Source organism: Bos javanicus, chromosome 26, assembly GCF_032452875.1.
Source record: "Bos javanicus breed banteng chromosome 26, ARS-OSU_banteng_1.0, whole genome shotgun sequence".
Lineage (NCBI taxonomy): Eukaryota > Metazoa > Chordata > Mammalia > Artiodactyla > Bovidae > Bos > Bos javanicus.
In genome coordinates this window covers 1,501,993-1,574,081 of record NC_083893.1, presented here as the reverse complement: position 1 = coordinate 1,574,081, position 72,089 = coordinate 1,501,993, and the positions used below count along the sequence as shown (strand labels likewise).

Genomic DNA, 72,089 nt, shown 5'->3' with positions numbered 1-72,089 from the left:
GGTCTTTCTGGCTACTTCCTGCTGAACTTGGATGGCGAGGGATATTGGTCCTCTCCCTCTTGCTAGTCTCAAGCCTCAGAGTCCTTATAGCAGTGTCCATCTAAGGGTGTGTGATATTTTCCGTGGTCGACTATAGTTTTATATCTCTGTTGAACTGTCACTGCATGTTGTAGCTTGTTGACCTGGGCAGAGACAAAACAGTTTAGACAATTGACAGTACATGAAATAATCATAAGCATCATCAATATAGCATAATAAGAACTAGTAAGGGCATTAGCCAATTTTAAATTTGCATCTCCAGGATGGCTCAAGTCCCTCCTTGTTCAGGAATCAGAAGATCTATCTCCTGTCTGTTTTGGAGTACAATCTCTGTCAAGCTGTGTTGACTCTTTAAAGCTATCTTGAGAAATCTTATCCCCAGAAACCAGGTTTTGGGGGTGTTCATTAGAATGGCACTCATTGGTAGTCCTGAATAGGAATCTGAGATCTTCCAGGGGCTCACAGGTGTATTGAGTATTCTCTTGTATTTTCTTCCATGGCTTGACTCATGAGTAGTGAATCCAGGAGTCATGTCCTGGTACCTTGAGTGCTGTGGGGGTAGAAAGTATTACAGGGTAGGGGCCCTTCCATGTGGGCTGGAGTTTAGCCTTTGGGGACCCATCTTTCCTGACTTTAACTAGGACTTGAGTCCCTGGAGCATATAGTGGTGACTCCTTAGAAGCTTTTGGGTCCTGGTTCATACCCCACAATTGTATATCCTGTTGGAATTGCACAATGGCCATGGTATAAGACTGGAGGGTCTGAACCTCTGGATCTAGGAAGAGGTCATTGACATAAACAAAAGGTCTCCCATATAGCATCTCATAAGGACTATGACCAACCTGTTCCTTAGGGGCAATACGGGTGCGGAGGAGAACTATTGGTAAAGCCTCCTTCCATCCCAGGGGGGTCTCCTGTGTTATCTTTTTTATTGCTGATTTTAAGAACTGATTGGCTCTTTCTACTTTTCCTGAAGATTGAGGCCTCCAGGCACAATGGAGATAATAAGTAACGCCCAATGCTCTCGAGACCCCTTGGGTGACCTTAGAAGTAAATGATGTCCCATTGTCACTTTGTAATGACCTGGGCAGACCAAATCTTGGAATGATTTCATGGAACAGTTTTTTTAACCACCTCCTCAGCCTTCTCAGTCCAGGTGGGAAAGCCTTCAATCCATCCTGTGAATGTTTCTATCATGACTAATAGGTATTTATACCCTTGAGAAACTGGCATCTGGGTGAAGTCCATATGTCAGTCCTCTCCTGTGTAGGCCCCACATCATTGGACGGGTTGGGCCAGCTTCGGTCTTTGAGCTCCTTGGGGATTGTTTAATTGGCAAGTGGGACAAGAGGAGACCACCTGTCTTATAGTTGTTTGGAAGCCTGTTCCTCTGAAGGACCTTTCTAGTAATCTTTGGAGGGACTTTTATCCTGAATGAGTGGTGGCATGTAAGGAGTTAACCAACTTTCATTGGATGTTCCCAGGCAGAAAAAGGAATCCCTCCTTTTGGAACCACCCAATATGATCTTCTTGAAAGCCCTTGCTCTTAGCTTTAAGAGTCTCACCTTCAGTATATGAAGGAGTTTCTGGCAAATTAGTCTGTGGAACTAAGGTGGCAACCCCTATCAGGTCATGGTTCTGTAATGCTGCTCTCCTAGCTGCCTGATCAGCTGCTTGGTTCCATCGTGCAACTTTTGTGCTCCCTTTTTGGTGTCCTTTATAGTGGGAGACTGAAACCTCAGTGGGCAGATGGACTGCGTCCAAGAGCCTAAGAATCTGATCACCATATTTGATTGGGGACCCTCGGGTGGTCAAGTGGCCCCTTTCTTTCCAAATAGCCGCATGTGCATGTAGCACCAGAAAGGCATACTTGGAGCCAGTGTAAATGGCTATTCTTTTTCCTTTTCCCAGCTTTAAAGCTCGAGTCAGGGCTATGATCTCAGCTAATTGGGCTGAAGTACCTGGTGGCAGAGGCTTGGCCTCTATGGTCTCAAAATTGGAGACTACTGCATACCCAGCTCTTCTTTTTCCATCCAAGACAAAGCTGCTTCCATCAGTGTACCAGATTTCCTCAGGATTGGTCAGAGGATCTTCTGACAATCCCTCTCGGGGTTTTGTCCAGTGGTCCAAGGTTTCTAGACAAGAGGGAAAGGGGAGAGAGCCCTTGGGGGTAGGCAGGAGGGTGTCTGGGTTAAGAACCTCACAAGGGGATATAGTGAGGCCTGGATTTTCCATCAGCTTTACTTGATAACCTGAGGATTCTTTGATCAGACATCCATAAATGGCCTCTCCCATTTAGGAGTTGTTTTACTTGGTGGCTGGTAAAAATAGTTAGTTTGCCCCCAAAGGAGAGTTTTAAAGCATGTTCTATCATGATTGCAATAGCTGCAAGATTTCAAAGACAGGGGGGGCAGCCTCGGGTGGTTGGATCGAGCCTCTTGGATAAGTAGGCTACAGGCTGGGGCTCAGATCCCAACCTCTGAGTTAACACTCTCAAGGCTATTCCCTCTCTCTCATGGACATAAAGTTGGAATGCTTTTTCTGGGTCTGGCAACCTCAAGGCAGGCGCCTGAGTTAAGGCCTGTTTTAGTGTAGCCTCTGCCTTCTTTTGAAGAGTTCCCCACATCAATGGGATTGAATCATCTTGTTCCTTTAAGCTTTCATATAAGGGCTGGGCAATTAGACCATAGTTGAGTATCACAATTCTACAATACCCCGTTAGCCCCAGGAAAGCTCGCAATTGTTTTTGAGTCATGAGGGAAGGCAACTGGAGGATTCCTTGTACCCGATCAGAGGACAGCCTCCTGGACCCATGTGCATCTGTGCCTTAGCACGGGAGACTTTATATCCCCTTTCTGCCAAGAAGTTTAGAGCCTGAATTGCATGTTGTTGGGCACTTTTCTCATCTGGAGAGCAGATTAGTAGGTCATCTATATATTGTAATATTTTCCCATTAGATCCCAGGTCCAGATCTAGGAGATCCTGGCTAAGGGCCTGTCCAAACAGGTGGGGGCTATCTCTGAACCCCTGAGGTGATACTGTCCAAGTCATCTGTTGGTGTTTTTCTCCTGGGGCCTCCCACTCAAAGGCAAAAAGATATTGGGATTCTTTAGCCAGTGGTATGCAAAAAAAAAAAAAAAAAAAGCATCTTTGAGATCCAAGACTGTAAACCACTTGGCACTGGGTGGGATTTCTCCCAAGATTACATAGGGATTGGGTACTGTGGGATGGAGGGGTCTACAGCTTCATTTATGATCTGGAGATCTTGAACCATTCGCCAGGTTCTGTAATTTTTCTTTACAGAAAGGAGTGGGGTGTTACATGGCAAATTGGTGGAGACCAACAGCCCACAAACAAGGAATTTATTTATTAAAGGCTGTAGTCCCTCCTGAGCCTCTCTTTTGAGAGGATATTGTTTCTGGTTAGGAAACTGAGTGGGATCTCGGAGGACAATGATGACCAGTTCAGCTTGGTCCAGGAATCCCCTGGTCCCACATCTGGGGGTTAATTTTGTCTTCCCATAGTTTTTGGTCCCTCTCTATTGAAGGTGTAATGGGTTCTTCAGTAGTAACCAGGAGCTGTAGAGCTCTAGGGGCTGAAAAACTTCCCATCACAAGGTTGGTCCCCAGTTTAGTGAGTATATCTCTTCCCAATAAGGGACTAGGACACTCAGGGACCACCAGAAACTGGTGGGAAAATATTTGTTCATCCCAGCAACAAAAAAGTGCTCGGGTGAATCTTTTAGTAGTTTATTTTCCTGTAGCACCCAAAATGGCACAGCTTTGGGAGGAGAAGGCTCCAGAGTAGGAGATCAAGACAGAGTAGGTAGCCCCTGTGTCAACCAAGAAATTCTCGGACCTACCTGCCACATCCAGTTGCACCCTTGGCTCCAGCCCCGTGATGGTTATCTGTGACTGGTGGGCTGGCTGGAGCGGGCCACTTCAGTCTTCTTGAACCATTGTGAGGGTAGGCTTGGCGCTTGACCTTGAGGCTCTTGGGTCCCGAGGGCAGAGTGCCGCCCAATGTCCCAGTTGATGGCATTTGTGGCAAGCCGTTCTAGGAGACTGGTCACGGTTTGGACACTCTTTGGCCCAATGCCCCACCTGTCTACAGATCAGGCTTTTGTCTCGTGCCTTGTCCTTCAAGGACTCGGGGTTTGCCATAGAGCTTCTCTGGAGAGCGGCCAGCATCTGGGCATGCCTTGTCTCTTTCTTTCTCTCCCACTCCTGGGCCTTGGCCTCCTTCTCCTGTTTTCTGTTATAAAAGGTATTGGTGACTGACCATCTCATCTAAAGAGGCAGTAGGGTCCTGCTGTTGTAGCTGTTGTAACTTAATTCTGATATCTGATGCACATTGGGACAGGAATTTGTCCTTTAAAATCACCTGTCCCTCGTAAGAGTCTAAGTCCGGATTGGTAAACTTTTGGAGTGCCTCTTTTAGCCTTTCCAGAAAGGCAATGGGGTTCTCATTGGGCTCCTGAGTTATTGCTGAGATCTGGGTACAGCTAATTACTTTTTGTTGGGCTGTTTTCAGTCCTGCCTTCACACAGATTAGAAAATGATCCTTTTCCCAGATGTGCTCAGGGTCATTATAATTCCAATTAGGATCGGAGGAGGGGACTGCAGTTTCCCCTACTGGATATCTATCACTGGACGTGTGAAGCCCTGTTGCATACCTCCAGGCTTCCTTTAAGACCTAGTATGCTCAGGGTCAGATAAAGTTTTACTAAATATGACCATGATGTCTTTCCATGTCAAGTCAAAGGCCAAGGTAATATGTTGGAATGTATCTATATATTTGCCTGGGTCATCTGTATAGCTTCCCAGGTCTTGTTTGATCTGTCTTAGTTCTAAGAGGGAGAAGGGCTTATGGACTCGAGTTGGTCTGAATTCGCCTCCGGTTTCAACTAAGGGACATACTCGAGCTGGCTTTTGTGGAGGGGTGCTCCCGGATATGGGGACACGTTTGGATATAAGGAAGGAGCACCAGGCAACTCAAGAGCTGTGGGAGGTGAGCCTTTAAGGGCGGGGCGGGGGGGTCCTTTTCTTAGTTGCCTGTGCCTAACATCATTTGCCTAGTGGGCTCACTTTTAGGGCGCACAACAATCCCATACTTAAGACAGAGTTACTTCATATCTTTTAGTCAGAAGAAAATTTGGATATAGGGGTTTCCCTTGTCTTTTGCAGAATAATTCTAATTGAAGGATGGCATTGTAATTTAAAGTCCCATCCTCAGGCCAGTATTCCTCGTCCCCCAGTGGATACTGTGGCCATGCAGTGGCACAAAAGAATTTCAAGTGACTCCTCCTTAGAACTAGAGGGTCGAACAGCTTCCAGTTATCAAGGATGCATCTCAAGGGCGTCTGCTGAGAAGTGGATTGGTTATTTCCCATCTGAAAGATAGTCATGACAGGGAGAAAGAAAAAGACCTCTTTCGATTTTCATGGTTGGACTTCCTTAGGGGTGAGTCTTTCTGAAGCTTATCTACCCAGAACTGTTGCAACCTAGGAGCCAGGCGTCCCCGGGTCAGGGTTCAGATCCCCAGGCAGGCTGAGGCGTGACAGACTCCTAGAGATTGAATCCCCAGGCAGGTCGAGGCGTGATGGCCTCCCGAGAATTGGGTCCCTGGGCAGATTGAGGCGTGATGACCTCCTGGGACCCCCGGACTGGAGTTAGGGTGTTCCCAAGGACTCCAGCGTGACTAGTGCTGGGTAGAATTAAGGGGTTCATAACTCATTGCTAGTTTGCCCACCATGGACGGGAATAGATATGATGCAAGCTCATCCTACCTAGTACTGTTGCAACCTGAGAGCCAGGTGTCCCCGGGTCAGGGTGCAGATCCCCAGGCAGGCTGAGGTGTGACAGCCTCCTAGAGATCGAATACCCGGGCAGGTCGAATCCTGGGACCAGCGGACTCCCGAGCAGGTTGAGGCATGACAAACTTTCGATGACCAGATCCCCAGGTAGATCAAGGTGTGATGACCTCCTGGCACCCCCAGACTGGAGTTGGGCGTCCCCAAGATCTCCAGTGTGACCAGTACTGGGTAGGATTAGTTCCATTTAGTTCAGTCCCTCAGTCCTGTCCGACTCTTTGCGACCCCATGAATCGTAGCACGCCAAGCATCCATCACCAACTCCCGGAGTTTACTCAGACTCACGTCCATTGAGTCAGTGATGCCATCCAGCCATCTCATCCTCTGTCGTCCCCTTCTCCTCCCACCCCCAATACCTCCCAGCATCAGAGTCTTTTCCAATGAGTCAACTATTCACATGAGGTAGCCAAAGTACTGGAGTTTCAGCTTTAGCATCACTTCTTCCAAAGAAATCCCAGGGTTGATCTTCAGAATGGACTGGTTGGATCTCCTTGCAGTCCAAGGGACTCCCAAGAGTCTTCTCCAACACCACAGTTCAAAAGCATCATTCTTCAGCACTCAGCCTTCTTCACAGTCCAACCCTCACATCCATACATGACCACAGGAAAAACCATAGCCTTGACTAGATGGACCTTTGTTGGCAAAGTAATGTCTCTGCTTTTGAATATGCTATCTAGGTTGGTCATAACTTTCCTTCCAAGAGATAAGCATCTTTTAATTTCATGGCTGCAGTCACCATCTGCAGTAATTTTGGAGCCCTAAAAAATAAAGTCTGACACTGTTTCCATTGTTTCCCCATCTATTTCCCATGAAGTGATGGGACCAGATGCCATGATCTTCGTTTTCTGAATGTTGAGCTTTAAGCCAACTTTTTCACTCTCCACTTTCACTTTCATCAAGAGGCTTTTTAGTTCCTCTTCACTTTCTGCGATAAGGGTGGTGTTATCTGCATATCTGAGGTTATTGATATTTCTTCCAGTAATCTTGTTGTGCTTCATCCAGCCCAGCGTTTCTCATGATGTACTGTTCATAGAAGTTAAATAAGCAGGGTAACAATGTACAGCCTTGACGTACTCCTTTTCCTATTTGGAACCAGTCTGTTGTACCATGTCCAGTTCTAACTGTTGCTTCCTGACCTGCATACAGATTTCTCAAGAGGCAGGTCAGGTGGTCTGGTATTCCCATCTCTTTCAGAATTTTCCACAGTTTATTGTGATCCACACAGTCAGACTTTGGCATAGTCAATAAAGCAGCAATAGATATTTTTCTGGAACTCTCTTGCTTTTTCCATGATCCCGCAGATGTTGGCAATTTGGTCTCTGGTTCCTCTGCCTTTTCTAAAACCAGCTTGAACATCTGGAAGTTCACGGTTCACATATTGCTGAAGCCTGGCTTGGAGAATTTTGAGCATTACTTTACTAGCATGTGAGATGAGTGCAATTGTGCAGTAGTTTGAGTATTCTTTGGCACTGCCTTTCTTTAGGATTGGAATGAAAACTGACCTTTTCCTGTCCTGTGGCCACTGTTGAGTTTTCCAAATGTGCTGGCATATTGAGTGCAGCACTTTAATATTAACAGCATCATCTTTCAGAATTTGAAATAGCTCAACTGGAATTCCATCACCTCCACTAGCTTTGTTCGTAGTGATGCTTTCTAAGGCCCACTTGACTTCACATTCCAGGATGTCTGGCTCTAGGTCAGTGATCACACCATTGTGATTATCTGGGTCGCGGGTACAATTAAGGGGTTGGATATTATAAAGTATTTCCCTCCCAAGACCAGCTATATTCTGGTTGTCTGTCTGGAAGATTGTAGAGGCAACCTTGTGGGTCTGGATGGGGCTCAGGAAAAGAACATTAAACAGGAGGGAAGGGGACAGAACACAACCTTTGAAAGAATGACATAGCACAAGGGTATAACATAAACCAATTAAAATCAATTGGGTCCAAGATAACAAGTCAAATTCAAGTAAACCTTAATCCCCAATCTATAAGCCAAAAGACACAGCCAGAGGTAGCAGGACAGCTCCAAGGCACTGTCAAAATATGGAGGAGTGGGTGGTTCCCCCATGGCTAGGATGATCCTCTTACTCATTAACATATGAATTCACCCCACTTGCAAAACCAGGCCAGGCCACATTCCATGGCCAGTACCCTGTAGAGTGGGAGCTTCTCTCTGAATCTTAAAAAGTCTACCTCTTATTAATCTCTTTGATTCTCAATGAATTTTTGCAGTGAGAACCCAGAGCCTGAGCTTTATTAGGTACCCAAAGCCATTCTGGGTTTTGGTCGGGCTCAAGTCCCGGGAGAGGGCTGAAGGACAGGAGGAAAAAGCAGTGGGAAAAACGTGCCAAGGAATCCCCTTCATAGCCTACCGGAAATTCTGCTAAATATCTGACCAGTGCTCACAGTTTCATTGGTCTGATCCTTGGAACAGAGAAGAGAAAAGACAGAAGAACCCGCATCAGCTTGTGTAACAGCTACTGGGGCTCAGCAGATAGTGCCTACATGCTGAGGAGTAGCCTCTCCAGAGTCCCTCAACTGTGCCCCCTGCCACCCTCCTGTTCTTGGGACATTCGAGGAAACAAGAAATGAGAGATTGTAAAGGAATTAAGATTTTGTTAGGCATGTCCCTCAAGCCATAGGAATGAGGACTTCCTACCTTTACTGGAGGTCTTCTGGAATCTGAGACTGAGCCGTGTGAGCTTTCTGCTGACTTCATTTTTCACTGTCCCGGTTTCCAGCATGATGGGCCTTCCCCTGTGCTGGATTTTCTTTGCGTTCCGCTTCTACCACTCACTGAGTTGGGGTCCTGCTGTGCTTGGCCTCTTCTGCGCAGAGGTTGTTTCAGCCAGGTTAAACCCGAGTCACAGCACCATAAATGTCATGCAAGTGTATGTTCTTCAGTTCTTTGTCTTGTCACAACAAAGATTTGGAGTGACGGACATTAAAGCCCCCTTGGTGTGTCACAGCTATTGGGTCTTGGACAGACTGTGTTATAGCTCTCAGGTCTCGAATGGACCATGTTATAGCTCTTAGACAAATCAGTGTTACAGCTCAGTGTTACAGCTCTATTTTATTTAAAAGAGAGCAGGAAAATCCATCTTCGAGGTGTGAGGGCACATCAATCCAAAGACGTGAGGAGAAGAGCGCCCCAGCACACAGGAGAGAGAGAGAGCTAGTTTTGGCTCCTCTTTTTATATGTTTATCTCTCCCTGGGCCTGTCCTATGTAAATTGGGCCAGCCAGGAGTGTTGTTTGTTTTATGTGAGGTCCTCACTCTGGTCCTCAGACCTTCTTTTGTTCTATTTTCGCTGGCTTTTCCCTTCTTTGTCTTTTAGCCACTGCCATTTTCGACTCCTTTTCCCTATTCTACCCGCTTAACAACAGCAAGACTGAAAGCAGATGAAGAGTTAGAGGTTAGTGCAGTGACAGAGGTAATGACAAGACTATGACTAAACCTCACTGGTGGTTAACCTCACTAAACCTCACTGTGACTAAATTTCACACAACCTTGGATGTGTATGAAGGGAAAAGGTTTAAGGACAAATCTCAAGATACTGATGGGGGAACTTAGCCTGGAAGCCCAGACTGAGAGGAAAGTGCGCTCGGCAGCCCACATATAACATAAAAGGCATGGGGCCTCACAGGCCATGCCTCGAAGATACTGACAGGAGCCAATAAATGAATTAGGTGCAGTGAATTTAGGTGGGGACATCTAGTAGAGGGAAAGATTTTCTTTTTGAGGCATAATACAAAGAATTACCTTTGAACTTATTGAAATACCAATTAGCTTTCTAAGAAAGATATAAAATAGACACAGGAAAATACATATTTAGAGAGCATATATTTGTCTTAAATGGAAATAAATTTGGAGGCTACCAGTACTTTGCCAACAATGGTCCATCTAGTCAAGGCTATGTTTTTCCAGTGGTCACACAACTGAGCGACTGAACTGAACTGAACCAGTACATATTATATAAAGACATGAAGCTAAATGAGATCACTCTAGGTAAGGACAGGTTCAGTTCAGTTCATTTGTCAGTCGTGTCCGACTCTGCGACCCCATCAACCACAGCATGCCAGGACTCCCTGTCCATGACCAACTCTTGGAGTTCACCCAAACCCATGTCCATTGAGTCGGTAATGCCTTCCAACCATCTCAAACTCTGTCGCCCTCTTTTCCTCCTGTCCTCAATCTTTCCCAGCATCTGGGTCCTTTCAAATAAGTCAGCTCTTCACATCAAGTGGCCAAAGTATTGGAGTTCCAGCTTCAACATCAGTCCTACCAATGAACACCCAGGACTGATGTCCTTTACGATAGACTGGTTGGATTTCCTTGCACTCCAAGGGACTCTCAAGAGTCTTCTCCAACACCACAGTTCAAAAGCATCTATTCTTTGGTGCTCAGCTTTCTTTATAGTCCAACTTTCACATCCATACATGACCATTGGAAAAACCATAGCCTTGACTAGAGGGACCTTTCTGCCAAAGCAATGTCTCTGCTTTTTAATATGCTATCTAGGTTGGTCATAACTTTCCTTCCAAGAGACAAGCATCTGTTAATTTCATGGCTGCAATCACCACCTGCAGTGATTTTGGAACCCAGAAAAATAAAGTCAGCCACTGTTTCCACTGTTTCCCCATCTATTTCCCATGAAGTGATGGGACCAGATGCCATGATCTTCGTTTTCTGAATGTTGAGCTTTAAGCCAACTTTTTCACTCTCCACTTTCACTTTCATCAAGAGGCTTTTTAGTTCTTCTTCACTTTCTGCCATAAGGGTGGTGTCATCTGCATATCTGAGGTTATTGATATTTCTTCCAGTAATCTTGTTGTGGCTCATCCAGCCCAGCGTTTCTCATGATGTACTGTTCATAGAAGTTAAATAAGCAGGGTAACAATGTACAGCCTTGACGTACTCCTTTTCTATTTGGAACCAGTCTGTTGTAACATGTCCAGTTCTAACTGTTGCTTCCTGACCTGCATACAGATTTCTCAAGAGGCAGGTCAGGTGGTCTGGTATTCCCATCTCTTTCAGAATTTTCCACAGTTTATTGTGATCCACACAGTCAAAGACTTTGGCATAGTCAATAAAGCAGCAATAGATATTTTTCTGGAACTCTCTTGCTTTTTCCATGATCCTGCAGATGTTGGCAATTTGGTCTCTGGTTCCTCTGCCTTTTCTAAAACCAGCTTGAACATCTGGAAGTTCACAGTTCACGTATTGCTGAAGCCTGGCTTGGAGAATTTTGAGCATTACTTTACTAGCATGTGAGATGAGTGCAAGTGTGCAGTAGTTTGAGTATTCTTTGGCATTGCCTTTCTTTGGGATTGGAATGAAAACTGACCTTTTCCTGTCCTGTGGCCACTGCTGAGTTTTCCAAATGTGCTGGCATATTGAGTGCAGCAGTTTCACAGCATCATATTCCAGGATTTGAAGTTGCTCAACTGGAATTCTATCACCTCCACTAGCTTTGTTCATAGTGATGCTTTCTAAAGCCCACTTGACTTCACATTCCCAAATGTCTGGCTCTAGGTGAGTGATCACACTATCGTGATTATCTGGGTCTTGAAAATCTTTTTTTGTACAGTTCTGTGTATTCTTGCCACCTCTTCTTAATATCTTCTGCTTCTGTTAGGGCCATACCATTTCTGTCCTTTATCAAGCCCATCTTTGCATGAAATGTTCCCTAGGTATCTCTAATTTTCTTGAAGAGATCTCTAATCTTTCCCATTCTATTGTTTTCTTCTATTCCAGCTCTGAGAATCTCATATGTTTAAGTTTTAGAAAGGTGATATAGCCACAGCAAATAAGACCTAGAAGGAATAGATCACATAAAAAAAATAAAACTTAGAGCATGTATTGAGATTGAAGTTATAAAAAAAAAATTTTTTTTCCAAAAAGAAGTAGTATTTACCATTGAAAAAAATGGATGTATAAGTGTACCTGCACAGTTCAAACCTGTGTTGTTGAAGGATGTGTGTGTGTGTGTACACACAGAAACAGACATATTGAGTTTCTTCAAAACTATGTTAAAGATTGTTCCTTTCCTCCCATATTTTAAACACTTTTTTTTTAAAACACAACCATGAACTATGTATGAGAGAATTTACAGGGGAGAAATGTGCCTCTTTTTTAAAGAGCAGAATAGAAGATTCCAAATGTGTGTTTTAAATGTGTTTTCTGTGGTAGTTAACCTAATGAAAGGAAAGCAGCTGCTTTTATAAAACAGAGGGGAAGAAGGAAGTGATAGAGACACTCTTTTATTAGAAAGGGAGAGAACGGGCCTCTTAGTCAGGACACAGCTGTATGTAACACAAGGCTTCCTCTTTCTCACCTTTTCTCTCATCAAAATTAGCACTTTGCTGCCTTCTGGCTTTTGGAAATGGCCTTCACCTTTCATGTAATTGACACCTTCAGGCCCACAAGGTGTCTACACTCTGACAGTAGGTCCAGCCTTTGCTTACAAGAAGTATCAGAGGAAATGCTAGGTCAAAATTCCCTTTCCTCACCTGAGCTGCTGGTTCATCTTCTATAGCAGGCCGTAAACACCACCCTAACTCCAGTACATCAAAATATTTTAAATTAATAATTTCTTTTTTGCTTGAACACCTCAAACTCATGGAGTTTTCTCTCTTCCAGAGAGTGGTAATTATATAAGCTTTAGTCTTGGCCTTACAAACTCTTATTCCAAATCTTTACTTGTTCCTAAATTCCAATATCCTTATGTTCCTTCCCAGCTCCATGCCCAATGAGTGACATTCTGTACTTATCCTTGTTGACCTGCAATCCCTAAGGCATGCTTACTAAATAACATGAGCCTTGAGGAACTGTTTTTATAGTTTCTAATTGGATTGCTTCACTCCATCTGCTACCAAACCTACCTGGATATACAGCCTTAAAAATATTTACACTAAAGAGAAGCCCATAAATAATGGGCAGTTATGTTTTCTATGTTTACTTGTTAATTTTATGGCCTTAGTAATATAAGTCCAGCTCATAATCTTCTCTGCCTTGGCTTTTTGTGAATATGCTTCATTAAATAATTTTATAGTTCCATTAATAAATAAAAATAAAATTTAATCAAAGATACAAATGCTGTGCAACCATCTGTTTTGACTTAACTACCTACAATTTTAATGTGTGATTTTGCATGCTGAATACCAATATTCCTGTGTGGGTGGTGTGTGTGTGTGTGTGTGTCTGAAACTGAGACCTTTTTAACTACAAAGTAAAAAAAAAAAAAAAGCTATGCTGACCACAACAGAAGAAAAATTTGGAAAGCAGTATATATTTCAAGAAGATTCATTCATCCACTTAGGTTTCTGTTTAAATATTCCAATGCATCTCCTTGGTTTCCTGTGCCTTGTACCAATAGAAAATATATTCCTCTACATATTACTTGTGCTTTCAGGCTACAAAAAGTGGATGTGAAAGTGTTAGTTGCTCAGTGGTGTCCAACTGCATGCTACCCCATGGACTGTAACCCATCAGGTTCCTCTGTCCATGAAGTTCTCCAGGCAAGAATATTGGAGTGGGTAGCCAGTCCCTTCTCCAGGGGATCTTCCCAACCCAGTGATAGAACCCAGATCTCCTGTATTGCAGGCACACTCTTTACCACCTAAGCCAGTATCTATATATTAATATATTAGTGCTGTGACTCTATTGGAAGAGGGCTGTAGAATCTAAGGCCAGAAAAGACAAAGTCAAAACAATAAAGGTCACAGCTTCCTCTGAGATAAAAATCTTGTATTTACATAAACACAAAATCACCGGCTTAACATAGTCATTCAGGAAACCATCATTGTGATTTATATTTGTTCTTCCTTTCTAATTTTCAAAACAATTTCATGACTATTCTAGCCAGAAGATATCATCTATGGATTTGGACCCACAACAGTTAAGAATATAATAAATTTTTTATAGTTGAGCAGGATAATTAAAATATCCTTTAAAACAGTTCTGCAAGAATAGACATACCCACAATAACTGTGGGAAAAAAAAAAGTAAAACCAATCAAGAAAAACTTTAAATATATGTAAAGAATGTATTCCACAGAAAAAATCAAAAGTGACTATCTTTAACCTATAAATTTTACTACATTTTCCACTGAATTTATCCTGTTTAGGCAACAGCCTAATATTTCCTTCAGGATTTTAACCCATTACCCATCCACATGCACTGAAGATCAAATATGTATCCCCAAATTGATTTTTTTTTTCACTCAGATATGCCAATCTCCTTCTGCCTTTAGATGTTGCACTCTCTACCAGATGCCTGCCCTGCATCTTTCATCCTTCTGCCCTCAGGTCAAATGCTCCCAACTCTGCCAACCCCAGAAACTCCTTCTACAAGTATCTAAGCCACCACACACATCCCCAGACCATCCTAACCAAAGCAGATGGCTACCCATTGCTAATTATCATTGTGATTTATTTTCTTCTTAGAGGTCAGTACTATTTATTTCCTCATTTACTGTCTATCTCCCTAACAAATTACAAAAACACTTAGAATAAGGGTTCTTATCTCCCTAGCTCACTAGAGCATAACTGCACATCATATGGTTGAGTGGATTTTAAATGAACCATTCTGCAGCCCCATAGAGTGCTCTTTACCTTCCCCTTGCAGTCTGCACTATGTAAAAAAATAAATAAATAAAACAAAATATATTGAGAAAGTCAGAAAGAAGTGTGTATTGATGTTCTCAATAAAACTCTTTGTCTCTCCCTGGTAAACAAACACACTTTATGAGTATCTATAATGCTGATTATGACTTACACAGGTCAATGTTGACAAGCAAGTGATTTTGAAGGGAGGTATAATTGCCTGTAAAGGAAATGAGTAATTCTAAAGGCTGAAATTTGACCCACAAGGTCCGCCTGATGGCAATAACGCTGCTTCATGTCATATATTCTGAGGATGTGGTGACAAAGTTGAGGCAGAGATGAACACAATTTCAACATCAGCCATTTTTCACAATAATTTATTTACAAGAAAATAAGCAGCAATGGCAACCCACTCCAGTACTCTTGCCTGGAAAATCCCATGGACAGAGTAGCCTGGTAGGCTGCAGTCCATGGGGTTGCCAAGAGTCGGACGCGACTGAACGACTTCACTTTCACTTTTTGATTTCATGCATTGGAGAAGGAAATGGCAACCCACTCCACTGTTCTTGCCTGGAGAATCCCAGGGACGGGGGGCCTGGTGGGCTGCCATCTGTGGGGTCGCACACGACTGAAGCGACTTAGCAGCAGCAGCAATTGATTTACTGATTAAAAACTCTCAAGCAATAAAAATGTCTGAGTTTATATGAATACATCATTTAACACTCTACATTTTTCTGTTTAATGTGCTTCCACATTAAATACTTCATGTAATCCTAAAAATACATTTTGAAGTTGGTACTACAGCTCTTTTTTCAATGAAAAAAATGTAATCAAGGAAATGAGACTACTGAAGACAGAAAAATGTCATAAAGTTGAAGGCTTAAAGAACTAAAGGCAATGCTAAAATGGAAAAGGCAGGAATATAAATAACTTTCTCTTTTGGTTGCTAGAGGCTCTGACATCTGCTTCTCTGTCTCTGCCTTCCCTGTCCATCCCACCTTCCCTCCCTTTCACTGCTTTTTCTATTCACATTTACCTTAAGTGTTTACCTTCATTCCATAGTCCCTTTTCAAAATAATATGTTTGGTTAATTAAGAGTTTGCCAAAATGTACTATTTAATAAATCTTTGAATGTGTATAAATTCTTTACAAAACTCCATACAGGTAGCACGGCCTATTCAACTATAAACTAATTTATTTTTGCTGTTTCCTCAACTCTTTATATATATTTTTATGTGAGCTTCCCTGGTAGCTCACCTGGTAAAGAATCCGCCTGAAATGCAGAAGACCCCAGTTTGATTCCTGGGTCAGGAAGATCCTCTGAAGAAGGGATAGGGTACCCACTCCAGTATTCTTGGGCTTCCTTGCTGGTTCTGACAGTAAAGAACCCACCTGCAATGAAGCAGACCTGGGTTCGATACCTGGATTGGGGAGATCCCCTGGAGGAGGGCATGGCAACCCACTCCAGAATTCTTTCAATGTAATCTTAAGACTCTTGGGTTTGTACATATTTTGTCTTCTTAGAAATTTTGCTTAAATACTAATTTCAATTAGTAACTTTCCCCCTTCCTGAACCTACTGAAAAATAAAATCACCTCTTCAGAATAATGTAATCCCACCTCCTTTGAATTAAGAATTTTCTTTATATTATTGTATTGTATGTTATATATCTATTATATATTTTAATCTATGTATGTTTACACATAAATTTCAAGCCAAGTTATTATACATGCTAAATCACATGTGAGACCATATATATGCAAGTAATCAAGTGACCTAGGATAACATGTGGAGAAGGCAATGGCAACCCACTCCAGTATTCTTGCCTGGAAAATCCCATGGATGGAGGAGCCTGGTGGGCTGCAGTCCCTGGGGTCGCTAAGAGTCGGACACAACTGAAGCAACTTAGCAGCAGCAGCAGGATAACATAAATTTAGGATAAAAGTAATATCTTAGGGAAAACTCATTGGTTAAATACTTAATAATATAAATACAGATGGATATAGTTCCAAATTCTGCAAAGAAACTTTCCTTCCAAAAGTGTTATAAGACTTTAGCAAATTATATTTGATTTCTGTCAAAATAAAATGGTTCCTTATGGTTTTTCTCTTTCTGGCACATTTGTTCTACCATGCCAAAATAAGAAAGTTTGCAGCAGGTGGTTATTTTGTTTTCGAGCATAATGGTTAATGGCCTTTTCTGCTGTCCAAGTTTTCAAAGCCGTTACTTTTATCTGAGGCCCTTTTTTGGCTCTCATACTTTCCTGGATATTAATTACACGTGTAAATTTCTCTTACAACCACATCTCAGTAAAAACCAGAATCAATGTATTCCTCCCATCACATTTATTCAGGCTCAGCCTCCTCTTCCATTACCCAGGTGACAAGTTGACAAAGTACCAAGCTTTAATTCTGTTTTGTTTTTCTTGGTGAGAAAATAATGATACAATGGATAATTTATGTCCTCATTTCAGCCAGCATTAAATCATGAACCTGAGGGCTCTAACGGTTTGGAGGTCTTTCTCATCTAGAGTCTATGGGATGTATAGGTTTTGTTAATTAAAAAAAAAAATTTAGCATTATTCAAATACAAGATGTCAGTTCAGATATGTGGTTTCATTCTACAAAAAAACAATGTATGTGACTGGAAAATGTTGATTAAAATTTCATATCACATCTCCCTATTAAGAAAAGTATTTTCAGGCTCCTAGGGGCTGTGTCAAAAAATAACAAGTTAAAGCCACTTTCTCCACTTCTGCAAGCTTCCAGCTACCTTTTCCAAACCTAGATTCTGAAGTATAACTAATGTCAGTTGTCTCTTCCCCAGCTCAGGTGATTTACCTGCTCTTCCTGGAACACACATTTCAAGTGTTTCAAGCAGCTTTTACTACCTTCCCACATCCAACTTCCACACACTTGTCTACTTTCTGCTTGCACAGCACATTAGCTTCTCAGTTTCTGAGTTGTTGGTGAAAAAAAATGGAAGACTGAACATATGCACTTTTCTTCTCTGTTATAATTACCATAAAATGATGATAAAAAGTATATAAATTTATAAACCTCTAATTAAGAAAAACATGAAAATACAACCATCAGTAGAAGAAAACTATAGTTCTAAACAAATAAAAATGAAAGATGGAATAATATTTTTTTAAAGGGTGCAATAATAGTAACCAGAAAAGTGAGCCTGAGAAAAACTTGTCTTTTGAGTTTACAAGGTACAGAATATAATCCAGGAATCTTAAGCTTAATGTTATGAAAATACACATTGATTTGTCAACGCATATGGTTTTATGCTGGACATCTGATGGATTTTTTAAATTCCAAAGGCTCATATTCTTTAAACATTATTTGTAGATGCCATATTTACAGATTGGCCTACTCACCAAAAGTTATTTGTAACCTCAAAATCAATACTTGGGCACTTATGTGTTTATTCGTGGACATGTACACAAAGGAAAAAAGTCGCTGGACACACACGTTCCCAACTGAAGTCAAACAAGGCAAAGCTCTGAAATATTTCTGCTCTCATGCTGTAAACAAGCATTCTTTTCAAAGTCAATTAATACCACATATATATTTTTTTAATTTTTGTACTTTTTCTTGGTGATTTGAGAATTCAAATTAATTGAAGAATTTAAATATTCTCCAAATTATAGTACTGAAGTGTTGCTCAGTGTTCCTAAGTTCAAGGCTGGGATATACTTTATAGGGAAAATGTGTGTATTAGATCAGCTTCATTCATGTGTAAGTTATAGTGCTGTTGGCTATGAGCTCAATCTTAATGAATCAAGAAGAAGATACATCCAGAAAAATGAAGAGGAAAGGCAGCAGTTTGTCTATAAGAACACTTCAGAATGTACTAAAGCAACATCTATAATACAGAATGAGGCTATGGAAGATACAAGTAGTTCAACTTGTGGATTCATGAGGTGATGACCTATTTTTATACAAAATGTAATGGATGGTACTAGTGTGAGGCTGAAAGCCAGAAACATTTACAAATCACATTACCCAGAATCAGAAAAATGTTAAACCCATTACAGCTAGTGTTGGCTGGCTTGGCTATTTGCAAAGGTAATACAGCAGTTGTGGCAGATTCTGCAAGTAAATAAAGTGTGGAAGAATCTTAAAATACCTGCTAAGTGTTCTTCAGGAAAAGGATCTTGTGGAAGAACAGATTTTTCAACAATGAAGAGACTAGCTTGTTTTACAGCAACATTGCTGGCAACCAAACTTATTTTACATATTTTGTGTTTTGGTTGCTAAAAATGTCATGACCAGAGACTTACAATAACCTAACCCCATATTTCCCCTAGAACTAAAAGCTCAGTAAGGTCCATCTAGTCAAGGCTATAGTTTTTCCAGTAGTCATGTATGGATATGAGAGTTGGATTATAAAGAAAGCTGAGCACTGAAAAATTGATGCTTTTGAACTGTGGTGTTGGAGAAGACTCTTGAGAGTCCATTGGACTGCAAGGATATCCAACCAGTCAATCCTAAAGGAAATCAGTCCTGAATGTTATTGGAAGGACTGGTGCTGAAGCTGAAGTTCCAATACTTTGGCCACCTAATACAAAGAGCTGACTCATTTGAAAAGACCCTGATGCTGGGAAAGACTGAAGGCAGGAGAAGGGGACGATAGAGGATGAGATGGTTGGGTGGTATCACTGACTTAATGGACATGAGTTTGAGTAAACTCCAGGAGTTGGTGATGGACAGGGAGGCATGGCATGCTGCAGTCCATGGGGTTGCAAAGAGTTGGACATAACTGAGTAACTGAAATGAATTGACTGATTCACTAATTCAGTCTCTATGGTAACTTCCTAGAATATAACTATGGCAAATTATGAGAATTAACTGTATATACAGCAGAAATTCCAGTTTAAACTTTACAGTTCCCTTTAAAGATGATTTTAAAGATCATCTCATGCTAATACCATCAATTAGAAAACCATATCAAGAGAAACAAAGAATATTTAAGATGGATAGAAGAGGTCTTTACTAACTCTAATTCAGGAAAAGACTGATAAATTTCAAAGCAGCTGTGCAAAAGATAAAGAAAGATCAAGGTCAGAGGCTTGTCAGAGAAACTGTAGTCTATGATGTGCACAAACGTCTTGAGTATTTCAGGGACATTGTCTATACAAGTGAGTAATGTCAGTAAACCAAGTGCTCATGAATCCATAATCTACTGATTAGAATCAGTATGGAAGGATCAATGATTTAGGAACTAGGTCATTATCCTGGTGGCATTTTTTAATTGGCCTATTTGCTATTAATATGACAGCAATGAAAATTTCTGCTGACTCTTTCTGGGGAAAAACAATTAAAGCCAATTGGGAAGGAGAAGGATGGATATCACGGAGTATGTGAGGGAACTGAGCAGTCAGCCTGAAGAAAGACACCCTGAGAGAAAGACAAAGGGTGTCTTTAAACATTTGAGCATGTAGTGTAGAGTGTACCTTAAATCTATTTTTATTTAATAAAATAAAAAGCAATGGTTGAAAAGTTACAAAGAGGAAGATGTCAACTAACTGTAGCGGGTAACACTGAACACATATTCATTCAATAATAAAACTGAATGCATCAAGGGGTTCTGTTTTTCCCTTTACTGCCATAATTAATCAGAAATAGAGCAGTGCTTTGTCAGGGAGGATATACAGGGAATTTCCCTTTGGGTAAAAGGATGTACCAAATGATGTTCAGGTTCCCAATCTCTAATTCTCCAATACGGTGTATATTATTCTCCTTATAAAAATGTATTAGCACAAGTCAATAAACAAATAATAAGGTAATGAACAATGTGTATGGATAGGAAAATTGTCAGGTAAATAAAACCTTTACTAGAACCCACTTGCTTTATATAAACAACTTGATGGGGAAATCTTGCTACATTATTTGGAATAAACAATTTCTTTCAAATATGATTCAGTAGAGAACCATAAAGCAAAAATAATTGAATAGTATACAGCAACAGTAACCACAAGGGTAACTAGGAGAAAAAAAGGATGAATGCACAGGATTAATTAAATTACAAATGTAATCACCTCAGGGAAACCAAACATGGGCTACAGAACAAATAGTCACTCATCAATAACTGCAGTTAATAAGCCACTCCAGAAGTTTAAGAGATTGGTCCTCAGAAGTTATAAAACAGAATTAACATGCTGGTGCCACCACTTCTGGCTTTGCATTATCATCTCTAGGAGTGACAGTATCTTTAAGCCGTAGCTTTCTCATTTGTAAAAACAAATAAATAATAATAACACCTCATTGCATTGTTATAAGGATAACATTAGACAATGTAAAGGCCTTAGTACAGACCAAACACAGAGTATAACCACCAAAATATTTAGCAACAACACTAACAATATAAATTACTGTACTGCCATCATCATATCAGGCTGGAGATAACTGGAATGATTTCATTGAAAAACAGCATAAGAGCAGGTTCTTGAAGAAAGGCTAAGAATTAGATATGAAGTACTGTGAAGGGAATATTCCAGGGGACCAAACACTGTAGGGAAAAAAGTCACAGAGACAAGACATAGTTTGACTGCTAACCTGATGACCAACTCCATAAAAACAAAATTGATTAAAATTCTACTTTTCCATTGCCCAGATTTAAAAAAAAAAAAAAAAAAAAAAAGGTGTCATCACTAACTCCTTTCTTTCTCTAGTATCCCATCATTTGTATAGTCAATAAGTCTTATATGCTCACATTTTAATTTGTTTCAATTTTAAAAATACTTTTAAAAATTTGACTACTTGTCACCACCATGACTGCCACTACCTTGGCTAATGAAATCATCTCCCTCCTTATATGATATTGAAATCCCTGAGGCTAAGGAAACTTATCATCTAAAACTTATCCAAAATAATAATAATAATAATAATAATAAAACAGTATAGCATGACTTCCAGTGTCACACAGGTTAACAAGCCTATTCAAGGAATATCTAGTTTTAATCTAGATGGCCTTAATGTTCCCCTCAGCTTAACTTAAATTGTAAAGATCAGAGCAGAAATGAATGAAAAAGTAATGAAGGAAACCAACAGTAAAGATTAATAAAACTAAAAGCTGGTTCTTTGAGAAGGTAAACAAAATTAAATTATCTATACACAGGCTTCTTTGTAACTATAGGCCCCCAACCTTCCTTTTCTTACAGCATTTATTTCAGAAAGCTTTATAATCGTAAATTCTTTCTCTGTCCTTTTGTGATGTATAAAAAACTTTTTAAAAGCCTCTAACCAGTCCATCCTAAAGGAGATCAGTCCTGGGTATTCACTGGTGGGACTGATGCTGAAGCTAAAACTCCAATACTTTGGCCACCTCATGCGAAGAGTTGACTCATTGGAAAAGACCCTGATGCTGGGAAGGATTGGGGGCAGGAGGAGAAGGAGACGACAGAGGATGAGATGACTGGATGTCATCACCAACTCGATGGACATGAGTTTGAGGGAACTCCGGGAGTTGGTGATGGACAGAGAGGCCTGGTGTGTTGTGATTCATGGAGTAGCAAAGAGTTGGACGTGACTGGGCGACTGAACTGAACTGACTGAACTAGTTTTCTGATCCAAGCCTGACTTTCTCATGGACCTGAGAGACATTCCTTTGAAATGTAATCATCAAAGAAGATAGATCCCCTTTCTCCCTGTCTCCATGGAAGGTAGGATCCTACCTTCAATCAATCTCAATCAGCAATATCAGAAGGCCTAATTACAGAGCAGAAGAGTTGAAACATCAGGAATAATTAAATGTGCTAGACATATTCAACTGATAAGTCTCTCTGATAATATTCTCCAGTATTTTTCCTCTCAATTCACCTCAGTGATGAAAAAGTCTCCTGCCTTTTGTTTCAGGGGAGCTAAGTTCAGACTTCAGTTTTGGTTTTTTACACTACTGGAATAGCCTTGAATAAACTTTTCCCTGCCTTTTAAACTTTAGTGAAATTTTTGCTTTGCCATTCTCCAGGACAATGGATGTATCTTTGATTTTTAACAGATTTTGTTAGAGTTCAGACACAGTGAAGATAAACACTGGGGGTTCCCTAGTGGTTCAGTGGTAAAGAGTCCGCCTGCAATGCAGAAGCCACAGGAAAGGCAGGTTCCATCCCTTGGGATGGAAGTTTCCCTGGAGGGGGATATGGCAATCCACTCCAGTATCCTTGCTTGGAGAATCCAGTGGACAGAAGAGACTGCTGGGCTACAGTCAATGGGATCGCAGAGTCTGACACAACTAACTGAAGCAACTTAGCAGGCAGGAAGATAAACATTAACTTGTAGATTTCTCTCTGGTGGAAAAAAAATTAACCTAAAATGTTAAAGTTTTTTTAAAAAAACAATAATCTCAACAATTTAAAAAAAATCATTTAAAACTATAAAGTCTATTTCTGATTTAAAAAAAAAAAAAACTCAGAAAATTAGTAATAAAAGAATTTCCTAGGCCTGATAAAGGCATCTACAAAAATCCTAATGCTAACAATGTACTTCCTGATATAAGACGGGATTTTTTTTTGCCTCTAATATAACGTACAAGACAAAGATATCTGCCATCACTTCTATTCTTGCCTGGAAAATCCCATGGTCAGAGGAGCCTAGTGGGGTCACAAGTGACTAAACCACCACCTTAGTGACTAAACCACCACCATACAACATTGTACTGGAGGTACTTCCCAGTGCAATAAGGAAAAAAATAAAAAGCATCAGAATCAGAAAGATTTAAAGTTGTCTTTAGAGAGGACACAACTGTCAAGGTAGAAAATATTACATTTCATTACATTACTATGAAACCAAAGAACTAAACACTAGAACTGATGAGTCTAACAGGGTTACAGAATTAAAGATCTATTTTCTAAAATCAGTAGTATAACTAGTAACAGACAAGTGGAAATTTAGAACTATCACTTATAATAGAAGCTATATTATCAGATATGTAGGGGTAGATCATCCACATGATGGGAAAGACCTGTATACTGAGAACTTCAAACTTTGTGAAGAGGAATTTAAGATGATCTAAATAAGTGGAAATAAATATTATGCTCATGAGACTTTAAAAAAATCAATTTTACTGAGAAAAAATTCTCTCCAAATCAGTCTATAGCTTCAATGCAATCTCAATCAATATTCTAATAGGCTTTTTCCCCCCTAGAAGTTGAAAAAATTATACCTAATTTCTAACAGAAATATAAAGGGCCTAGAAAACCATAATAAGTTTGATAAAACCTGCAGACTCCTGTCATGTTTAGCTCTTGACACTTCCCTTCCTTGCCTCTTTGCTCCTTTCCTCTGACCCATCTTCTTAGCCTTCTCTTTCAGGAACTCACATGTGACATATGTTAGATCTCCTTTAATATATTTTATATTATCTTACATGCATCCAACTATTTCATATTAATAAAATGTTTATTTCACAACTTTTGGCATCAACATACAGAGAGGGCTCAGGAAACTGAATTTTGTGCATACAGAATACTAACCTCTTCTTGAAACTGTAAAATTAAAAGTACAAAGAACAGAGGATAGAAAACTAGGGCAAATATCTGTATCTTTGGGCTTCCCTGGTAGCTCAGATGGTGAAGAACCTGCCAGCAATGCAGTAGACCTGGATTTGATCCCTGAGTCAGGAAGATCCCCTGGAGAAGGGAATGGCAACCCACTCCAGTATTCTTGCCTGGAGAATTCCAAGGACAGAGGAGCTTGGTGGGCTACAGTCCATGAGATGACAAAGAGTTGAACATAACTGAGTAACACACACATACACATACACATCTTACATGGTAGGGAGTCATGAAACTAGCCACATTAGAAGATACAATTTTTAAAATTACCTAACTTCATTGTACAGAGTTAGAGATAAACAATAAAAAGCAAGAACATCAACTGTCAAAATAAGTAGGTGGGGATGGAGGACCATATAGAAAGAAATCCTCATCTCTCATAGCAAGAATCTATAGGAAATGCTCACATTCTCAGATCAACAAGTGAATAGCAAAGAATACCATTAACTATTATGGTGATAATCACAAAAACTAAAAATAGAAATAATTGAAAGTTTTACATATTTGGGGAGGACTGATTGTAGGCAGAAGTATTGGTCAAGTATTTTTGAAGTTGCATTTCTATATTATGTTTTATATCATTATATGAATGTACAGTTTCCAATTTAAGAAATGAACTAAAAGAATTGATGTCTATTTTGCAATGAACCAAACTAGGTATTATACATACTTGAAAAAACAGAAAAATATGACTTTCAAAATACATATAAAATGAAATGTTCCACTAGGAAACAAATACAATTCCATAAAATGGCACTGTTTTAGAAATCAATCATAAGGAATAAACAGACAGAAATGCAGACAAATATGTATATACAGTAGTGTTGTTTGCTTCAAAAAATAGAAAACTAAACAACCAACAATGAGGAAATTGTTAAAAATACTATGAAACACTATGAATTATCTTTAAAGTTACATTTTTGAAGATTTTTAGATAACATGAGAAAAAATGACTATATGGTAGCAGGTTAAAAATCACTATCAAAATTGATGTAATAAAATAACACCAACTGACAAAGAAGAAATACTTACATAGTAAGACTGGATACAATATTGTGAAGAGTTGTAAGAACAGGATTTTTATTTTAACCACCACAGCTTTCTATAATTTTAAGATTTTGTATTATGGTCAAGTGATACTTTTTATTTAAAAAAAAGTAAGCATTATATAATAAAAATGAAAAAACATAGTAACTGATGCCTAGAGCTCAGCATGATGCCACAAATCAGTCAGTATTTTTGATTAACATGCCAAGATGCTATTGATTTTCCCATCTTGCCAACTAACTCAATTTGATACTGTGGTGTGTTTTATGTCCATGCTTTATTCACAAGACATTGGTTAATTTTCTCAGTGAACTCTATGTCCTTGATGTTTCTTAAGTTCTAAATTACAAAAGAGCTTGTGAATTAGACAAGAACTAGTTCTCTGATCTCCTGACACTATGATGCAGACTTTGAATTAGATTCGGAAGAAGCAATGAAGGGTAACATTGAAGGGTAACAATGACCTTTTTTTAATATTGAAATAAAAATTGATTTTTTTTTCTCAGACAACTGAGTTGAGAAAACGCCAAAAAAAATCTGGCAGATAGTAAGTAACAATTTTTCATATACAGAAAGATAATTAGAGAAAAATTGAAAATAAGAAAATTTTCATCCAGAAAATTTAAGTGACAAAGAACCATATATAATTTTAAAAATATTTTTCAATCCAGATATTTCAGGAAAACCCTTAGCTTGAACTTAATTTTTTTTATTTTCTAGATTATTACTTTATAAACTCTACAATCAAGAATTTACTTGTGTGTGTGTGTGTGTGTGTGTGTGTGTGTGTGTGTGTGTGCGCCCACTGGCTTGACTGACTTTGGAAAATGTAATAAAATAAATTACTATAAAAATGATTACATGCCAGTATATCATAGCAATGCTAATTTCAATAACAGTCTTTAAATGTGGTCTCATTTTCTTAACCCATTTTAAGGGCCATTGACAAACATTTCATAGTTTGTAGCAGTCCATGATCACATTTCCAGCAGTACTGCTCATGATAATTCTGGACATTCTTTCTTGCATCAGTTCAATTCAGTCACTCAGTTGTGTCCGACTCTTTGCAACCCTGTGAACATGCCTCCCTGTCTATCACCAACTCCTGGAGTTTATTCAAACTCACGTCCATCAAGTGGGTGATGCCATCCAACCATCTCCTCCTCTGTTGTCCCCTTCTCCTTCCATCTTCAGTCTTTCCCAACATCAGGGTTTTTTGAAATGAGTCAGTTCTTTGCATCAGAGTGGTCAAAGTATTGGAGCTTCAGCTTCAGCATCAGTCCTTCCAATGAATATTCAGGACTGATTTCCATTAGAATTGACTGGTTCGATCTCCTTGCTGCCCAAGGGACTCTCAAGAGTCTTCTCCAAGACCACAGTTCAAAAGCATCAATTCTTCAGTGCTCAGCTTTCTTTATAGTCCAACTCTCACACTCATACATGACTACTGGAAAAACCACAGCTTTGACTAGATGGATCTTTGTCAGTGAAGTGATGTCTCTGTTTTTTAATATGATGTCTAGGTGGGTTATAACTTTTCTTCCAAGGAGCAAGCATCTTTTAATTTTATGACTATGGTCACCATCTGCAGTGATTTTGGAGCCCCCCAAAATAAAGTCTCTCACAATTTTCACTGTTTCCCCATCTGTGTGCTATGAACTCATGGGTCCAGATGCCATGATCTTAGCTTTCTGAATGCTGAGCTTTAAGCCAACTTTTTCACTCTGCTCTTTCACTTTCATCAAGAGGCTCTTTAGTTCCTCTTCACTTTCTGCCATAAGTGTGGTTTCATCTGCATATCTGAGGTTATCAATATTTCTCCCACAATCTTGATTCCAGCTTATGCTTCATCCAACCTGGCACTTTGCATGATGTACTCTGCATATAAGTTAAATAAGCAGAGTGACAATATACAGCTTTGACATACTCCTTTCCCAATTTGGAAACTGTCTGTGTTCCATGTCTGGTTCTAACTGTTGCTTCTTGACCTGCATACAGATTTCTCAGGAGGCAGGTCATGTGGTCTGGTATTTCCATCTCTTTAAAAATGTTCCACAGTTTGTTGTGAACCACACAGTCAAAGGCTTTGGCATAGTCAATAAAGCAGAATTAGATATTTTTCTGGAACACTTTTGCTTTTTCAGTGATTCAACAGATGCTGGCAATTTGATCTCTGGTTCCTCTGCCTTTTCTAAATCCAGCTTGACAAGTATATCCTTTACAAGCTTACATATTTAAGGATACTTAAAGACAAGTATCCTTTACTAACTTATACATTTCTTGTTTAATTGCTAAATCGTGTCAGACACTTTTGCGACCCCATGGACTGTAGCCCCAACCCCAAGCTCCTCTATCCAAGGGATTTCCCAGGCAAGAATACTGAAGTGGATTGTGGTTTCCTTCTCCAGGGCATCTTCCTGACCTAGGGATGGAATCTGGGCCTCTGGCATTAACAGGCAGATTCTTTACCACTGAGCCACCTGGGAAGCGCTACATTTTTCTTACAAGTGTATAAAATCTATGTACTTCAAAAGTTACTCTATCTTTCTACCTGTATTTACACAAACACACACATATAGTATACACATATAAATTTTTTTCTGGAGGAAAAATTACTTTGAAAAGGGAATCCAGAATATGTAGTGCTTAAAAACATGATTTTTGAAGTCAGGAGTAGGGTCTCTCATTTACTAGCTATGTGGCCATGAGCTCATTCATAGCTTGGCCATATTGAACTTTCATTAAATAACTGTAATTCTCAAGAAGAGGACCTGACCCAGGAAATGAAGTACACAAATGCTAAGCATAGTGTTTGGTATGAAAATTGGTATGAGAAAACATTTGATAAATGATATTACTATTATTAATACATTCACTAATAACCCATTACTGAGCTTGCTCCAATTCAGAAGTAAACATCATAGTTCCATGTACACCAAATTAACAGTTCTGAATAAGGATACAAACAAAGTCTGTGACATTTTAAGTTGCTATCCATACTCTTATTTGCCTATCAACTTACAGTTTTGAGTTCTATTTGCTTGTTATTTTTTTTAAACAAAGACGAAAAAATCATTTTCTAAGTTTTTTGTTGTCTACATTGTGGGGTCTGTACCTTTTTGTTTTTCAAGAGAAAATCATCTTCCAAGTTCAGACACTAGGATTCATGCTTGTTTTCTTTATTTCTGGGCATACTGCATGTTCTGGTATTTTGATCATTCACGTACTCTAGTTTTTAATCATACCATGTAGTTCAGATTCTGAACCCATAATTCTACTAAATCACGTAAGAATTGCACCCTCCTAATACTATTAATTTTGGTCTATTTTTACATTTTCTGTACCAAATGACTAATCACTAATCAGGAAAAGCCACAATTTTCTTCTGATTTTTCTTCTGCTTTGCACCTAAATACGTTGCCTATTTTTGTTCCAACTATAACTGAATGACAAGCAACCTGTCCAAAGTTGTCACTTTTTTTTCATGGAACTATCAGATATTTTTTCCATTTTCTTAGAGATGGTATCCATGTTAAATTTTGAGTTTTTAAACCTTGATTTAGAGGCCTAGTATGAATCACTGGAGAACAACTGTTTAAAACATGTATGTGATTTTAACAAGTTAAAATGTTGAACTGGTTCAAAGTCAAGACTTCCAGGGTTCTAATCAAATCATACAGCTGTGGCTATTAGAGGAACATATTTAACCATTCTGTATCTCTTTACTCATCTCTAAGATAGGGATAATACTAGTGCTAGCCTCTTAAGGTTAAGGATCAAATGATTTAATATAAATTAAAATGTTTCATGCTGTGTCTGCACACAGTTAAACCATTTAGTAATAACTATTATTAACATTCCATTTTTCACATGAGGCTTCTAAAGCTAATATCTTGGTGCTAAATTCAGGTCTCTATATCCTCATGGGTCTTTTGAGAATATATTAACTTCTTGTCTGTTCTTGTATCTAATCCTAATCCAATTGTACTACGCTTTATAGAAACGGTGCTTAGAAGGTCCAACGTCTTTCTATATAATAACTCTCCCCATGATCAATGAGATAACCCTTGATTTATCCTTCTCCAGTTCCCTCTAGACTTCAGAATCAACACTAATAGTTGATTCACTTTACTGTATGGTAGGAACTAGCAATACTGTAAGCCAACAATACTCCAACAAAAATTTAAAAAAAGAACAGAACAAAACCACTAAATTCATAGAGAAAATTTAGATTTGCAGTTAAGGTGTGGGGGTGCAAACTAGAAGAAAGCAGTCAAAAGGTACAGCATCCAGTTATAAGATAAATAAGCACTAGGGATGTAATACACAACATGATGATGATAGCTAACATTGCTCTGTGGTATATAGGAAAGTTAGAGTACATTCTAAGAGCTTTCATCACAGGGATAAAATTTTTCTTATCTCTTTCTTGTATGTATATGAAACAATAGGTGTTAGCTGAGCCTATTGTGATAATTATTTCACAATATATGTAAATCAGTGATAGAGTTTGTGTTGGTCTCCCACCCAACAGTAGGAAAAGTTCTAACAGTAAGAAAATAGACATATCTCTAAGTATGACCATGAGATAAATGTCAAGAAGTTTACATTTGTCATCAAAAGCAGTGCATGTGGTCAGTCATGTCCAACTCTTTGTGACCCCATTAACTGCAGCCTGCCAAGCTCTTCTATCCATAGAATTTTACAGGCAACAATATTGGAGTGGGTTGCTACTTCCTCCTCCAGTGTTCTTCCAAAGCCAACAACTGAACCCACAAAAGCAGAGGGTGGCCTAAAATGGTATGATTATGCCTCTAATTAAGCCTCAACTTCCAGTTTCTAAGTATAAACAATTTATCAAATCCTGTTGACATTCCTCAAAAATTCATGCAGCAAAATTTTTCCATATTGCCTACTGAACACTGACTTCCATATTAAATCATATCAGCTTCAATACAAAAGGTTATAAATCTGGATCCATCAGTTTGACCTCTTTACTAATTTTAGGATTCATATTGCATCACTGATTTAGTAAGAACTTACTGCCTTCATAAAGCTCTTCTCTGAAGACCACTAACTCCATAATTATTTAGAAAGATTTGTCTTTAAATCTTTATTTTGATTTTGTATACAGCTAGGCAGAGATATCAGAGTTATGTTCACATATCATGCATTTTTATAAGAAACTACCAGAGTAAGACCATGAAGTAATCTTTCTTTGATAAAATAAGGGAGAGGAGGAAGAGATAGTTTGATCATGTCTTCCAAAGTAAATTCACTGAAATATTTTACCAAGATCTACAGAAAAGAAAAAAATAATAATAATACTTTCTAGTCTTATAATCTGTCTTCCCATTTTGTCTACAATGCACTCTAATTCAAACTTTATTTAAAGATTAATATTCTTACAGAAGAATTTCAGGGGTGTAATCCCTCAAGTTAAACTATTTAAGGTTCCATTGTATTTTTGGAATAAGGGCTAATTCTAGGTTGAGTCAGGGTACAAAAATTAATCTGGTCATCTTAGTATGTCAGAAAATAAAAAATTCTCCAAAAAAGTGATAGGTTCATATCCCATAGACATGGCAGCCAGTTTAAAGAAGCTTCCACTAAACACATCTCAGACAATTTGAGTTTCCTCTCCAAAAATAATAAGCATAATAAATTATAAGCTATAGGGAGAAAGATAGAAAAATATACATCTGTACTACTAGTAATAGATATAAAATAAATTAGGGTAGAAGAGAAACTGATATTCCTTATAGTACAAATACTAACTGGTGAATATGAAAAGAGTGTTAAAGTTGAAAATCATGACTTTATCACCAAAGTAACTATTATGTCACATTTGCATCATCAATAGATGCCAAACTCAGTAGCAAATGTTCTAAGTGAGCAGAATATTTGCATGTTTCTAAAGTCTCCTGACAGATGGCTTATTAGTTGCAAGGGAAAAATCAGTAACTACTCTTTGTCAAGGGCAACACCTTGATCAGATGATCAAACTAATATCACCAATGAGGGGCAGATTGACATTGTGTAAATTCAGCTGTCATAATCTAAAAAGTATATAGTATCATTTATATGTTGTATCACGTTCTAGCCAGGAAAGTAAAACATGAATATAATCATAAGGAAATATCGGACAAATTCAAAATTAGGAGTACTTCATTTTAAAGGGTGATTGCATTATTCAAAATAACAATTTAATAAAGCAAAAGGAAAGCCTTTGAATATCAGAGAAGGCAATGGCACCCCACTCCAGTACTCTTGCCTGGAAAATCCCATGGACGGAGGAGCCTGGTAGGCTGCAGTCCATGGGGTCGCTGAGGGTCGGACACGACTGAACGACTTCACTTTCACTTTTCACTTTCATGCATTGGAGAAGGAAATGGCAACCCACTCCAACACTCTAGCTTAAAAGTGATGTGACAACTAAATGTAATACTTGATCTGAAACTGGATTCTCACTGCTGCTGCTGCTGCTGATGCTAAGTCGTTAGTTGTGTCCGACTCTCACTAGAGTAACAAAATTGCTACCAAGGACATTATTTGGTCAAAAACTAAACTATAACTAACATATTTGATAAAATTATTGTATCAAAGATAAGTCTTCTTAAATTGGTAACTATATTCTTACCTAAGAAAGTAATCTTACTCTTTAGAACTACCTAGCAACATTATCTTAAGGATTTAATATTTATAATTTCTTCTCATGATTCAAAAAAAGAAGAACACTATATGGAGAGAGTGTATTAAGTTTCTTCTGGTTGTAAGTCTGAGGTTCATTCCTCTCTAGGTATATGCTAGAAAACTTCCGATTCTTTAAAAGCCGCTCCCATTTCTTTGTGCATCTTCAAACCCACAACAGCATATGGAGTCCTCACATTTTGAATCACTCTGTCCCATCTTCTATCACATCTGTCTTCTGACTTTTAAAAGGTTCATCAGTTCAGTTCAGTTCAGTTCAGTCCAGTCACTCAGTCATGTCTGACTCTTTGTGACCCAAAATATGATTATATAAAACCCACCAGGATAAAATCTGTATCTTAAGGTTAACTGTCTTAGGAGTTTAATTACACTTGCAAAATCTCCTTATAGTAGTATCTATATTAATGCTCAAGTGAATGACCAAGAAACAGTAATCTGGGGTCTGGAAGGAGAACATCTTCAGAATTCTGCCTACCATAGCTGGAGACAGATAAATGATAGATAAAGTATAACTGATAGATAATAATAATAGAACAAAATTAATAAAGCAAAATGAGTAAGATAATAACAAAGAGAGTAAAATATGCTCCTGTACTAGTAACTTTAAGTTTGAAATTATTTTCAAATAGAAATTTCAAAGACATTTAGGGTTTTATGTTAAAGACGATCAATAATATTGTCCCAAACTATCTTTTTCATTTTTGTCAACAGTTACTTCTGTAAGTTATCTGTAGATAAGTTATCTGTAGATATCTGGTGTCCGTCAACACCCAGGAGAAAGCTCATGCTCTCCTGACACCTTACTTTCCTCATATTCTTTCAGGTAGCAGTGGTCGAACTGTTTCCAAGACAAAAAAAAAAAAAGTTAATTTTGGGGGGCAAGAGGAGGAATACAATAAACAAAAAAGTATTCAAATTCTATTTTGACACTGTAGAAGTTCAAAGTATAGAAAAGTCTGGCTAACAACATGTACTGTAAGATTACTGATACATTAAAAATGAGAGTTTTCCTGCTTATTGGTTTTGACTAATAACCACAGTCCAAAGTACAGATTCCAAAGTATCCCTCTGCTCTAAATAAACTACTTGCTAAGATGCAGCAAAAAACCAACATCTCAACATTTAGCTCATTATTGACTCAGCCTAAATGAGGAAAAGCTTCAGATATTCCAGGAATTTAAATACAGTCATTGCCAAATAAGATGTGTGGCATTTGCCCCATTCCCTCTTATGACTGAGTATGTCTGTGTTTCTCATGAGATGAGGGGGTACTTTTTTACCAATTTAGAGAAAAGGGGGCTTTATTTAAACCACTTGAAAGAATTTGTCTATAAGAAGGAAGACCAGCACCTTATTCTCAAACTAAGTGACCGTTGACATGTAGAAGATCAAACATAGACTAAGACTACTCAATGCTAATACTAATTTTGTCAGTTAAAGAGAGAGAGATTTGAAGCATCCTAAAATTTGAGGGATATTAGACAAAAATTCATAACATCTTAAATGGGTCAGCATAGACAACTCAAGTGGTATTCCCTCTTGAACCAATTTGTCTGAGAAGTCTGTGTGGCAAGGTGAGGTGACTCCAGCAGAGAGAGATTGTGGTATGCCAACAGGCAGAAATAAATTTCAAGGGATTATAAGAAATCACTGGGATATGGTGCCATCTATGCAAATAAATATGTAATGCAACAGATTCCACTTTGTGGGGGAGGTTGGAAATCTATAAAGAATCCATCAAACCTTCCAATGAGAAGAGAGTCATTGTTTGGAAATATGCCTAGCTAGATGTTTTGATAGTCGAAAAATAATGATAAAAAGATTCAGCTGTGTTAAATGGTTTTCCCTTGGTCCTGATTTTCTTTCTTCTCTTCTATTTCCCAGTCATGAAGGAATCAGAAGTTATACAATGTCTATAGGAGAAGACAGAACTCCCAAACATTGCAAGTTATGCAGCCTATAAGTATTTATATAATTTTTATGATTGAAGGAATATTCTTAATCTTTACAAATTGGAGCTATAACATAGCTTATGCCTCACTTTCCTTGACAGAGACAGTCATATTTTCTCATATTTCAAAATGCTAGTTTGAAATTAGATGGCCTAGCCATTTGCTAGGACTTCCCTGGTGGTGCAGACAGTAAAGAATTTGCCTGCAATGCAGGAGACCCTGGCTTGATTCCTGGGTCGGTTGGGAAGATCCCCTGAATAAGGGAATTGCAACCCACTCCGGTATTCTTGGACAAGGCAGTGGCACCCCACTCCAGTACTCTTGCCTGGAAAATCCCATGGACGGAGGAGCCTGGTAGGCTACAGTCCATGGGGTCTCGAAGAGTCGGACACGACTGAGCAACTTCACTTTCACTTTTCACTTTCATTCATTGGAGAAGGAAATGGCAACCCACTCCAGTATTTTTGCCTGGAGAATCCCAGGGACGGGGAGCCTGGTGGGCTGCTGTCTATGGGGTCGCACAGAGTCAGACATGACTGAAGTGACTTAGCAGCAGCAGCAGCCAGTATTCTTGCCAGGAGAATCCAACAGACAGAGGAGCCTGGAGGGCTACAGTCCATGGGATCTCAAAGAGTTGGTTATGATTGAGCAGCTAACATACACAAACAAATTGACCTAAAACTTAATCAACCCTTTATCATTTTCATGGGTTCTTTAAATTAGAAAATTAAACACGACATATTGGGCATGCTTCTCTTTGTTCCATGAAACATGAGGCCTTCTATGAAATGACTTAAAGACAGGAGATGACTTGATGGCAAGAGGCTGGAATCATTTGAAAACTTGGTCACTCAGCATAAACCTGCTCGCTCTTGAGGTTGATGCTGGCTGTCAGATGAATCCTTTACTGTGACTCTCAGCCAGAACACCTATTAGGCCATCTCTCCTGAATTTCTTCCAAGGAGGCTGGGTTCCTAGGGTGACTGTACTGACACAAAATGAGACAATGGAAACTGTCTTTTGTATAATCTAGTCTCAGGTGTCGGAGAAGGCAATGGCACCCCACTCCAGTACTCTTGCCTGGAAAATCCCATGGACAGAGGAACCTGGTAGGCTGAAGTCCATGGGGTCGCTAAGAGTCTGGCTCGACTGAATGACTTCACTTTCACTTTCACTTTCATGCATTGGAGAAGGAAATGGCAACCCACTCCAGTATTCTTGCCTGGATAATCCCAGGGACAGAGGAGCCTAGTGGGCTGCTGTCTATGGGATCGCACAGAGTCGGACATGACTGAAGTGACTTAGCAGCAGCAGCAGCAGTCTCATGTGTTAAAAAAAAAAAAAAAAGCATTATTTCTGTCAGTTACACTTTATCGGATGGAATAATCAAAGCCTACCAAGTGTTCTAGAAGGAGTGGAAGTTAGTATAGAGTCTACTTCTTGGTGAGGAATAGCAAGGTTTTTCAGGTTATAGGCTATTAGAAATGCCACTTCAGCCATTTTAGGAAAGTACTATTTGCCACAGTGCCTATTTTGCAGTCCAACAGCACCAGATGTCCCCATAAAAGATACTTAAAAAAACTTGAAAACATCTATTTTCTTATCAATAAAATAGGATGAGAATAAAATTAGCTACTCATTGATATGTGATGAAGACTATATGAGAGTTTTAACATATAGGGCATATTAGTTCTTAGATGTATTACAAACATATATATGACCTATCACTATTTCTTACACCTACGAAGAAGGCTTCTAAATCTGATGAAGGAAAGTATAAATTAGCATATTCACACTACTCGCTTTTTCCTTCAGTCTCTTGAAATTTGGGTAAGATATTTATTTTGTTTAGATGGGTAATTATCAGCTTAATTGGGATTTTGAAAGGTGATTTAAGCAGATGGTATATTTGAAGTAGGAAAGAATAATTACTGTTTAATAAGAATAAAAATTATTGAGGGCAATGAACATTTACATCATTCATTTTCCCTTTCTCACCTCAGTTAGAAACCAATCTGTAAATCTGGAAGAAAATAAATACCAGAAGGTAATAGGAACACATGCATGCACACACATACATAGTGTGCACACATAGAGAAGAGTTTAAACTATATAAATTACTATCTCTAAATCAGTACAATGGTGCTTTGGGCCATCTGACAGATTAACCAAACCACTCTGTTATGGGAATCAAACTCTGTCATGCTAGCTACTCCTACCCGATTTAGCATAGCTTTGAAATGCAACTTCATCAGGCACTCTGTTTATCGTATCTAGTCCCTTAAATCTATTTCTCACTTCCACTGTATAGTAACAAGTGATTTGATTTAAGAGTTGACTCAGGGGGGAGGAGCCAAGATGGCGGAGGAGTAGGATGGGGAAAACACTTTCTCCCCCACAAATTCATCAAAAGAGCATTTAAACGTCGAATAAATTCCACAAAACAACTTCTGAATGCCAGCAGAGGACATCAGGCACCCAGAAAAGCAACCCAACTCTTCGAAAGGAGGTAGGAAAAAATATTAAAAACAAAAAAAAAGAGACAAAAGAGGGAGGGACGGAGTTCCGTCCCGGGAAGGAAATCTTAAAAAGAGAGAAGTTTCCAAACACCAGGAAACCTTCTCACTGCCGAATATGTGCCGAGCTTTGGAAGCACAGAGGGCAACATAACAGGGAGAAAAAATAAATAAACAATTAAAACTCGCAGATTGTGAGCCCTACGGTAACTCCCCCAGCAGAGAAGCAGCGCAGACGCCTGCATCCGCCATTAGCAAGCCGGGACTGGGCAGGGAGGCGCGGCGTGGGCTGCATCGCTGAGAGTAAGAATCTGGCCTGAATACCCTGAGCGCTATCTGAGCGAAATAATTTGGGCTAGCAAACCAGACTGTGGGATATCTACCACGCGAAAAGCCAGCCCTAACCTAAGACCGCCAGGCCCGCGCACAGAAAAAAGGACTGAACAGAGATAGCCGGCTGCAGATCTTCCCCCTCCGGTGACAGGCAGCCAGAGCCGGAAGGGGGCAATCGCAGCCCCAGAGAGACATTATCTATAAAACTGTAAGCAGGCTTCTTTGCTAACTAAAACTTCTTGGGGGTCTGGACGGTCAACATCTGCCTGAGAAGGTGCGCCGGTTTTACACCCAGATAACCGAGTGGCAGGGAGGTGGTAAGTCGCAGCATTGGCGCTCGCCAAACACCTCATCACCTGAGCTGCTCAGACCTGGGAAGAGCACAAAACGCAGGCCCAACTGAGTCTGCGCCTCTGAGGACTACCCGAGTGCCTGAACCTGAGCGGCTTGGACCTGGGAGGTGCATGCAGCCCAGGGCCAGCCTCGGATTGTTCCCGGTGGAACAACCTAGAGTCTGAGCAGTGTGGACAGGGAGGCTACACGCACCGTGAGCCGGGGCAGACCCAGGGTGGCTGAGGCACTGCGAGCCCACGCCAGTGTTATTTGTTTGCAGCATCCCTCCCTCCCTCCCCACAGCGCGACTGAACAAGTAAGCCTAAAAAAAAAAAAAAAAAGTGTCCTCCACCATGCCCTTTGTGTCAGGGCGGAAACCAGATACTGAAGAGACTAGCAAACAGAAGAAGATATAACAGAGGGAAACGCCTTGGAAGCTACAGGCAATAGATCAAAACCCTGTGGTTACTACGGACTACATAGGAAGGGGCCTATAGATCTTGAGAAATATAAATCTGACCAAGGAACTAGCCAAAAATGAACTGAACCCACAACACCCACAAAAAAAAAAAAAAAAGTCCTAGATATATTTTTATTATTTTTACGATCATTCTTTCTTTCTTTTTTTTTTAATTAAAAAAAAAATTTTAAGTCCTCTATTGTTCCTTTAATTTTCACTTTTATAACCTATTACTTTGCAAAAAAAAAAAAAAAGACCATATTTTTTTCTTCTTCAGCAAACTTCATATATATATATTTTATAATTTTTTGACCTTGTTTTTTTTTTGTTTTGTTTTGTTTTTGTTTTTTTCTTCTTTTCTTTAACATTGTATTTTAGAAATTCCAAACTCTACTCTAGATTTTTAATTTTCACTTTTTGGTATATGTTATCAATTTTGTACCTATAGTTTTTTTTTTTTATAATTTCTGTGACTTTTTTTTTTCTTCTTCTCTGTTTCTTTCTCTTCTTCTTTTATATAACATTGTATATCTGAAATTCCAAACTTTACTCTAGATTTTTAATTTATGCTTTTTGGTATTTGATATCAATTTTGTACCTGTATTTTCTTTATAATTTTTGTGACATTGTTCGTATTTGTTTGTTTGTTTTCTCTCTTTATTTTTCTTCTTCTTCTTTTTTTTTTTTAACATTGTATTTTTGAAATTCCAAACTCTACTCTAGATTTTTAATTTTTGCTTTTATGTATTTGTTACCAATTTTGTACCTTTAAGGACCCAATCTTCAGGACCCATTTTTCACTAGGGAGTGAGATTACTGGCTTGACTGCTGTCTTTCCCTTTGGACTCTCCTTTTTCTCCACCAGGTCGCCTGTGTCTCCTCCCTAACCCCTCTCTACTCTACCCAACTCTGTGAATTTCTGTGTGTTCCAGACGGTGGAGAACACTTAGGGAACTGATTACTGGCTGGATCTGTCTCCCTCCTTTTCATTCCCCCTTTTATCCTTCTGGCCACCTCTGTCTCCTTCCTCCTTCTTCTCTTCTCTGTATAACCCCGTGAACATCTCTGAGTGGTCCAGTTGTGGAGTGCACATAAGGAAGTGAATACTGGCTAGCCCACTCTCTCCACTATTGATTCACCTCATCTCATTTGGGTCACCTCTAACTCCCTCCTCCCTCTTCTCTTCTCCATGTAACCCTGTGAACCTCTCTGAGTGACCCTCACTGTAGAGAAACTTTTCATCTTTAATGTAGATGTTTTATCAGTGGTGCTGTATAGAAGGAGAAGTTTTGAAACTACTGTAAAAATAAGACCGATAACCGGAAGCAGGAGACTTAAGTCCAAACCCTGACTCCAGGGAACTCCTGACTCCAAGGAACATTAATTGACAGGAGCTCATCAAATGCCTCCATACCGACACTGAAACCAAGCACCACACAAGGGCCAATAAGTTCCAGGGCAAGACATACCAAGCAAATTCTCCAGCAACAAAGGAACACAGCCCTGAGCTTCAAGATACATGCTGCCCAAAGTCACCCCAAAACTATAGACATCTCATAACTCATTACTGGATATTTCATTGCACTCCAGAGAGAAGAAATACAGCTCCACCCACCAGAACACAGACACAAGCTTCCCTAACCAGGAAACCTTGACAAGCCACCTGTACAAACCCACACACAGTGAGGAAACGCCACAATAAAGAGAACTCCACAAACTGCCAGAATACAGAAAGGACACCCCACACTCAGCAATTTATACAAGATGAAAAGACAGAGGAATACTCAGCAGATAAAGGAACAGGATAAATGCCCACCAAACCAAACAAAAGAGGAAGAGATAGGGAATCTACGTGATAAAGAATTCCAAATAATGATAGTGAAATTGATCCAAAATCTTGAAACTAAAATGGAATCACAGATAAATAGCCTGGAGACAAGGATTGAGAAGATGCAAGAAAGGTTTAACAAGGACCTAGAAGAAATAAAAAGAGTCAATATATAATGAATAATGCAATAAGTGAAATTAAAAACACTCTGGAGGCAACAAATAGTAGAATAATAGAGGCAGAAGACAGGATTAGTGAATTAGAAGATAGAATGGTAGAAATAAATGAATCAGAGAGGATAAAAGAAAAACGAATTAAAAGAAATGAGGACAATCTCAGAGACCTCCAGGACAATATTAAACGCTACAACATTCGAATCATAGGGGTTCCAGAAGAAGAAGACAAAAAGAAAGACCATGAGAAAATACTTGAGGAGATAATAGTGGAAAACTTCCCTAAAATGGGGAAGGAAATAATCACCCAAGTCCAAGAAACCCAGAGAGTCCCAAACAGGATAAACCCAAGGAGAAACACCCCAAGACACATATTAATCAAATTAACAAAGATCAAACACAAAGAAAAAATATTAAAAGCAGCAAGGGAAAAACAACAAATAACACACAAGGGAATTCCCATGAGGATAACAGCTGATCTTTCAATAGAAACTCTTCAAGCCAGGAGGGAATGGCAAGACATACTTAAAGTGATGAAAGAAAATAACCTACAGCCCAGATTATTGTACCCAGCAAGGATCTCATTCAAGTATGAAGGAGAAATCAAAAGCTTTTCAGACAAGCAAAAGCTGAGAGAATTCTGCACCACCAAACCAGCTCTCCAACAAATACTAAAGGATATTCTCTAGACAGGAAACACAAAAACGGTGTATAAACTCGAACCCAAAACAATAAAGTAAATGGCAACGGGATCATACTTATCAGTAATTACCTTAAAGGTAAATGGGTTGAATGCCCCAAACAAAAGACAAAGACTGGCTGAATGGATACAAAAACAAGACCCCTACATATGTTGTCTACAAGAGACCCACCTCAAAACAGGGGACACATACAGACTGAAAGTGAAGGGCTGGAAAAAGATTTTCCATGCAAATAGGGACCAAAAGAAAGCGGGAGTAGCAATACTCATATCAGATAAAATAGATTTTAAAACAAAGGCTGTGAAAAGAGACAAAGAACGTCACTACATAATGATGAAAGGATCAATCCAAGAAGAAGATATAACAATTATAAATATATATGCACCCAACACGGGAGCACCACAGTACATAAGACAAATGCTAACAAGTATGAAAGGAGAAATTAACAATAACACAATAATAGTGGGAGACTTTAATACCCCACTTACACCTATGGATAGATCAACTAAACAGAAAATTAACAAGGAAACACAAACTTTAAACGATACAATAGACCAGTTAGACCTAATTGATATCTATAGGACATTTCACCCCAAAACAATGAATTTCACCTTTTTCTCAAGCGCACATGGAACCTTCTCCAGGATAGATCACATCCTGGGCCATAAATCTAGCCTTGGTAAATTCAAAAAAATAGAAATCATTCCAAGCATTTTTTCTGACCACAATGCAGTAAGATTAGATCTCAATTACAGGAGAAAAACTATTAAAAATTCCAACATATGGAGGCTGAACAACACACTGCTGAATAACCAACAAATCACAGAAGAAATCGAAAAAGAAATCAAAATTTGCATAGAAATGAATGAAAATGAAAACACAACAACCCAAAACCTGTGGGACACGGTAAAAGCAGTCCTAAGGGGAAAGTTCATAGCAATACAGGCACACCTCATGAAACAAGAAAAAAGTCAAATAAATAACCTAACTCTACACCTAAAGCAACTAGCAAAGGAAGAAATGAAGAACCCCAGGGTTAGTAGAAGGAAAGAAATCTTAAAAATTAGAGCAGAAATAAATGCAAAAGAAACAAAAGAGACCATAGCAAAAATCAACAAAACCAAAAGCTGGTTCTTTGAAAGGATAAATAAAATTGACAAACCATTAGCCAGACTCATCAAGAAACAAAGGGAGAAAAATCAAATCAACAAAATTAGAAATGAAAATGGAGAGATCACAACAGACAACACAGAAATACAAAGGATCATAAGAGACTACTATCAACAATTATATGCCAATAAAATGGACAACGTGGAAGAAATGGACAAATTCTTAGAAAAGTACAACTTTCCAAAACTGGACCAGGAAGAAATAGAAAATCTTAACAGACCCATCACAAGCATGGAAATTGAAACTGTAATCAAAAATCTTCCAGCAAACAAAAGCCCCGGTCCAGACGGCTTCACAGCTGAATTCTACCAAAAATTTAGAGAAGAGCTAACACCTATCCTGCTCAAACTCTTGCAGAAAATTGCAGAGGAAGGTAAACTTCCAAAATTCTATGAGGCCACCATCACCCTAATACCAAAACTTGACAAAGATGCCACAAAAAAAGAAAACTACAGGCCAATATCACTGATGAACATAGATGCAAAAATCCTTAACAAAATTCTAGCAATCAGAATCCAACAACACATTAAAAAGATCATACACCATGATCAAGTGGGCTTTATCCCAGGGATGCAAGGATTCTTCAATATCCGCAAATCAATCAATGTAATACACCACATTAACAAATTGAAAAATAAAAACCATATGATTATCTCAATAGATGCAGAGAAAGCCTTTGACAAAATTCAACATCCATTTATGATAAAAACTCTCCAGAAAGCAGGAATAGAAGGAACATACCTCAACATAATAAAAGCTATATATGACAAACCCACAGCAAACATTATCCTCAATGGTGAAAAATTGAAAGCATTTCCTCTAAAGTCAGGAACAAGACAAGGGTGCCCACTTTCACCATTACTATTCAACATAGTTTAGGAAGTTTTGGCCACAGCAATCAGAGCAGAAAAAGAAATAAAAGGAATCCAAATTGGAAAAGAAGAAGTAAAACTCTCACTATTTGCAGATGACATGATCCTCTACATAGAAAACCCTAAAGATTCCACCAGAAACTTACTAGAAATAATCACTGACTATAGTAAAGTTGCAGGATATAAAATCAACACACAGAAATCCCTTGCATTCCTATACACTAATAATGAGAAAACAGAAAGAGAAATTAAGGAAACAATTCCATTCACCATTGCAACGGAAAGAATAAAATACTTAGGAATATATCTACCTAAAGAAACTAAAGACCTATATATAGAAAACTATAAAACACTGGTGAAAGAAATCAAAGAGGACACTAATAGATGGAGAAATATACCATGTTCATGGATTGGAAGAATCACTATAGTGAAAATGAGTACACTACCCAAAGCAATTTATAGATTCAATGCAATCCCTATCAAGCTACCAACAGTATTCTTCACAGAGCTAGAACAAATAATTTCACAATTTGTATGGAAATACAAAAAATCTCGAATAGCCAAAGCGATCTTGAGAAAGAAGAATGGAACTGGAGGAATCAACCTACCTGACTTCAGGCTCTACTACAAAGCCACAGTTATCAAGACAGTATGGTACTGGCACAAAGACAGAAATATTGATCAATGGAATAAAATAGAAAGCCCAGAGATAAATCCACGCACATATGGACACCTTATCTTTGACAAAGGAGGCAAGAATATACAATGGATTAAAGACAATCTCTTTAACAAGTGGTGCTGGGAAATCTGGTCAACCACTTGTAAAAGAATGAAACTGGACCACTTTCTAACACCATACACAAAAATAAACTCAAAATGGATTAAAGATCTAAACGTAAGACCAGAAACTATAAAACTCCTAGAGGAGAACATAGGCAAAACACTCTCCGACATACATCACAGCAGGATCCTCTATGACCCACCTCCCAGAATATTGGGAATAAAAGCAAAAATAAACAAATGGGACCTAATTAACCTTAAAAGCTTCTGCACATCAAAGGAAACTATTAGCAAGGTGAAAAGACAGCCTTCAGAATGGGAGAAAATAATAGCAAATGAAGCAACCGACAAACAACTAATCTCAAAAATATACAAGCAACTCCTACAGCTCAAGTCCAGAAAAATAAACGACCCAATCCAAAAATGGGCCAAAGAACTAAATAGACATTTCTCCAAGGAAGACATACAGATGGTGAACAAACACATGAAAAGATGCTCAACATCACTCATTATCAGAGAAATGCAAATCAAAACCACTATGAGGTACCATTTCACACCAGTCAGAATGGCTGCAATCCAAAAGTCTACAAGCAATAAATGCTGGAGAGGGTGTGGAGAAAAGGGAACCCTCTTACACTGTTGGTGGGAATGCAAACTAGTACAGCCACTATGGAGAACAGTGTGGAGATTCCTTAAAAAACTGGAAATAGAACTGCCTTATGATCCAGCAATCCCACTGCTGGGCATACACACTGAGGAAACCAGAAGGGAAAGAGACACGTGTACCCCAATGTTCATCACAGCACTGTTTATAATAGCCAAGACGTGGAAGCAACCTAGATGTCCATCAGCAGATGAATGGATAAGAAAGCTGTGGTACATATACACAATGGAGTATTACTCAGCCATTAAAAAGAATACATTTGAATCAGTTCTAATGAGGTGGATGAAACTGGAGCCTATTATACAGAGTGAAGTAAGCCAGAAGGAAAAACATAAATACAGTATACTAACGCATATATATGGAATTTAGAAAGATGGTAACAATAACCCGGTGTACGAGACAGCAAAAGAGACACTGATGTATAGAACAGTCTTATGGACTCTGTGGGAGAGGGAGAGGGTGGGAAGATTTGGGAGAATGGCAATGAAACATGTAAAATATCATGTAGGAAACCAGTTACCAATCCAGGTTCGATGCACGATGCTGGATGCTTGGGGCTGGTGCACTGGGACGGCCCAGAGGGATGGTATGGGGAGGGAGGAGGGAGGAGGGCTCGGGATGGGGAACACATGTATACCTGTGGCGGATTCATTTTGATATTTGGCAAAACTAATACAATTATGTAAAGTTTAAAAATAAAATAAAATTAGAAAAAAAAAGCAATTAAAAAAAAAAAAAAGAATTGACTCATTGGAAAAGACTCTGATGCTGGGAGGGATTGGGGGCAGGAGGAGAAGGGGATGACAGAGGATGAGATGGCTGGATGGCATCACTGACTCAATGGACGTGAGACTGAGTGAACTCAGGGAGTTGGTGTAGACAGGGAGGCCTGGCATGCTGCGAATCATGGGGTCGGAAAGAGTCGGACGATCTGATATGATCTGATCTGAATGATCTAATGGTTTCCCCCACTTTCTTCAATTTAAGTCTGAATTTGGCAATAAGGAGTTCATGATCTGAGCCACAGTCAGCTCCCAGTCTTGCTTTTGCTGACTGTATAGAGCTTCTCCACCTTTGGCTACAAACAATATAATCAATCTGATTTCCGTGTTGACCATCTGGTGAGATCCATGTGTAGAGTCTTCTCTTGTGTTATTGGAAGAGGGTGTTTGACCAGTGCGTTCTCCTGACAAATGTCTGTTAGCCTTTGCCCTTCTTCATTCCGTATTCCAAGGCCAAATTGGCCTGTTACCCCAAGTGTTGCTTGACTTCCTACTTTTGCATTCCAGTCCCCTATAATGAGAAGGACATCTTTTTTGGGTGTTAGTTCTAAAAGGTCTTGTAGGTCTTCATAGAATCATTCAACTTCAGCTTGTTCAGCGTTACTGGTTGGGGCATAGACTTGGATTACTGTGATACTGAATGGTTTGCCTTGGAAATGAACAGAGATCATTCTGTCACTTTTGAAATTGTATCCAAGTACTGCATTTCGGACTCTTTTGTTGACCATGATGGCTATTCCATTTCTTCTAAGGGATTCCTGACCACAGTAGTAGATATAATGGTCATCTGAGTTAAATTTACCCATTCCAGTCCATTTTAGTTTGCTGATTCCTAGAATGTCGACATTCACTCTTGCCATCTCTTGTTTGACCACTTCCAATTTGCCTTGATTCATGGACTTGACATTCCAGGATCGTATGCATTATTGCTCTTTACAGCATCGGACCTTGCTTCTATCACCAGTTATATACACAACTGGGTATTGTTTTTGCTTTGGCTCCATCCCTTCATTCTTTCTGGAGTTATTTCTCCACTGATCTCCAGTAGCATATTGGGCGTCTACCGACCCGAGGAGTTCCCCTTTCAGTATCCTATCATTTTGCCTTTTCATACTGTTCATGGGGTTCTCAAGCCAAGAATACTGAAATGGTTTGCCATTTCCTTCTCTAGTGGGCCACATTCTGTCAGACCTTTCCACCATGTCCCTCCCGTCTTGGGTGGCCCAACACGGCATGGCTTAGTTTCATCGAGTTAGACAAGGCTATGGTCCATGTGATCAGATTGACTAGTTTTCTGTGATTATGGTTTCAGTGTGTTTGCCCACTGATGCCCTCTTGCAACACCTACTGTCTTACTTGGGTTTCTCTTACCTTGGATGTGGGTTATCTCTTACCTTGGACATGGGGTATCTCTTCAAGGCTGCTCCAGAAAAGCGCAGCTGCTGCTCCTTACCTTGGATGAGGGATATCTCCTCACAGCCGCCTCCCCTGACCTATGGTGTGTGGTAGCTCCTCTCAGCAAGCCCTGTGACCTCGGGCGTGGGGTAGCTCCTCTCGGCCACCACCCCTGACCTCGAACAAGGTCATCCCCATGGAAAAGAAATGCAAAAAAGCAAAATGGCTGTCTGAGGAGGCCTTACAAATAGCTGTGAAAAGAGGAGAAGCAAAAAGCAAAGGAGAAAAGGAAAGATATAAGCATCTGAATTCAGAGTTCCAAAGAATAGCAAGGAGAGATAAGAAAGCCTTCTTCAGTGATCAGTGCAAAGAATTTGAGGAAAACAACAGAATGGGAAAGACTAGAGATCTCTTCAAGAAAATTAGAGATACCAAGGGAACATTTCATGCAAAGATGGGTTTGATAAAGGACAGAAATGGTATGGACCTAACGGAAGCAGAATATATTAAGGAGAGGTGATAAGAATACACAGAAGAACTGTACAAAAAAGATCTTCATGACCCAGAGAATCATGATGGTGTGATCACTCACCTAGAGCCAGACATCCTGGAATGTGAAGCCAAGTGGGCCTTAGAAAGCATCACTATGAACAAAGCTAGTGGAGGTGATGGAATTCCAATTGAGCTATTTCAAATCCTGGAAGATGATGCTGTGAAAGTGCTGCACTCAATATGCCAGCAAATGTGGAAAATTCAGCAGTGGCCACAGGACTGGAAAATTTAGTTTTTACTCCAATCCCAGAGAAAGGCAATGCCCAAGAATGCTCAAACTACCACACAATTGTACTCATCTCACACGCTAGTAAAGTAATGCTCAAAATTCTGCAAGCCAGGCCTCAGCAATACGTGAACCATGAATTTCCAGATGTCCAAGCTGGTTTTAGAAAAGGCAGAGGAACCAGAGATCAAATTGCCAACATCTGCAGGATCATGGAAAAACCAAGAGAGTTCCAGAAAAACATCTACTTCTGCTTTATTGACTATGCAAAGCCTTTGACTGTGTGGATCACAATAGACTGCGGAAAATTCTGAAAGAGATGGGATTACCAGACCACCTGACCTGCCTCTTGAGAAACCTATATGAAGGTCAGGAAGCAACAGTTAGAACTGGACATGGAACAACAGACGGGTTCCAAATAGGAAAAGGAGTATGTCAAGGCTGTATATTGTCACCGTGTTTATTTAACTATATGCAGAGTACATCACGACAAATGCTGTACTGGGAAAAGCACAAGCTGGAATCAAGATTGCTGGGAGAAATATCAATAACCTCAGATATGCAGATGAAACCACCCTTATGGCAGAAAATGAAGAGGAACTAAAAAGCGTCTTTATGAAAGTGAAAGAAGAGAGCGAAAAAGTTGGCTTAAATCTCAACATTCAGAAAACGAAGATCATGACATCTGGTCCCATCACTTCATGGGAAATAGACGGCGAAACAATGGAAACAGTGTCAGACATTGTTTTCGGAGGCTCCAAAATCACTGCAGATGGTGAGTTTAGCCATGAAATTAAAAGATGCTTACTCCTTGGAAAGAAAGTTATGACCAACCTAGATAGCATATTTAAAAGCAGAGACATTACTTTCCCAACAAAGGTCCCTGTAGTCAAGTCTATGGTTTTTCCAGTGGTCATGTATGGATGTGAGAGTTGGACTGTGAACAAAGCTGAGCACTGAAGAACTGGTGCTTTTGAACTGTGATGTTGGAGAAGATTCTTGAGAGTCCCTTGGACTTTAAGGAGATCCAACCAGTCCATCTAACAGAGATCAGTCCTGGGTGTTCTTTGGAAGGACTGATGCTAAAGCTGAAACTCCAATACTTTGGTCACCTCATGCGAAGAGCTGACTCATTGGAAAAGACTCTAATGCTGGGAGGGATTGGGGGCAGGAGGATAAGGAGACAACAGAGTTTGTTATGTCTGGATGGCATCACCGACTTGATGGACATGAGTTTGAATGAACTCCAGGAGTTTGTGACGGACTGGGAGACCTGGCGTGCTGCAATTCTTGGGGTTGCAAAGAGTAGAACATGACTGAGCAACTGAACTGAACTGATATGCAAGTAAATTATAATTTACATAACTCATAGTGCAAAATTGCTGACAACATATCTAGAAGTAAAAATTTGAAAAATAAACTGACTAAAAATGTCCATTTGGCTACAGCAAACAATTATTAGCTATTCTTAGGAATCTATTTGCATTTGGATTCCTTGTTTCTCATTGTATTTAGAAGAAGCAATGACTGTTCTGAAATAGTTTTCATGAAGCTTCATGACTCAAGTGCAGCTTTATCTTAACTCCCTGTTAAAGGGTGCCTTAATTTCAGTTCCTATAGATTTTCCTTTTGTTAGGAATTGAAAAGTAATGACCTTATTTACAAACATTACTTTTCAGAGAAGTGGGATTAGCAGTGACCACAGGACTGGAAAAGGTCAGTTGTCATTCCAATCTTATCAAAGGGCAATGCCAAAAAATGTTCAAACTACTGTACAATTGCATTCATTTCACATTCTAGCAAGGTAATGCTCAAAATCATCAAGCTAGGCTTCTGCAGTACTCAAACTGAGAACTTCCAGATGTACAAGATGGATTTAGAAAAGGCAGAGGCACGAAAGACCAAACTGCTAACATTCGTAAGGGAATTCAAAAAAGCACCTACTTCTGATCCATTGACTACGCAAAGGCCTTTAACTGTGTGGATCACAACAAACTATGGACAATTCTTAAAGAGAAGGAAATACGAGACAGTCTTACCTGTCTCCTGAGAAACCTGTGCAGGTCAAGAAACAACAGTTAGAACAAGACATAGAAAAATGGACTGGTTCAAAATTGAGAAAGTAGTATGTCAAGGCTGTATATTGTCACCCTGTTTTAGTACATCATGCTAAAGGCAGGACCAGATGAATCACAAAAGGGAAACAAAACTACTGGGAGAAATACTGACAACTTCAGATATGCAGTTGATACTATGCTAATGGCAGAATGCAAAGAGAACTAAAGAGACTCCTGATGAGAGTGAAAGAGAGAGTGAAAAAGCTAGCTTAAAACTAAACATTCAAAAACTAAGATCATGGCATCTGGTTCCATCACTTCAAGGCAAATAGAAAGGGAAAAAGTGAAAGCAGTGACAAATTTTATTTTCTTGGGCTCCAAAATCACTGTGGACAGTGACTGTAGCCACAAAATTAAGACACTTGTTCCTTAGAAGGAAGGTTATTATAAACCGAGACAACGTATCAAAAAAAGCAGAGAAATCACTTAACTGACAAAGGTCCATATAGTCAAAGCTATGGTTTTTTCCAGTAGTCATATACAGATGTGAGAGTTGGACCACAAAAAAAGGCTGAGTGCCAAAGAATTGATGCTTTCAATTGGTGCTGGAGAAGACTCTTAAGAGTTCCTTGGATTACAAGGAGACCAAACGAGCCAATCCTAAAAGAAATCAACCCTGAATATTAATTGGAAGGACTCATGTTGAAACTGAAGCTCCAATACTTTGGCCACCTGATATAAAGAGCTGACTCATTGGAAAAGACCTTGATCCTGGGAAAGATTGAAGGCAAAAGAAGAAGGAGGCAGCAGAGGATAAGATGGTTGGATGGCATCGCCAACTCAATGGACATGAGTTTGAGTGAACACTGGGAGATAGTGAAGGACAGGAAAGCCTGCTGTGCTGCGGTGCATGGAGTGGCAAGGAGTTGGACACAACTGAGCTACAACAAAAATGGGAAGAAAGTCTCTGGAAAACATCTTCTGAAATGGCATTAAATTCTCAGAAATCTCATGCTGAACATTGCAAAATATTTCCCCTTCAGTGTAAAATATTTAAAGTTGATTTATGGATATTATATGTATTAAATGTGTATAAATGTGATTTTAAACATTGTAGGAAATCAAGCAATGATTTTTTTTTTTTCTCTCTTAGAGACTCAGAGACATACATCACACTAAATAGGCTGAAAAGGTATCCTAAGAATTAATGGCCATTTAAATCTCGACTCAGGAATTAACGCATTTAATTAAAAATGTGAAGTCACTAATAGAGAAAATAATGTAATTTAAATGGCCAAATACAAAAAAAAAAAAAAAATCTGGATTTAAAAAAGAATATTTTGTATCACTGTGTCCTAATCTCTTTAATGAACAATTTAATATATAAAATACTTAAGAAATACTAATATTAATGATGTCATTTTAAATTAAGATATTCAAGACAGGGACAAGTAGAAGGGAAAAAAGAGACTGGATTAAGCTCTGTAGCCAAGTGGAAAGAAATTAAAGTTAGCAACCAGGATACTAGGATTTTCTGCCTCTGCAGGTTGCTAGGAAGTTATAATTTATCCACCTTATTTTACTTATCTCCAATACATAAACACCAGTTCTCCTGATCTTCCTTATAGAATGGTTTGAAATGCCCCACTAAAACACAGCATGGCATGGGGAGTTTCTATTTCAATTTCCTCTCCTCTCGTCTCTGGGAGGAAGTAAGCATTCAGCAGATTCTTTACTATCTGAGGCACCAGGGAACCAACTGAGTGATTAACACTAGTTCTTATGCATTCAGCAGCAAACAGGCATTTCTGCACTCCTCACAAGTGGGGTCTGGGCTTCCCATAACACTCTTCTTACTCCTGCTGGCCCTCCAACCAGCCAAGGTGGCTTGTCTTCCCTTTGTTGAATTCCAGGGTCAATAGGAAGCTTGAACTGTTCATTCCTCATGGAAGTCCCTGCCTTATGCTCTCCTCCCACAATCATGGCTTTAATCTCCCTTTTCCTCTGAGTCACTCCCAGGGGCACAAGCCCTGACCTGATTACTTTTCTTCCTTTCTGATTCCAGATGGATCTTTCTTAGAGTCTTGATTGTATAGGAGTCTTTCTGCCACCCTCCAGTTAGTTATCAGTGAGAATTGCTCCACATGTAGATGTATTTTTGGTATGTTCAGGGGGAGAGATAAATTCTGTGTTCTTTTACTTTGCCATCTTGGGTAGTGAATAGTGACTGTCACTCAGTAGTGTCTGACTCTTTGTAACCCGATCAACTGTAGCTCACTAGGCTCCTCTGTCCACGGAATTCTCCAGGCAAGAATATTGGAGTGGGTTGCCATTCCATTCTCCAGGGGGCCTTCCAGACCCAGGCATCAAACCCGGGGCTCCTGCAATGCAGGCAGTTCAGTTCAGTTCAGTCACTCAGTCGTGTCCGACTCTTTGCAGCCCCATGAATTGAAGCACACCAGGCCTTCTTGTCCATCACCAACTCCCGGAGTTCACTCAAACTCACGTCCATCGAGTCAGTGATGCCATCCAGCCATCTCATCCTCTGTCCTCCCTATCTCCTCTGGCCCCCAATCCTTCCCAGCATCAGAGTCTTTTCCAATGAGTCAACTCTTCGCATGAGGTAGCCAAAGTACTGGAGTTTCAGCTTTAGCATCATTCCTTCCAAAGATCACCGAGGACTGATCTCCTTTAGAATGGACTGGTTAGATCTCCTTGCAATCCAAGGGACTTTTAAGAATCTTCTTCAACACCACAGTTCAAAAGCAGCAATTCTTTGGTGCTCAGCTTTCTTTACAGTCCAACTCTCACATCCATATATGACCACTGGAAAAACCATAGCCTTGACTAGAAGGACCTTTGTTGGCAAAGTAATGTCTCTGCTTTTAAATATGGTGTCCAGGTTGGTCATGACTTTCCTTCCAAGGAGTAAGCATCTTTTAATTTCATGGCTGCACTTACCATCTGCAGTGATTTTGGAGCGCAAAAAAATAAATTCTGACACTGTTTCCACTGTTTCCCCATCTATTTGCCATGAAGTGTTGGGACGAGATACCATGATCTTAGTTTTCTGAATGTTGAGCTTTAAGCCAACATTTTTACTCTCCTCTTTCAGTTTCATCAAGAGGCTTTTTAGTTCCTTTTCACTTTTTGCCATAAGGGTGGTGTCATCTGCATATCTGAGGTTACTGATATTTCTTCCAGCAATCTTGATTTCAGCTTGTGCTTCTTCCAGCCCAGCGTTTCTCATGATGTACTCTGCATAGAAGTTAAATAAGCAGGATGACAATATACAGCCTTGACGTCCTCCTTTTCCTATTTGGAACCCGTCTGTTGTTCCATGTCCAGTTCTAACTGTTGCTTCCTGATCTGCATATAGGTTTCTCAAGAGGCAGGTCAGGTGGTCTGGTATTCCCATCTCTTGAAGAATTTTCCACAGTTTATTGTGATCCACATAGTCAAAGGCTGCCTGCAATGCAGGCAGACTCTTTACCAATTAAGCCAGCAGGAATTCTTCTCTAAAATACTCTTTTTAGCTTATTCCTTTAAATAGCCAGTTCCTCAAATGCTCTTGGAATCAACTTCTACATTTTATTGAATTCTTACTACTTAAATAAAAATTTGACACGTGTTCATTTCTGGTATGAGTCACCATGTTAGCATTTTCAAAGTTTACTTTAGCACTATCTTAATATTTTCTAAATTCTCATTATGCCTTCAATAAATATTTTAAAATTTTATATCATCACTGCCAGCACTGTATTTTAAAAATGTAAAAGCATTATATTAAGCAAAAAGTATTATCATAAGCAGGGGAGATAGTCAGTGGTAAAGAAAATGGGTTAATTGCTCTCTGAATTTCACCACTACCATGCACTAACTGTGTGATCTAAGAGAGAAAGTAATAAAACACACAACTGCTCTAGGATTCAGTTCCCTCATTTCTGAAGTAGTATAATAATTATCACTAAATTTCTGTATTAGGGATAGTATTAACCAGTCTGATGATCGCTCTTTAAATCTTGCTTCTTTTGGTTTGTTCATTGTTGTTGTTGTTGTTGTTAAGTCACTCATTCACGTCCAATTCTGCCACACCATGGACTGCAGCATGCTAGACTTCCCTGTCCTTCCCATCTCCCAGAGTTTGCTCAAACTCATGTCCATAGAGTCAGTGATGCCAGCCAACCATCTCATCCTCTGTCATCCCCTTCTCCTCCTGCCTTTAAGCTTTCCCAGCATCTAATGAGTTAGCTTTATATTAGGTAGCCAAAATATTGGAGCTTCAGTTTCAGCATCAGTCCTTTCAATGAATATTCAGGTTGATTTCCTTTAAGATTGACTGCTTTGATCTCCTTGTTCATTCTTAGGTCTTCATAATACTCAATTCCCAACACCTTTTAATCCAGACATCCCAAGTTCAGTTCATGTTAAATACAATAAAATATGGCTGTATTCATTACCTTTGAAGTGTCAATTGCTCAGTCACATCTGACTTTTTGTGATCCTATTGCCTATAGCCCACCAAGCCTCCTCTGTCCATGGGGATCTCCAGGCAAGAATACTGGAGTTGGTTGCCATTCCCTTCTTCAGGGTATCTTGTTGACCCAGGGATTAAACCTCGGTTTCCTCCATTGCAGGCAGATTCTTTACCATCTGTAAAGGGAAACCCTTTACAGGGAAACCCTTCATTACTTTTATTTCCTGTCAAATTGGTGGGCAAACCATACCCTCCCTCACATTTCAAAAGGAAGCCTCTTAAGAGAAATTTCAATTTACTGTTCACAGATCTTTTAGCATATATTTGAATCAACTCTTAAATCATCAAAGGAGTGGCTAAAGTGGAAACAAAATAACTACCTATTAAAGGACCATTTCAGAGAAGGCAGGGGCACCCTACTCCAGTACTCTTGCCTGGAAAATTCCATGGACAGAGGAGCCTGGTAGACTGCAGTCCATGGGCTGGCAAAGAGTCGGACACTACTGGGTGACTTCACTTTCATTTTTCACTTTCATGCATTGGAAAAGGAAATGGCAACCCACTCCAGTGTTCTTGCCTGGAGAAGCCCAGGGATGGGGGAGCATGGTGGGCTGCCGTCTATGGGGTCACACAGTGTTGGACACAACTGAAGTGACTTTAGCAGCAGTAGCAGCAGCAAAGGACAGTTTGAAATATGGTTCTGATGGGCATATCACCAGAATTTGACACTAGTTCTTATAATGGAAATGGGAAGAAAGTAGCTAAATCAATCATTCAATGAAATAAAATCTTCTAAACCAATGGAATCACAGTAGGGCCCAACTCTGACTTCCTGAATTAGTACTATGAGTATGGTACTAAATAATCTGTATCTCTATACTTTTAATAGTTACACAAATAAGTCTAATCATTAGCCTTATTTTTTTAAATCATTGGATATCTACAGTGATGCATTGTAGACCCCAAATTGCAAATGGCATCTTATTTCACTCATTCATTTCACAGATATACATTAAATATATACTCTATATGAAATCTTATGCCATATAGTATATTTATATTATTCCACAAGTGTTTGAAAGTTTCCCCTAATAGTTAGGAAAGTGAAATCCTAAAGTGAAAGTCATTCAGTCGTGTCCAACTCTTTGTGACCCCAAGGACTGTACAGTCCATGGAATTCTCCAGGCCAGAACACTGGAGTGGGCAGCCTTTCCCTTCTTCAGAAGACCTTCTCAACTCAGGTCACCCACATTGCAGGCAGATTCTTTACCAGCTGAGCCACAAGGGAAGTCCAATAGTTATGGCAGGGTATTATTTAATAAAGTTATAAGCTACTCACATCCAAGGAGCAGTGGCTGCACAGGTGCAGGAGGGCCGAGAGGAGATACTCCACGTTCAAGATCAGGAGGGGCGGCCATGAGGAGATATCCCTCGTCCAAGGTAAGGAGCAGCGGCTGCGCTTTGTTGGAGCAGCTGTGAAAAGATACCCGACGATTAGGTAAGAGAAACCCAAGTAAGATGGTAGGTGTTGGAAGAGGGCATCAGAGTGCAGACACACTGAAACCATAATCACAGAAAACTAGTCAATCTGATCACACGGACCATAGCCTTGTCTAATTCAGTGAAACTAAGCCATGCCATGTGGGGCCACCCAAGATGGGAGGGTCATGGTAGAAAGGTCTGACAGAATGTGGTCCACTGGAGAAGGGAATGGCAAACCACTTCAGTATTCTTGGCTTGAGAACCCCACGAACAGTATGAAAAGGCAAAATGATAGGATACTGAAAGGGGAACTCCTCGGGTCGGTAGATGCCCAATATGCTACTGGGGATCAGTGGAGAAATAACTCCAGAAAGAATGAAGGGATGGAGCCGAAGCAAAAACAATACCCAGTTGTGGATATAACTGGTGATAGAAGCAAGGTCCGATGCTGTAAAGAGCAATATTGCATACGAACCTGGAATGTCAGGTCCATGAATTAAGGCAAATTGGAAGTGGTCAAACAGGAGATGGCAAGAGTGAACGTCGACATTCTAGGAATCAGCAAACTAAAATGGACTGGAATGGGTGAATTTAACTCAGATGACCATTATATCTATTACTGTGGTCAGGAATCCCTTAGAAGAAATGGAATAGCCATCATGGTCAACAAAAGAGTCCGAAATGCAGTACTTGGATACAATCTCAAAAGTGACAGAATGATCTCTGTTCATTTCCAAAGCAAATCATTCAATAAAATCACAGTAATCCAAGTCTATGCCCCAACCAGTAACGCTGAAAAAGCTGAAGTTGAATGATTCTATGAAGACTTACAAGACCTTTTAGAACTAAAACCCCAAAAAGATGTCCTTTTCATTATAGGGAACTAAAATGCAAAAGGAGGAAGTCAAGCAACACCTTGGGTAACAAGCCAATTTGGCCTTGGAATATGGAATGAAGAAGGGCAAAGGCTAACAGACTTTTGCCAGGAGAATGCACTGGTCATAGCAAACACCCTCTTCCAACAACACAAGAGAAGGCTCTACACATGGATATCACCAGATGGTCAACACCAAAATCGGATGATTACATTCTTTGAAGCCAAAGATGGAGAAGCTCTAGGCAGTCAGCAAAAACAAGACTGGGAGCTGACTATGGCTCAGATCATGAACTCCTTATTACCAAATTCAAACTTAAATTGAAGAAAGTGGAGGAAATCACTAGACCATTCAGGTATGACCTAAATCAAATCCCTTATGACTATACAGTCGATGTGAGACATAGATTTAAGGGACTAGATCTGATAGATAGAGTGCCTGATGAACTATGGACTGAGGTTCATGACATTATACAGGAGACAGGGATCAAGACCATCTCCATGGAAAAGAAATGCAAAAAAGCAAAATGACTGTCTGGGGAGGCCTTACAAAAAGCTGTGAAAAGAAGAGAAGTGAAAAGCAAAGGAGAAAAGGAAAGATATAAGCATCTGAATTCAGAGTTCCAAAGAATAGCAAGGAGAGATAAGAAAGCCTTCCTCGGTGATCAATGCAAAGAAATAGAGGAAAACAACAGAATGGGAAAGACTAGAGATCTCTTCAAGAAAATTACAGATATCAAGGGAACATTTCATGCAAAGATGGGTTCGATAAAGGACAGAATGGTATGGATCTAACAGAAGCAGAAGATATTAAGAAGAGAGGTGGCAAGAATACACAGAAGAATTATACAAAAAAGATCTTCAGGACCAAGATAATCACAATGGTGTGATCATTCACCTAGAGCCAGACATCCTGGAATGTGAAATCAAGTGGGCCTTAGAAAGCATCACTATGAACAAAGCTAGTGGAGGTGATGGAATTCCAGTTGAGCTAGTTCAAATCCTGAAAGATGATGCTATGAAAGTGCTGCACTCAATATGCCAGCAAATGTGGAAAATTCAGCAGTGGCCACAGGACTGGAAAAGGTCAGTTTTCATTACAATCCCAAAGAAAGGCAATGCCAAAGAATGCTCAAACTACCGCACAATTGCACTCATCTCACAGGCTAGTAAAGTAATGTTCAAAATTCTCCAAGCCAGGCTTCAACAATACGTGAACTGTGAACTTCCTGATGTTCAAGCTGGTTTTAGAAAAGGCAGAGGAACCAGAGATCAAATTGCCAACATCTGCAGGATCATGGAAAAAGCAAGAAAATTCCAGAAAAACATCTATTTCTGCTTTATTGACTATGCCAAAGTCTTTGACTGTGTGGATCACAATAGACTGTGGAAAATTCCAAAAGAGATGGGAATACCAGACCACCTGACCTACCTCTTGAGAAACCTACGTGCAGGTCAGGAAGCAACAGTTAGAACTGGACGTGGAACAACAGACTGGTTCCAAATAGGAAAAGGAGGACGTCAAGGCTGTATATTGTCATCCTGCTTATTTAACTTCTATGCAGAGTACATCATGAGAAACGCTGGGCTGGAGGAATCACAAGTTGGAATCAAGATTGCTGGGAGAAATATCAATAACCTCAGATATGCAGATGAAACCACCCTTATGACAGAAAGTGAAGAGGAACTAAAAAGCCTCTTGATGAAAGTGAAAGAGGAGAGTGGAAAAAGTTGGCTTAAAGCTCAACATTCAGAAAACTAAGATCATGGCATCTGGTCCCATCAATTCTTGGGAAATAGATGTGGAAACAGTATCACACTTTGTTTTTTGGGGGCTCCAAAATCACTGCAGATGGTAAGTGCAGCCATGAAATTAAAAGACACTTACTCCTTGGATGGAAAGTCATGACCAACCTAGACACCATATTCAAAAGCAGAGACATTACTTTGTCAACAAAGGTCCTTCTAGTCAAGGCCATGGTTTTTCCAGTGGTCATATATGGATGTGAGAGTTGGACTGTGAAGAAAGCTGAGCACCAAAGAATTGCTGCTTTTGAACTGTGGTGTTCAAGAAGACTCTTGAGAGTCCCTTGGATGGCAGGGAAATCCAACCAGTCCATTCTAAAGGAGATCAGTCCTGGGTGTTCTTTGGAAAGACTGATGCTAAAGCTGAAACTCCAATACTTTGGCCCCTTCATGCAAAGTGTTGACTCATTAGAAAACACCCTGATGCTGGTAGGTATTGGGGTCAGGAGGAGAAGGGGACGGCAGAGGATGAGATGGCTGGATGGCATCACCTACTTGATGGACATGAGTCTGAGTGAACTCCAGGAGTTGGTGATGGACACGGATGCCTTGCGTGCTGCAATTCATGGGGTCGCAATGAGTCAGACACGTCTGAGTGACTGGACTGACTGAACTGAACTGAACTGAACTGATAAGCTACTCAATATAAACCAGATACGTTACAAGGATTCAACATATAGCACAGAGAACATATCCAGTGTTTTATAACAACTTTATATGTAAATCTATAAATACATTGAATTACTGTGCAGCACACCTGAAACTACTGATATCCACCATTATCCCTAGCTTTAGGACTGACTGCCTTCCAGTGTGGAACTAGTTCCCTTTTAGTATCTTAACACTACTTAACTATTACACTGTTTCCTCAAAACAGTGTAAACAAAAAACATTTTCCACTAAATAAATAAACTTTTAAAATTTTACTTCATATATCTGTCAGTTAAAACTACCTTCAAGATTAAAAGGTAAACTTCCATAAACTACTCTACCCTGAGCCTTCTTCTCTGATTAAACTAGATTAAAAAATTCTTTTGGACTATGTAATTTTGTTTCTGATTATTCTTATCCCACTATTGCAGACACTTTACTAAGTACATTTTGTTGGCTTGGCATGGCACAATGTCCCATTTTGTATCTCATACTTTAGCTATGTCATCAGACATTTTGTTAGTTGTTAGAAAATAGGCAATTTACAGAGCAAGGAAAGGAAGAGAAGGTTTGGTTTAGCTTTCTATATTAGGTGCTCTAAAAAATGGGAGAGAATTAGACCATGCATTAGGGAAAGAGGTAGAGAGAGAGTCATTTTTGCCTAAAACTAAATTAGACTGACTTCCAGTGCATAAAATTTGCTTAGTCTTTCCAAAATATTTTTCAAAATTCCTTGATTTTGTGCTTATTTGTTATTTCCTCCGTACAAGTTTTCATCTTTATTTAGAATAAAATTCTTCAGTAAGGAATATATTATGTTTGAGCAAAGCATGCCTCTACCAAATGGCAATAAGAGGAAAGGGATTAACATTCCTTCATTAGGTCAACAATGAAGTTTGAACAGGTTGATAAAATAGCATAAGACACCAATGTAATATCATGGGTGAGAGAAAATATTCAGGCCCTTTGGCAAAGTTGAATGAGTCATCAATTTATTTAAAAGCCTCACAACTCATTATAGTATTATTTAATATACACACAGGAAGTAGAGACTATAAATAGAACAACAAAGTTAAAAAGAGGAAAGATGCTCAGTGTTTCGCTTTTTTTCCCCCCTCCATCAGTCAGCTTAATCTTCCAATACCACAGAATCATAAAGTAGGAGAGCACCAAAAGTGCAAAATTAGCAAGAGCTAGGTCACACATTATATGAACCCACAGAAATGTGGTGCATTGAATATTTTTATAACAGAAGACACTAACAATAAAAGTTTAAAATAGTCTAACATAAATCCATATTTTTTACAAATGTAAAGTACTGCTGACTTCATTTTTGACTTCAGATTGATAAAAACATTTTGCATTTGTTTCCCTTTAGTTTATGAAGTATTTTTCACTGCAGTATCTCAGTTGAGCTTCATAAAATATCCTCTTTGTTGCAGGACAAGATTTACCATCCTCATCTAATCAACAGGCAAATGGATGCTCATAGTAATTTAATATTATAGTAAAAATAGGACAAGAACTCAGATACTATGATTCTCATTCTCTATTAGGCAATTTCTAACAGAGTACTAATCTATATAATAACATTCTTAACCCAGAGGGATGGTATGGGGAGGGAGGAGGGAGGAGGGTTCAGGATGGGAAACACATGTATACCTGTGGCGGATTCATTTCGATATTTGGCAAAACTAACACAATACTGTAAAGTTTAAAACTAAAATAAAATAAAATAAAAAAGTTTAGATCACCTACCAGATTCAAATAAAACAAAATCTATGCTCCTTTTAATGTATTATGAATGCATCCATTAAATCTGGGAAAAATTGGGAATTTTAGTTGGAAAACAAAATACATTTCTAAGAATATTAACTTTTGCTTACTTACATAAAAATTTTTATTGAGATGTATAACATATATGCAGAAAAGTACTCAAATATGTACAAATCATTATTTTCACAAAGTGAATATAGCATTCAGACCAAGAACAAAGCATGACAGCATCAAAAGTCTCCCTCTTGTCTTTTAAGTCACCGCATCCTTAAGAGTAATCACTGTCTTGACTTCTAATACCATAAATTAGATTTGCAAATTTAAAAGTATGAGATTTATTTATGCAGTTTCAAAATTTATTTTCTACAATCCACCCCAAAAGCATTATTTCTTTTAAAAGTAACTTTTTATATACTATATATCCACTGTTCTTGTTTTATTTAAGATCTGTCTTCAAATATTAGAAAAAGTATATGCTTCCCAAGATTATTTTGTTTAGATTAATCCATAAAGATGAGATATAGTTCTGCATTTTTCTAAACTCGTTCCCTTGTGTTCACAGGCCCAGTACACCTCCTGTCCAAACTTGGGAAATCCAAGCATTAGAGACCCGCCTCCACTTCCTATTTCAACCTAGTGCCCATTAATCAAAAACCCTTTTAATATTTTTATTTCACAAAATTATTTTAGGTGTTATCCATTTCTGAAACCAATATTTATTTAATAAGGATCTGTCCTGCCAATATCACCTTATAAATATAAAAAACAAATTCAATAAAGAAGAATTTCAGCTGCTACTCATTTAAACCTTAAGAGTAAAATTTTTCTAGATTTATCTCATCCTGAAAATCATTAATTAAAAATCATGAATTAGAATAGTTCTCAATAGTTTTATGTATTTGTTGATCTGGCCACATATTGAATAAATGTTGCAAAAAACTACATCATAACCAAAAAAGATCAAATCATCATCATTGTATTTGAAAAACTATCATTCTAGTCAGCTCATAGTTTTACTGACCCTAAACAAGCCAAGGTCTCTAGACATAGATTCTGCAAGAGTGGCACAGGGTTAACAGAATGAAAGTTATAATTAAGGTAACATTAGGGTTTTTGTCTTAACAGTTATCTCCCTCCTAAGAGACAACATTATAACAGAAGAATATAGAACCACAAGCCAGTGAACATATGTTTGAATCCTGGGTCCACCTATTCTTATATGGAAGTGTTATTTTATAAATCTCACTTTTTATAATTGTGAATTGTCATTAATGATGCACATTGTGTCTGCTTTGAGTCTGTATCTTGTACTTCTTTTCTATGCTCACAAATCTGGACACACATATAAGTTTTATAAATATATGCTGGTAATGAAACTGTCAAATCCTAGAGAGAAAAATTCAAAGATTAAGTCCAGATTCAGACACTAAATATACAACATTTTTCTCAAAGAAGCAGAAATACTACACTTCCTGAAAATCTATAATATCAACTGGATCAAAAACACAAGTAATAGTGAGCACTTCAATACTGCATTGGGAGGAAGTGAAGTAACTGACCTTTTAGGTTTCTGCAATCTCTCAATGAAATGACTCAGACGAGATAAATAAAAGAAGAAAAAAATGGTTCCCATTTCCATTCCTTGAGTTTACCTGTTTACAGAACAAAACAGAGAGCATATATCCCTAATAAAATACCAGTGAAAAGTGAAAGTCGTTCGTTCAGTCGTGTCCAACTCTGTGACACCGTGACTATAGAGTCCTTGGAATTCTCCAGACCAGAACACTGGAGTGGGTAGCCTTTCCCTTCTGCAGGGGATCTTCCCCACCTGGGTCTCCAGTATTGCAGGTGGATTCTTTACCAGCTGAGCCACAAGGGAAGCCCAAAAATACTTGAGTGGGTATCCTATCCCTTCTCCAGTGGATCTTCCTAACCCAGGGGTTGAACCACCTGGCCTTAAAAAAATGGACTGCTAGTAAAAGTTGCTCATATTACACCACAGTTCTGACAGAATCTGTTTCCTCCTAGCTTTAACACCTGCAGTCAGAAAAAGAAAGTGAATATTGATGAGGATGCTGGTGATGAAGGTACATCACACCGACATTTGAATGACCGTAGATGTTTGACTAATAATATAACTCTCATCTTCAAAATACTTTAAATAATGGCTATGCACATGAAAAATAAAACGCATTAAATAGATCAGTATATCTCAACTTCATGTGCAGCTTTTAAAGCCCCAAACCAAAATAGCACTGGCATTTTTTATGAAGAAGGAGAAAGAAGGAAAGAAAGAGGGAGGGAGGAAAGGATGAGAATAGGACAGAGGAGACAGGAGGAGGAGTTAATGATGCCTGTTCTATCTTGGTTCCAGTTGTATACATTCACACTGTCCCTCACTCACTGAACAACACAATAACTAGTGTCTGTGGTAGGAAAACCTAACATCAGTACTGATGGGGAGGTTCAGAGAGAAGGAAAACAGAGATAAATGAATCACCTTCCATCAAGAAGAAGAACAGAGTCAGCTAAGATCCGATGGAGAAAGATTATCATTAGGAAAAGATAAATGACACTCCTTTTTGGATACTGGTACTGAATATTCAGGGTATGGCCCACTTGGGCAGTTTTTCCCCATTCTTTTTCTGGACTTGGCTTGTGTGGTGCCCTATGCTGTGCCTGACAGTCTGACATTTCCCTCATTCAAATAATCTGCATTTGGCCCCCTTTATTAACAGTAGCAGCAAACATGGTTCAAAGACTGACTCAGACCATGGACACAGCATTTCTTTGACTATTTCCCCCAGCACAGTGGAATTTTTTAATGTTATTAGAAATCTCAAATTTCATACTTCATAATACAAAATTGACATGTTTAGACTATAACATTTAAGTCCTATTTAAATAATGCAGAAGTGAGATTTTAAATATGAAAATATAAACATTCTAGACACTTCCATAGATGGCTAATACATACAAGTTGCCATTTTGGCCTCCCAATCATGATACACATCACAGTGGATCTTGCCACTCCTGTCACTTGAATTGGGATGAGACTGTCACTCCCGAATAGCAAACCCTCTTTCTATAGATGAATTTCACTTGCTATTGCTGCTCCTGACCATGCTAGAGTAAATAAAATAAACAACAGGTATGACAAGTTAAATAGCAAAATTGTATGTTCTGAAATATTTAGACAGAGGTCAGATTACCAGTGTAGTATGAGAAATAAAACAGATATTAGTCACTTTTTTATCAAATGAGCAGTTTTTTTTTTTCATACCAAATCCAAGAAAAACTAAAGATTTACCAATGCCCAAATAATAAATAGAGTGAAAAGAAAAATCTATTCCAAGAAGTTGAACAAACATTTTGCAAAGCTTGGGTATTCCATTTATATTTGAGTATATTTAATGATTAATATTAATATCTTGAGTTAAGAGTGCCAGGGGACATATTTAATGCAGGGAAGCAAAAGCTTCAAGGGAAATCAATTGTAAAATAATCAATACTAAAATCAGTACTCTGAGCAAATATTCACTCAAATACTAAGGTTTGGTAATAAGGGCCCAAAGCAAAAACAGACGTATTGGCCCACATTAGCTTGTAAGAGCAGATGCAGAAAAGGATCCCAAATAGACTTACATTGGAATATACTATTTTAACTAAGCTATTTAAGGAAAATTATGCCTTGTGAAGATAAAAATGAGCACTTACTTCAGAAATGTTATATCTTCTATATTTCATTGTACATGAAGAAGGCAGCTGAACAAGAACTATTCTTTAGAGGTTAATTTTAGCAGTGTTTACAATGTTTTGTTTTATAATGTCTTGCATTTTAGAAGTCTTCTAGGATTTGCCATGCTGATTCTAGTATTGTAGAGTCTGTACCTGATTACACTAATATTATAGGAAGATAATTATTGTACTGAACAAATACAATTAATGAAATCTCATGAAAAATTTCAGCATCTTTTAATGCAACATATAAGCTATGAATTGGTATAGCAGTTAACAGGAACCAAAGGAGCTGGAAAGGATAATCTACTGAAATGTGAACTCTGAAAGAATGCACAGACCAAGATGTCTCTATGAACTCTAGAAAAAGGAAGTCTGTGTATTTCTACCAAATCGCTGTGAATTCAGGTGACTAGTGTTGGCAGTTAAGTATTTGACTCCAGAATCATATGAAGTGAATCTGAATACAGTTATGTGATCTTAGACAACTAATTTAAAATTGCTTCTCCTTAGTTACCCATTGTTAGAGCAGACAAATAAAGATGTTTACCTCACAGTGTTGTTATGTGGGCTAAATGAAGTAATTACAAGTGTCTGGCATATAGTAAAGAGCTTCAAAATGTTAGCTGCCATCAGCTACTAACAACTACCATTGGAGACCTCTCCTCTTTCCCTCCGGATTCAATTATGCTCACTTCTTATCAGCCTGGTTATAGGGACCCTGTGTCTATGGGTATGTGGAGATACCTATATAAATATATTTGTATCTCATACACACACATATACATAATATAGGGAGAGAGAAAGAGAGTTTCAGATATAGAGAAGAATTACAAAACCATAATACAATTATCAAAACCAAGAAATTAACCTTTGTACAGTACTCCTAACCAAAGCACAGAATTTATTCCAATTTTTACCACTTCTCCATTAACATCCTTTCCCTTGTTCCAAGATGCCACCACATTTACCTGTCTCCTTAATTTCTTCTAACTCATGACATTCTTTCAGCCTTTCATATCCTTTACACTTCTGAAGAGCACTGGACTTTGTAGAATGTCCCTCAATTTAAGTGTGTTTGATGTTTTCTTATAATTTCTCATTAAATTTTGCATTAATGGAAGGATAATACAGTGGGAATGTGCCATTTTTAGGTCATCATATGACATACCTAAAATGTATGTCATAATACATAATGTCATGTATTATGACATACATAATACATGATGTCGTTATGTATTATTGGGGATGTTAACCTTGATCATTTGTCTAAGGTGGTGACTGGCAGGATTCTCCTGTGGAAATTTACTATTATTCCATTTCTTTCTTTCTTTCTTTTTTCCTGGGCTTTTTATTTTATTGTATTTTATACTTTACAATATTGTATTGATTTTGCCATACATCAACATGAATCCACCAGGGGTGTACACATGTTCCCCATCCTGAACCCCCTCCCACCTCTCTCCCCATACCATCCCTATGGGTCATCCCAGCGCACCAGCCCCGAGAATCCTGTATCATGCATCAGACCTGGACTGGCAATTCATTTCACATATGATATTATACATGTTCCATTTCTAAATGGTAAATATTTCAAGGGAGAAAATCAAGCTATGCGCAGATCCTGTTTCTGCTTTAATTTTTACATGCTCTTTTAGTAGGATCTTGCCTATGATGGTGATTATTATGGTGTTATAAGAGTGATTATTTAATTTTCTCACCTATTACATATTTATTAATTAGAAATTCTCTCCAGGAATTTTTTTCAATTCTCCATTACTTATTCAGCTACTTATATATACTCACAAAATGGAGCAGAACCCTGTGGGGCCCTCCCAAGTACAAAAGCCCCTCCTTGTCCGCTTCTCCTTCTTTGTAGAAAAGCTGAAGTCACCCAGGCCTCTCCTGAGTCACAAAGGAGTAGGCTCAAGCAGTTAATGATTAGGACAACAGAATCACAGAGTCTTCAATTCCTCTCTAAAGGATATAGATAACATTGTCTTGTGCATATTCCTGAGTTGTTTTACAGATACTATAACTGCCACCAGAGAGATAAAGCTAACCACATGATGACTAGACTGTAGCCATGATATACGTGCTTCATGTTGAGCAGTTATGAATCTATGGCTAGCAAAATTCCAAGAACTGGCCTCAAGAGAATGAGAATAACATTATTTCTTGTAATAATCTGCATCTTTGTGGCCAGCAAAGTAATTGAAACTTGTTATGCCCATATATGTAACTTGTTATGCCCATATATGTAAGTGGGCAACTTATGTTGTCAGCAAAGAGATGCTACAGACATGTCAACATCTTCCACTCAAAGAACTTGATGCCTTTTCTCAGCATGATCCCATAGAAATCAAATGATGTGTAACCAAGCATATTTTTAAGTGCTCCCTAAAAGTTAACATGTAATAGACTTCACCAAAATTTGGAAAACTCAGCAGTGGCCACAGGACAGGAAAAGGTCAGTTTTCATTCCAATCCCAAAGAAAGGCAATGCCAAAGAATACTCAAACTACTGCACACTTGCACTCATCTCACATGCTAGTAAAGTAATGCTCAAAATTCTCCAAGCCAGGCTTCAGCAGTACATGAACCCTGAATTTCCAGATGTTCAAGCTGGTTTTAGAAAAGGCAGAGGAACCAGAGATCAAGTTGTCAACATCCACTGGATCATGGAAAAAGCAAGAGAGTTCCAGAAAAACATCTACTTCTGCTTTATTGACTATGCCAAAACCTTTGACTGTGTGGATCACAATAAACTGTGGAAAACTCTGAAAGAGATGGGAAAACCAGACCACCTGACCTGCCTCTTGAGAAACCTATATGCAGGTCAGGAAGCAACAGTTAGAACTGGACATGGAACAGCAGACTGGTTCCAAATAGGAAAAGGAGTACATCAAGGCTGTATATTGTCACCCTGCTTATTGAACTTATATGCAGAGTACGTCATGAGAAACTGGGCTGGAGGAAGCACAAGCTGGAATCAAGATTTGCCGAGAGAAATATCAATAACCTCAGATATGCATATGACACCACCCTTATGGCAGAAAGTGAAGAACTAAAGAGCCTCTTGATGAAATTGAAGAGCAGAATGAAAATGTTGACTTAAAGCTCAGCATTCAGAAAACTAAGATCATGGCATCCAGTCCCATCACTTTATGGCAAATAGATGAGGAAACAGTGGAAACAGTGTCACACTTTGTTTTTTTGGGCTCCAAAATCACTGCAGATGGTAAATGCAGCCATGAAATTAAAAGACACTTACTCCTTGGAAGGAAATTTATGACCAACCTAGACACCATATTCAAAAGCAGAGACATTACTTTGCCAACAAAGGTCCATCTAGTCAAAGTTATGGTTTTTCCAGTGGTCATGTATGGATGTGAGAGTTGGACTATACAGAAAGGTGAGCACTGAGGAATTGATGCTTTTGAACTGTGGTGTTGGAGAAGACTCTTGAGAGTCCCTTGGACTGCAAGAAGATCCAACCAGTCCATCCTAAATGAGATCAGTCCTGGGTGTTCATTGGTAGGACTGATGCTAAAGCTGAAACTCCAATACTTTGGTCACCTGATGCAAAGAGCTGACTCATTGGAAAGGACCCTGTGGTTGGGAAAGATTGAGGGCAAGAGGAGAAGGGGACGACAGAGGATGAGATGGTTGGATGGCATCACTGACTCGATGGACATGGGTTTGGGTGGACTCCACGTGTTGGTGATGGACAGGGAGGCCCAGCGTGCTCTGGTTCATGAGTCACCAAGAGTCGGACACAACTGAGTGACTGAACTGAACTGAAGATATATTTTAACTTAACTTTTACTCAAGATGCTTCCATGTTCCACAAACCTCCAGCCCTAGCACAGCTTATAAAAATTTTGATCACACAATGCCTTGCTTAACATGTTGATTCTTTTCTTTAAGAAGTAAGAATGAACAATGAATAGTTAACGGTTGACTAGATTTTTCACCCAGCTTCCCTTTCAGTAAACTCACAAGGAAACTGCATAAACAAGATATTATCTAAGGAAAGATCACAAAGTGTCAACAAATCTACATGCAATGGAAAATGATGAAGAATATGACCTCTTGCCTCAATGATTAACTGAGATTTGTTCCCCTTTTCCTTTAAAAAAACTTTTATCTTTGAGCAGAATCTGGGGAGTTAGTTTTTGGACATGAGTCTGCCTTCTCCCCATGTTGCTGACCTCGTGAATAAAGCAATTTTTCCTTTCCCATCAAAACTTGTCTCTCAGTATTGGCTTTCAAGTGGCCAGCAGCCAAAACTCAGTTTGGTAATACTCTTGTGTGTTTATTTTATTCTTTGCTCTATAATCCATTACTATCTTTGTTGCTCAAGTCATAGCTTTGGCCATGAGAGCTTTTTAAAATTAGTTCTGGAGCCCTTTTAAAAATAGTTTCATTTTTAAAAACATTTCCTTACATTCTGTTACCAAAAAATACTCCAGAACCATCTTATATTTTCCATGCTATGGTCCTGAAATCAACCACCTGTGTTTTTTTCATTGTCAAGTAGAAACCAAGACCTAGGGTCTAGGTGTGTTTATTAAATAATAAACCCAATTTGTTCAACTATAGGTATATTACTGATGATCTTTGACTTAAGGACATTGATAGGCTCATCACTTATTGTAGGATATTTGGATTTGTTTCCAATTTTTTGTGATTATACCTAAAGCTACGATAAGCATTTGCACAGCAACTTCTGCCTGAATATAACTTTCCATTTGTCTTGGAAAGATCTCTAGAAGTGTTGGATTGTTGAATCATATGGTATGTGTATGATTAACTTAGTAATAAACTATCAAATCATTTTCAGAGAATATGCCATTTGACATTCCTAACTGCAACATCTGAGTGCTCCAAAAGTTCCCCATCCTCCCAAGTTTTCCACACAAACACTTTTGTTTTCCATTTTACACATTTTTGTAATAGACATTATGTAATAGCACCTCTAGGTGGTTTTAAATTGTGCTTGTCTGAATATTAATGATATTGAGCATCTTTTCATATGCTTATCTGTCATTTCAAATCTTTTTGTTGTGAAGTGTCTATTCAAGTTGTTTGCCCATTTTTAAAAAGGGATTGTTTTATTACAGTTGAGTCTTAAAGATTCTTCACATATTCTAGATACAAATACTTTTTAAGACAAATAATTTGCAAATGTTTTCTCCCACTCTGTGGCTTGCCTTTGTATTCTCTTACACAGATAAGTTTTAACTTTGGAAATCGAGTTATCTTCATTGTTTTTATTAAACAATAACAACTATTTAGCAATCTAACTGGAGAATTAAGAGTGGAGAAATAGGGTGAGAAAAATAATAATGGAAGTTTAAGAGGAATGAGGATTAATAAATCAATCAAGAGAGATTTTTCACACTGATTACTGAAGTATATGACTGACTCCATTCTTGGTGACTGAGGTCCAAGTATGTAAAGTAACTAACACCAATATAGCAAAAATGCAACACATCAATGACCTCCAATGATTTCCGGTCATTTAGATGAAAATCCAAATTCATGTTTACCTAGCACTTGCTAAACTTTCTGCTGTCCTTTGTCACTGTATATAGACCACTAGGGAAGCCCACACTATATACAGACATATTGCCTTTAATTTTGTTTCTCATATACACAAAGATCCTTGCAGCCTTTGTTGCTAAGTCACTTCAGTTGTGTCCGACTCTGTGTGACTCAATAGATGGCAGCCCACCAGGCTCCCCCATCCCTGGGATTCTCCAGGCAAGAACACCGGAGTAGGTTGCCATTTCCTTTTCCAATGCATGAAAGTGAAAAGTGAAAAGGAAGTCGCTCAGTTGTGTCCGACTCTTTGCGACCCCATGGACTGCAGCCCACCAGGCTCCTCCATCTGTGGGATTCTCCAGGCAAGAGTACTGGAGTGGGGTGCCATCGCCTTCTCCGCCTTTCAGCCTTAGAGGCTTTATTTTGTCTTTTAGCTCTGCCTGGAAGGCCACACCCCCCAGGCTGCTTCCTGCTGTCATTTATTTATCATTATAAATGTCACCCACTTTGTCAGACATACTTTTCTTAACTTACCAACAAAAAGTACCTTCCTTTGCTTTTTACTCCCATTCATAGGACAGAGGAACAAGAGATCAAATTGCCAACATCTGTTGGATCATCAAAAAAAGCAAGAGAGTTCCAGAAAAACATCTACCAAAACTTTTGATTGTGTGGATCACAACAAACTGTGGGAAATTCTGAAAGAGATGGCAATACCAGACCACCTGACTTGCCTCCTGAGAAATCTGTATGCAGGTCAGGAAACAACAGTTAGAACTGGACATGGAACAACAGGTTCCAAATTGGGAAAAGAGTGCGTCAAGGCCATATAGTGTCACACTGCTTATTTAACTTACATGCAAAGTACATCATGAGAAATGCCTGGCTGGATGAAGCACAAGCTGGAATCAAGATTGCCAGGAGAAATGTCAATAACCTCAGATATGCAGATGACACCACCTTTGTGGCATAAAGTGAATAAGAACTAAAGAGCCTCTTGATGAAGGTGAAAGGAGAGAGTGAAAAAGTTGGCTTAAAGCTCCACATTCAGAAAACTAAGATCACGGCATTCAGTCCCATCAGTTCATGGCAAATAGATGGGGAAATGATGGAAACAGTGGCAGACCTTATTTTTCTGGGCTCCAAAATCACTACAGATGGTGACTGCAGCCATTAAATTAAAAGACGCTTGCTTCTCAGAAGAAAAGTTATGTCCAAACTAGATAGCATATTTAGAAGCAGAGATATTATTTTGCCAACAAAGGTCCATCGAGTCAAAGGTATGATTTTTCCAGTAGTCATGTGTGAATGTGAGAGTTGGACTATAAAGAAAGCTGAGCACCAAAGAATCAGTGTTTTTGAACTGTAGTGATGGAGGAGACTCTTGAGAGTCCCTTGGAGTGCAAGGAGATCCAACCAGTCCATCCTAAAGGAAATCAGTCCTGAATATTCTTTGGAAGGATTGATGCTGAAACTCCAATACTTTGGCCACCTGATGCGAAGAACTGACTCTTTGGAAAAGACCCTGAGGCTGGAAAAGATTGATGGCAGGAGAAGAAGGGGATGACAGAGGATGAGATGATTTAATGGCATCACTGACTCAATGGACATGAGTTTGAGTAGATTCTGGGAGTTGGTGATGGATAGGGAGCCCTGGCATTCTGCAGTCCATAGTGTCCCAAGGAGTCAGATACAACTGAGCGACTGAACTTAACTGAACTGATAGGACCTTGCTTTGTTAATTTCAGAGTACATATCACCATTTGAAATCACTTGCTCCTTTGACAACCTTTCTGTTGACTCCATCTTTCCCTTCCTACTCACTAGAATGAAAGTGTCTCAAGAGTGGGGAAACATACCTTTCTGAAGCATTTTTTGTAATCAGTATCCACCACATAATAAACAGTATTTTTAAATAAATAACAGTGAATAATAAGATGATAGAAAATACCCATGAAAATCCTTTCTCATGTTCTTAATTTTCTGAACAGAACTCTAATTAAAACATGCACACATTAGCCTTTACTAATAATTTGTGAACATCAACAAGTGAAAATTTCAACTGTTCAATTATTCTTTTTAAAGTAATAAATACCCCTTATTTTAATAGTAACTTAATGAATAAGATTGCTGTCACATGCATATGATGATATTTTGGTATCTGGTTTATTTAAGTGCTTACTTTAAGCTATTCATACATGTTATTTGGGTGCATTTTACTTCTTTTGAGACAACAAAGTCACTGCCTTGGTTGTTAGCAGGCTGAGTGGAGGTTTCAGACAAATTACAGGGCTTAGAGAAGAAGTAGTGACAGCCCAACTGGAAAATAGAAAGTACCTCAGTATGTCAGGACTATAGCTTCATATGATGGGGTAGATTAATATTTTTTCATTTAGGCTTAATCACTAATGTGCAGAATTATTATTTTATGTTAAAACAATTACATTAGTAAGCAAAACAATTACATTCTTTATTTTCTTCAGTATCAAACCATTCGATGAGAGTTAATTGGTGAAAAGGGATATGTTTAGCCACCAGGTAATTTATAAATCCTACTGACTGCATGCTCATTTGCCAAATTAAGCAGTAACTTCATGAGCCTTGATAGGTTTAATATATTTTTTCCAGGTACTTAATTTACCGAGGCAAAGTGGCTTTGGGGCTTGTCAAAATACAATACTTAATCATACAACATAAAAAATATATATCACCTCAACTAGTAAAATATTATTCATGTTAAACCTACATTGATAAAATACTTGGAACCTTCATTTACAAGCACAGATCACAAAGACTACTTTATAAAAATTCAAATAGATATAAAAATGTTAATAATTTTGAACTGGATTGATAACTTAAAAAAACTGCAATGATGAGAAAATTGTTAGATTTTTTGCTCAGAGTTTTAAGCCCCTAACTGCTGGGCATTTTTTTTTTATTACACTGAGGAGGCAATGATTGTTTCCTACAAGGTAAGGGGAATGCATAAAGTAGATACATTTGGACCCAGAGGATAAAAACAGTGCTTAAAAGGATTTGACATTTTTGAAATTAATAAAATCTCCTGCTTCGGTCTTTCTTTAATGTGAATGCAAGGGGTTG

At 38.8% G+C, this 72,089-nt stretch overlaps 1 long non-coding RNA gene across 1 annotated transcript; it reads right to left on the bottom strand.

Annotated features, from left to right (window-relative positions):
* Nucleotides 1–32,465: 32,465 nt before the first annotated feature.
* LOC133239650 (uncharacterized) lies at nt 32,466–64,585 on the bottom strand. Its single transcript, XR_009733918.1, has 3 exons — nt 64,409–64,585; nt 54,450–54,583; nt 32,466–32,677 (listed from the first exon to the last, which is right to left on the bottom strand). It is a non-coding gene; the product is annotated as an uncharacterized LOC133239650 (long non-coding RNA).
* Nucleotides 64,586–72,089: the final 7,504 nt, after the last annotated feature.